This window comes from Parus major, chromosome 1 (assembly GCF_001522545.3).
Source record: "Parus major isolate Abel chromosome 1, Parus_major1.1, whole genome shotgun sequence".
NCBI classification, from domain to species: Eukaryota; Metazoa; Chordata; class Aves; order Passeriformes; family Paridae; genus Parus; species Parus major.
The window spans coordinates 27,884,003-27,956,091 of NC_031768.1; the positions used below are offsets into that span (position 1 = coordinate 27,884,003).

General features: G+C 38.5%; 2 protein-coding genes across 6 annotated transcripts in view; one reads left to right on the forward strand and one right to left on the reverse strand.

Annotated features, from left to right (window-relative positions):
- The first annotated feature begins 1,085 nt into the window (after positions 1 to 1,085).
- Positions 1,086 to 33,944, forward strand: TGFBRAP1 (transforming growth factor beta receptor associated protein 1). 4 transcript variants are annotated; one of them, XM_015636025.2, is made up of 12 exons: positions 1,086 to 1,157; positions 3,879 to 4,580; positions 11,380 to 11,574; positions 12,553 to 12,707; positions 18,342 to 18,424; positions 24,088 to 24,429; positions 25,789 to 25,846; positions 27,163 to 27,306; positions 28,249 to 28,395; positions 29,747 to 29,906; positions 31,467 to 31,900; positions 32,522 to 33,944. In XM_015636025.2, exons 2-12 carry the CDS (start codon positions 3,896 to 3,898, stop codon positions 32,708 to 32,710), a joined length of 2,592 nt encoding a protein of 863 aa, XP_015491511.1. In that variant the 5' UTR covers positions 1,086 to 1,157; positions 3,879 to 3,895; the 3' UTR covers positions 32,711 to 33,944. The 4 variants fall into 4 exon arrangements, with proteins under 4 accessions (XP_015491511.1, XP_015491493.1, XP_015491502.1 ...); XM_015636007.3 differs by lacking the exon at positions 1,086 to 1,157 and adding an exon at positions 1,199 to 1,357; XM_015636016.3 differs by lacking the exon at positions 1,086 to 1,157 and adding an exon at positions 1,401 to 2,476.
- A 27,859-nt stretch (positions 33,945 to 61,803) lies between these two features.
- The window catches only part of MRPS9 (mitochondrial ribosomal protein S9), a 33,945-nt gene continuing 23,659 nt past the window's right edge, over positions 61,804 to 72,089 (reverse strand). For both annotated transcript variants that reach the window (XM_015639189.3, XM_015639205.3), the window contains exons 6-11: positions 71,467 to 71,549; positions 68,734 to 68,809; positions 65,892 to 66,060; positions 64,380 to 64,488; positions 63,388 to 63,557; positions 61,804 to 62,013 (exon numbers count right to left, since the gene is read on the reverse strand). In XM_015639189.3, coding sequence (XP_015494675.1) covers positions 61,922 to 62,013; positions 63,388 to 63,557; positions 64,380 to 64,488; positions 65,892 to 66,060; positions 68,734 to 68,809; positions 71,467 to 71,549 — 699 coding nt within the window. In that variant the 3' untranslated portion in view covers positions 61,804 to 61,921. The remainder of the gene's footprint in view (positions 62,014 to 63,387; positions 63,558 to 64,379; positions 64,489 to 65,891; positions 66,061 to 68,733; positions 68,810 to 71,466; positions 71,550 to 72,089) is intronic.

The following is a 72,089-nucleotide window of genomic DNA, read 5'->3' on the forward strand; positions in this document are numbered from 1 at the left end:
TTACAGTTCTGTGCAGAAAGACGTGATGGGTGGCAAATACACAAAGCCAGCACAAAGACCATCAAAATTTACCTTTTACATATTTTAGCAAACAAAGACACTAATGTTCATTGGCTACAAGTTACATAGTTCTTTCATTAATTAGTCTTCTACTGGTCAATGATTCCCTCGCTTCTCATGCTAATTAGCCCACATGCTCAGTCTTTCTCTTCTCTTAAGCCAGTGGAGCTCTTGGGTCGGTGGTCATGAGTCAGTGATCACAGCTCTCTCCCCGCCAGAATTACCTTCTACCCAGTCGGAGCTGATTTCAGCGGAGTGGTTGAGCAGGCTTTGTTAGTTTCTTCCTTATCTTGGGAATTGTGCAAATGTTTTTGTGGCCCATAAAGTCTGCATTCTTTGTGTCCACTATCAGTAGCACACCCTTCTCACCAAGCTTTGTTAACCTCCTCCTAGGTCACTGAGGCATGTCAAGCTCTAAACTTAAACACGGCAATTCTACCAACAAGTAATGTGTCTTTTTAACATATAGTAGTTGAGAGTTATATATATATATATATATATATATATACACATAATAGTAATAGTATAAGTCTCTTTTAATATATGAGATTTATACAATATGTAAAATACTGTATACAAATAACATTACTATAAGTCTCATATAATAGATATGAGACATACTATTACTAAATCAAATTTGACTGAGGGCACTTTCTGGGAATCTGAAGAAGGCATCTCTCATATATGTACCTGTGTGTATATATACATATCCCAAGGCTTTGGACTCTCTTATGTATCTATTTTATATTAGTAAGTAAGTAAGTAAATAAATAAATAATTTACTACTCCTATAGGTTAAAAATAGCTGTATTAGTCTCGTCTCTCGGCTGCAGAGTTGTAGAGCTCCCCGAGGCGCGCCCGGGCTGTTTTCCCGGCCGGAGCTTTGGTTTTCCCGCACGTGACCGGACGCCGCCTCCCGCCGCTGCCGGGCCCGGTGACGCGGGCTGGGGGCGGGGCCGACGCCGCACCGGAAGCGGCGCGTCCCCCCCCGCCCGCCGCCGGCGGATCCCAGCGCGCCCCGAGGCGGCCCCGGCCGCCGCCACCACCGCACCGCGAGGCCTCGGAGCGGCGGGCCCGGCTCCGCCGTGCGCCGGCAGGTGCTGGGGGAGGGCGGCGGGAGAGGCCCCGTGTCCGGCCGGGCGGAGGCGGGCGCACCGGGGCCGGTCGGTGGCGGGCCTGGCTGCGCGCGGTGTGTGTGAGGGGACGGGCGGCGCATCCCTGTCCTCCCGGGGGCTCGGGAGAATTGTACCCACGGGTTGGCTAGAGCAGCCCGCGCAGGGTGTGGGAGTGCGTGCAGGTGAGGGAGCGGTGCGGAGGTGAGGGAGGCGGGGTGTTGCTCTCCAGGGCAGGGAGAGCACAGTGTAAGGCAAGGTTATTGCTTAACTGGAGCGGGGGAGAGCTGCTTCCCACTTCTTGCAGGAAATGAGTACGTGCGGGGTTATTACTGCGCTTAACAATCAGTGTCTACTAGACTGATAATTTTCTTGACCATTGTTTTATTTTTCTTTGACAGCAAAACATCCCCATTATCTTGTTTTCCTGACTTCTGAACATCTAAATGTAGTATAAAAAATACTATCTGTAACTATCTGTATGGGGTGGCCTATTCTACTTCAAAGGAACAGAATATTCTGCAGAACCTATTCATTTACAGTGCTCACTGACCCGTAAGGTTTCATAAATGAGAACAAGATAAATGCTAAAGAAGTTATGTTCAGGTCATGAGTGTTGACATTGTTTATTCCCAAAAGCTTTTTCTCACACCTTTTTTTTTTTTTTTCTAGAAATAATGTTTTCTTTTCTTTGCTAGCAGACTTATGTAGTACTATGGATTATTTTCTTTTTTATCTTCCTATTCAGGAGTCATGTATCTATTAAGATTTCTTTCCTACTTTTAATTTTCATCAACTTTGGTTTAGAAAATTATTTTTGACTTTTAAACACATCTTGGTCAGGAGCAAAATTCTGTGTTTCTCTCAGTGGCACATATTAACATTTTTACTTTGGGCTACAGGTATATTAAATAAGTCCTTGGCAAATTCAGGTGTGAAAGCTGCCTGAGCTCTGCACATGGTAGCAGGCTACACATAGGCTGTTAAGAACTGTTGGGCTTGTTTTTGCAGTCAACCTTTGGATAGCCCTCTCTGACTTAAAATGCTGTGTTTCTTTTGATCATTTTGGAGGATAAGGTGGCTGTGTTGCCAGACTTGCATTATCATTTTATTCTTGGTTATTTCTCTAGTGATTCCTGGGTTTGTTTGTTTGCTTTATTCAAGGTCATAACACTAATTTGCACTCCCGGTGAGGATGGAAGTTGAAAATGTCATGAAAACCCAAACTAAAATCTTTTTCTGAAAAAGAACTCCAAAAAACCAAACTCTGAAGTCTTTGTCACTAACACTTACTACTGTATTTGGTAATATGGTTTGCTTCTAGCCATAATCCTAGTTTTATATAATTTTATTTCATGGCTACCTGCAAGTTGTGTAACTTATCTTTTCTGACTCAGTTATAGAATTTTTTGACCATAGTTTTTAGTGTTCTCTTGCAAAAAAATAAAGGGATTTGTTAGATGTAATAATTGGAAATGAAATTTGTTTTGACTGTATTTAGTTTCAGTTTTGTTTACAGGAGCATTTTGATGATGTTGGTTTCTTCGTTGCTCCACAGAGATTTCATTTGATGTTTTGTATCACCACTGTACATGTGGACTAATTGTGTATGTTTGAGGTGTTTAGTGTTGTGTCTTCCTCTGCCTTGGCTAAGTGACCATTACAGACCAGTCATGAAAAATTAAAAGGTGATCAAACAGGGTCAGCAGTTTTTCATCTGCTCTTCTTTGGAGTGTTGAGCACAATAGACTGCTGCTGTTTTTTATAAAAATAACACAAGTCTTGAGTATAATATAATTGCATGGACTGTTTTTAAAACAGCATTAACACTATTATGTGCTTCATAAAATCTGTCCCTTGATGGCACTTGATTGGAGAAGGATAGGTACAATTTGTAGAATAAATATTAGAAGTGCTGGTTAGCACTTAAAGACAGACTTTTGGAATTACTGTGGTAGTGGGGAACAGAAACACTCTGAATTTCTGTGACACTGCATCCTGAGCTTAATGAATGCTTTATGGGCCATGCGCTCTGCATATGTTTAAAAAGTACCCAAACCAATCTAGAGACCCAAACCAACAACTTTTATTATGAGTTGGATGATACCTTGTCTAAGTTATTATTTAACTGGCATGGAAAGTATGTATTCCTGATTGCTGGATACTAAGGAATGTATAATATGTGTTAAAATGGAATATACCTGTGATATTTTGTGAAAAAATTAGGTATTAATTGGCCTAGAGTGGAGTGTAAAGCAACATGGCATGTTAACATGTAGCACTAGATGCCTTGTGGCCTCTCAGGAAGTCTTAAGACCTGAAGCTTCTCTGTTTTCATGTACAGGTGATAGAAACCTGTGCATGACAGGGCTTATAAGTAACTAAGCACTCGCAGTAACTTCTTGTCATACCAGTGTCTGAGAGAGCCAATAACATGCTGGTTACTTGTGGAAAAAGCATCACTTCAGTATAGGTGTGTTCTGTTGTCAGTCTGTTTCAGAATAGGTTAGAAGTGGAAGCATACAATTTGATTAATTTCTGTGGTTATCAATGTGCTTGCTCTGGCTTGTGTAGTCAGGTTGGAAGTAGAGTATAGACTTAAAAAATGCAGTAGTTAAATTTTTGTATCAGTGAATGTTAAATTGCTATCTGATATTTGATTCCATGTGCAGAGGCAAATGGTAGTGTTTTTTTCTCTTTAATTAGATCGCCCAGAAGACACAATGAGCGTTAAAGCTTTCAAGCTCGTTTCTGCTGTTGAGCGGGAGATGTTAATGGGAGACAAAAATTACATCAACATAGAGTGCATTGAGTGTTGTGGGAAGAACCTCTATATTGGAACCAATGACTGCTTTATCTATCACTTTCTCTTGGATGAAAAGGTATCAACAGCTGGAAAAATAACTTTTGCTGCCACCAAGCAACTACACAAATACCTGGGTTTGAAGAAGCCTGTGAGCGAGTTGAAAGCAGCCTCTGCCCTCACCAGACTGCTTGTGCTTTGTGACAACACGATAACACTAGTGAACATGATCAACTTGGAACCTGTCCCCACTGGTGCTAGGATCAAAGGAGCTGTGACATTCACACTGAATGAAAACCCTGTGAGTGGGGATCCTTTCTGCGTTGAAGTTTGCATTATCTCAGTCAAGCGTCGGACCATTCAAATGTTCATGGTGTTTGAAGACAGAGTCCAGATAGTGAAGGAAGTGTTTACTCCAGAACAACCCTGTGCTGTGGCTGTAGATGGTTACTACTTATGCCTTGCCCTTACTACACAGTATATAATTTTGAATTATAATACTGGCGTCTCCCAGGACCTATTTCCTTATTGCAGTGATGAGAAACGGCCAATTGTGAAAAGAATAGGCAGACAAGAGTTTCTGTTGGCTGGCCCTGGAGGCCTAGGTGAGACTAAGGATTTTAATTTTTTGCAATTTTTTTAACTTCTCTTTATTTCTCTAAATTTTTGAAGCAAACCTTTACTAATTAAGTGTTATGCATAATAATGATGCTTTCCTTCACAGGTCTATATTGGAATGCTGAGATAAAAAGGAGAATGGTAAATTTTTGATACTTAGTACTATTATAACTCTATAATACTATTATAACTATAAAAAAATACACCAAGTGTTTTTTTAATGCACAAGATTTTATGATTATTTTTATTCTAATCATGTGTTTTATTTTAATCAAAGCTTCATTTCATTGTATCTTGAAGCCCTTAGCAAAAAAATTGTTGGCTACAAAGTGAAATTTCAGAGATTGACAGTCTGTAGTGACTAGATGGGGTGGGTTTGTGGAGCCCCACATTGCTACAAAATTATTCAATTAGTGTAGATAAATTAATTTTTTCCTCTGTTGCTATTCAGAGGAGCTCATACGAAGTCCATTTTATAGATTCTAACAGATTCACAAGAAGGTATGTTGTACTACAGTGTTAGTAAGAAATTTTACTGGAAATAAGTTGCATCCTAACTCTATAATAGTAAACACTGTCCTAGCTGTAGGGATTATCAGATACTGCCCAGTTTTTATGCTTCCATTTTCATAATATATTTAGTATTTTTCAGCTCTGTGTTACAGAAAATGCTTGTTTAAGTATTGCAAAGTTAGATCATGTGAAATCATGCTCTTGTCTAAGAGATGACTGTAAGGACTACTGTAATCTGTCTAAATCGACAATATGCTGTGAGGTCGGTATATGCTCAGTACTCTCAAGCTTTTTTTGGAAAAGCTGCAATATCCCAGAGCTGACAGACCACAGGCAGAGTGCATTCATGCTGTTTGCCATATGACTCTCCTTTCAGGAGACACGGTTTATGTATTTTCCCTGAAACATTAGGAATAGCTTGGCACACAGCTATTTAGGTTCTTAATTCGGGTTTTCACTTTTTAATATAAATTCCAAAGAAAATCAATTGCTTATATTGAAGTTTTGCTTTGTGACCAGAATGCAAGATGTACATCAACTCACCAGCTTTCCTCTATAGAAGTAGACTCTTAGTAGAATTTCAGTTTAAGTGAGTTAAAGATGTTCCAAGATGAACTTGGGTTTTTTTTCAGACACAGGGCTTTTCTAAGTCATTTTGGCTGCCCACTTCCTATTAAAGCTCTAAGCTGTTTTAAATACGGACATGTATTTTTGTATATTAACAATTTTAGTAGTGCCAGGGAAGTCAAAATTTGTGAATTAGCTGATTTTCTGAGAAGCTTCCATTCTTATTTAATTTTTTAATTTTTTTTAGGCATGTCGAACCAGATTCCATTCAAGTAATTTCTCTTTTCTTTTTTTTTTCTTTAATAATGTAATTTCAAAAGCATAATTGTATCTAGTTAGGAATCAGAATTTTATTTAGTCTGACTTTTGCTTTTGTCAGGTGTACTGTAAGAGAGTTACATGAAAAAAAAGGTTACTTATAAAGTCCAACATGCTTGTGTAAGTAGAATGTCCTGGGGTTAAAATGTCAGGTATGGGAGATCTTAAGCAAGTGCACTTCGCTGCTGTAAACTTGCTATAAACCACTTTTTTCCTCATGATACAGGCGAAGTCTTTCTTGTCTTCTCAGAGACCTTTTAGAGTATTTGCTATCAATTGTATAGTTTTTCCTTGCATAATTAAATTCTTTTTAGCTTCTGTTCTCTATCCTCTCTCCATTGATGTTTTTATTAAGTATTATCTATCTTGCTGGTCTTCCTTGGTAGAATTCCTAGTGTTAACATTTGTCTCCTTGAAGTTATGAAGATGGTTGGGCACCTTTATAGTAGATAAGTGTTGTGTATCTTGGTATCCCAGGTGGGCCTCTGCTGTGGAATGCATGGACTTTAAAAGGCTTGATGTAAATCTTCAGGTCTAATTTTGATTTGCTTTCGCATGTCTCATTGATCTGGGCATGCTGATTTGACACTCAGTAGAGCATCTATGCTAAGTTCAGCCTCATTTGCAGAGGTGGAGATATTCTGCATTAATGTATTTGGCTTTAGAGTATTTGAAGTGATATTCATTTATGTTAATTTTCTTTTAAGACTGGAACTTAGATTGTCAAAAAGCAAGTGCTCAAAATAATGATAAAGTAAAACATTTCTGAGTTAACTGTGTATATAACTTTTTTCTTTATCTGGACACTGGATTTTAAACTGATTGTTAGAATTGTTCATACAAGATCTTCAGCCATTTGATACTTTGTTGTCTTTACTTGCAGTTAGTATTTAGCTTGTTCTTTCAAAAGGAGGAGGAACTTCATTTTTGGTGCTTCTTTGTTCTATCCAGTAATTAGTTAATTTATTATTCAAAAATCAATTATTTCTGATATGTATGAAACTGCTTACCAAAATTCAGTTTTTGAGTTTGTGAAGCTCTGGTTGCATGCTTTTCATCAGATTTCCTGCTTTACAGAGGCTTTAAGTGTTTAAAATTACAGCCATCACTTCTTGATATTGGCACAGGATATGCTTCCCAGCTCCAGCTGGAGCAACTGCCCCAAAAGGTCTGAGATGTTGACTCAAACTGAGCTCCCAGTGGAGAGTGCAGCTCCTCACACCTTGAGCTGAACAAAATGCCTCCTGCCTCTTGCTGAGACTTGACCGAGTAAAAATGTTGTCCTTGCCCATAGGAGATGTGTGCTTGGTTGAGGATTTCTGTTGCCAAGTAAACAAGATGCAGTAGGAGGAGTTCAGCAGAGTATGGGGCACCAGAGATGGCAAAAAGGAAATAGAATCTTCTCCAGGACCCAGACATGAGCCTTCAACCTCCAGCTGTACAGAGGGGAAGGACAGGTTGAGTCTTTGCTCTTCTGTGATGGCAGACACTGGAAACTTGTGACTTCTCACAACTGGAAGAATTCTACTTCTTTGCTTGCTGATCTACATCATGTAATATGCTCAGTGCTTATAGTAGCAGATAAAAAGCAGCAAGTTCTGTCCAACAAATCATCTGTGCTTGTACAATGCAGTAGCACCAGGAGGAATTAACAAGTAATGGTAATGGGAGACTCCCTCATATTGGAGATGGGGGTTTTCTCATCAATCCTGCTGGTGAGGAAGAACTTAAGTAGAAGTACCTGGGTTGCGCAGATCACCAACTGATTGCAGAGCTTGTGGTGATGGGTTTTGTCTTTTAGGACTATGGATCCCTATTTAAGGAAGAAATGGGATCCACCAGGTCAAGTGAGGCAAAACCATTTTTGCCAACTTGACTGAGCAACATGGTGAGTTGGATTTAGATTAGGCATGGTGGTAGGCTGTGTTGGCAAACAAATCAGGTCAAGTTGGTTTGATAAGAGACGTCATAAGCAGCAAACAGAGCTGAAGAGATTCTGCTTCAGGCATATGCAGAGAAATAAGTCTTTATAAAGCATCATGGTAGTGGAAGCTCTCTCACTTTTTCTGGGAAATCAGCACAGCTGTGTGTTAACAGCTAAGATGGAGGTTACCCTTTACATGGAAGCAGTAGGAAGATGGGTGGAGTGCTTTGGAACAAGAAGGAGGCAGATGGGAGTTTATGGATTTGGGTTAGAGAGCAAACTAACATGGGTAAGCAAACCCATTGTGGTGAGTGCCTGGAACAGACCACTTCATTGGGAAAAAGATGTAGGTAAGGCCTTTAGGGAACAGGAAGAACTCTACATTTGCAGGCCCTGTTTTTTAGGGTACACTTTTACCACAGTACCTTCTAAAGGGGCAGCACAGCAGGAGACAAGCCGGGAGTTTTCCAGAGTGCACTGATGGTGACTGAGGAGATGGAGTGTGCTCTGTTGAACATTAGTGTGTTATCAACATGGTTCTCCTATTGAATCCAAAACACCAGCTGCTAAGAGGAAAATGAACTTTATCCAAAACCAGGGCAGAGGTCAACGTCCTCTGGCATTGACTCTGCTGAACACCATGAAGGGCAACAAAAAGAGCTTGTACAAGCATATCAGCAGCACAGGAAGGCTAGTGGAAGCCCACTGTTAAATGGGATGGAGGACCTGATGCCAAAGGGCATGGAAAAGGCTGAGGTGCTTAATGCCTTCTTTATGTCAGTCTACTGGTATGACCTTCTTTCAGGAATCTTCAGCCCTTAGGAATAGTGGGAAAACCCATGCTCAGCAAAGAAGGATCATGGTATGGAACATTTAAATAAACTGGACAGACAAATCCATGGGACCTGATGGGATGTTCTCATGAATACTTGAAGGTGATGATCAATGTCATTGTGAGGCCAATTTATTATCTTTGAAAGGTTATGATGATCGGAGGATCTTCCTCAGTACTGGAAGAAAACAAATGTTTTCATTCCTGCCTTAGGTGATCAAGAGAAGGGAACCTGGGAAGTGCAGCTGGCCATACCCTGATCCTCAGGAAGGTGATCTGAGAAAATCCTGGAAGCTGTTTCCAAATATACAAAGGGGGAGAATGTGATTTGAAGTAATCCTTGTGGATTTAGAAAGGGGAAATTGCCTGACCAGACTGTCCTGTGTGATTAGGTGCCAGCTTGGTGAATGAGGGGAGAGCTGTGAAGCTCAGCAAGGCTTTGATGCTCTGCCATGAAATCCTTTGTAGACAAACAGATGAAGAATGAGCTGGAGAAACAGTTGAGGTGGATTGAAAGCTTGACTGCTTGCAGTGCAACTGGAGGCCAGTCACTAGTCTTGTACCCCAAGGGGCCAATGCGAGGTCAATACCAACTTAACAACATGGATGGTAGGGAAGGGCACACCTTCAACAAGTTTGCAGATGATACAAAATATTTCTGTATGTCTTGGTGCTGAAAACACCAAACCTGTAAAAAGAAAGTCGTGCTTTGTTTCAGTAACTCTTGTAATCCTTGGGTAGTCTATGCAATTTTAATATGGAATTGATTGCCAACCTTATCTCAAGTTTCATCAGATGCATTCCTGTACTATAAAAAGGCTGTGGTTTCTGTTTGTAGTTATGTTTATTGTTATCCTTAGGTGAGAGCTGGATGAAGACAGAAAATGTATCATTCTGCCACAGAAACTCTAGCTATTGAAGGCAGAGGGATGTAGAGAGAAATTGACTTGAATGCATACCTTCTCACTTCCATAAAGGATTTTTTTGATTACCTGAAAAAGAGCTTTCTCATTTAAAAAAAATACGGGGTTATAATTATTTGTGTTGGAACTTCACAGAAATAGAAAAGCCTAAGAATTAGTCTTTTGAATATAATATGCCCTAAGTTTACTACTAGTTAGTGTGTATTTAGTACAGGTTTTCTCCCACATCTTAAAGTGGGATTGTATCGTGGAATAACAAGTGAAAAGCCTTTAAAACTGGACAGTACATGCCTGACATAAAATTTTACTTGAGTCATAATATCAAGATCTATAGAGTGAATATGGAATTATATATTATGACTCAAATCATATTTTCTGTAAGGTGCTCTGGTTGAAAAGCTGATCATGGTAGTGAAAAAGAGCCCTTAGTTGAGGGGAAAGGGCTGAAAGCTACTGTAAGGGATCCAATATCTTGGTCTCGACACTGTAGTTCTGTAAAAGTCTACAATCTTCTGTTTTCACTGTTCTCCCGGTTTTTTTGCTTTTGTTTTTTTTTTAAATTCCAAGGAGGTCCTTGTACCCAGCTCGCCTTGCCTCATTATCCTCTGTTTGGAAGAGATTTTGTAAATTGAATAACATAATCTTTTAATCTCTTCAGTTCTTTAGAGCTCAGACTTATTCTGCCAGCTGTCAAGTGGCTCACTGCTGCCAAAGATCAATTTTCATGGGCATGTCTTTTAATGGCATGAGAATACCATCAAGGGGTATGAATTCATATTTAGAATAGAAGTTTACACTGTGCTAGTAAATCTTTATGTAAAATAGGCCTGAAAATTTAGACTAAAATTTCTCTTCAATTAATGTCTCAGAATTGGGAAATATCAAGTAGCATGAATAGAACCAGTGGCATGTAGTCTTAAATCAGTTTAAAAGTCTATTAAGCTAGGAGAAGAATGGAGGACAGACTAGACATGAGGAAAGGTAATGACAAATAAACACTCTTCAAATTAAGTGAAACTTTAATCTGGTTATTCTGAAGACAGCATACGGGTTATCACTGGGATAATAGAAAGTCTTTGCTCTGTGCTGCTTTATAACAGCCTCTGCATTTTTTCAAATGATTTAAAACACAGATGCTTCACAGGAAGTGACTCACCCCAAGGAACTGGGCCCTTGTTCTCTGAAACTGTTGGCTGTAGCAAAAGTGAAAAAGTCTTAAGTAAACAATTGTGTCCACTAAAATGCTCTTTAGACATTGGACACTACAAGAACAAACACATCTGCATTGCCAGATAGTCAGGTGGTGCAGGTCTGCAGCTCCTACTAAGGCAAGATTGTTTGATGGTTGGGTCTCAGTAAGTGGTACTGTTCTGAAATGAATTTAAACTACATGGCAAAATTCCTTTAAGAAACCTCTTAAACTTACTAAACTTGAATTGCTTGCTAGCTTGTTTCAGTATTCATCTCTTCTCAGTTTTGGGCATTGTCTGTTCCTGTACTGAAGGAGAATGAAAAAATAAAAACTGAACTGAATTAACCGACATAACTCTCAGGTCCAGGGAGGTGTGAATATGTTGTCATCATGCTGCCTCATACTGCACCTACTTTGAGATTTTCCATTGCTGTACCTTGGTACCCATGCTTTGTGCTGTGAAAACAAGAGTCTTCAACTAGCATGAGCCTCAGGCTTTGTTTTTCCCTTTTTGTAGGCATGTTTGCTACTGTAGATGGGATTTCACAGCGGGCCCCAGTGCACTGGTCAGAGAATGTGATTGGGGCAGCTTTGTGCTTTCCTTACGTGGTTGCTCTGGATGATGAGTTCATTACGGTGCACAGCATGCTGGACCAGCAGCAAAAGCAAACCCTGCCTTTTAAAGAAGGTCACATTCTACAGGACTTTGAAGGTATTAAAAAGGACACTTTGTCACATCAGTAATTCTGGAACAACCGCTGTAGTCACTTGGGTTTGTTTTTTAAACAAAGTATCTAACAATTATGTTGACTGTTTTGTTGAAACTTTTATTATTGTAAATGATGTACTGGTTAGATTCCTTGCAGACTTCAGTAATTTGAAATTCCAGACTTCTAACAAAATGTATGCTCATTAAATGTGCTGTAATTGTCAAGTTAATTGTTGGGTAGGAGTCTATGGAGCTAGAGCTTTTTCTTGTAACTTGATTATTTTTTTCAAAGGAGCAATGTTAATTTAATGCTGCAGCTCAGTAATTGTGACCTACAGGTATTTGTCCATTGACTATCCTGACAAAATTCTTACATATTAGAAAGGAATACAAAAGAAAAATAATTTTTTTTAATATCTGTATAAGAGATTTAAAATGGGATCTTTCACATAGAATTGTTAAACAAAAAGATGCAGAAATTTCTATTGATCTGTTCTTTAATTGAGGACTCCTAAGTGTGGAATATACTATGGTACTACTTTTTTTTTCCCAGAGAAGTTACAAACTGTAGCACTGTGAACTGTATATTACTTTCTAGATTTGATGTCTGGCTTAACATTTTCAAATATAAGCCTGAAGAAATACCTGTTGGTTAAAAGTTCCTACTCTCTCAAATCTGGACAATAATTTCAGTGAACTTACCAGCTTAGTTCATCATGAGTGATTCTAGCCAATTTCTCTTACTTGGAGTGGAACAAAATCTGCTGTAACTAAATAAATTTACCATATCTGTGTATTTCTGAGGTGGAATTCATAGGTAAACTGTACTATCGAGTAAATGCGATAGCAGCAAAGGTCACTTTTGGAACTTTAACACTTTTTAGGTTCTTGTATCTTAAATTTTGTATTTTAAAGCTTATTTCTGAAATTGCTTTTTTCTGTAGAGGCTGTAAATTGAATATATCTGTTTGTTCTGTCCAGGAAAGGTGATTGTTGCTACTAACAAGGGTGTGTATATCTTGGTGCCACTACCTTTGGAAAAACAGATTCAGGATCTTCTAGCTAGCCACAGAGTGGAAGAAGCCCTTGTTCTAGCAAAAGGAGCTCGAAGAAATATTCCAAAAGAGAAATTTCAGGTCTGTCCTTCCTTTAATTTTCATGAAAATATAAATTTCACAGTGAGGTCATGTATTCCATTAGTAAAGTGGTTGGAGAAGGTGGGGAGGAATTTACCTTGTAGAGAAGTTGTAATACCTTTTATGATTTCAGCCTGAGGAAAATAGGTATTCTGCTAAATTGTTTTGTACTTGAAGCTGTGACATTGGCAGGGTTGAAAGCTGTTGTTTTTCTGGGGTTTTGTTGAATTTTTTCAAGTGTGGACCTTGAGAGAATTGAAAACAGAGAAAAACCAGAAACCTAGTGGCAGAAAATGCAATGGATACTTCCTTGGTATTAGATTCAGTTACCATTTGCTATTGCTGTTTAAAAATGTATACTTTATTTTAAATTAGCATTTTGAAATTTTACTTTTTTTCTCGAAGATTCTCACTGCATCCCAAACTCCACAGTAGCACTTAATTTCAAAGTTAAATGATGAAATATTAAGAAAATGCATCTTACTGCCAAGCTCTTACAAGTAGTGCTTGTACTGCTGTGTAATTTAGATTTAAAGCTTTTTGTGTGGTGAAGTATCTTTTTGATTTCTGTGTTGACAAAAATTTGTACTCATTCCCTTCTACCTCTGATTTATATTGCCATACATATTCTACTGTATTTGTTCCTATTTAGGGACTTGTAAAAAGCTTCATGACATCTCTACTCATGTAGTAGGTGAATGAATATTTGTCTTAGTTTCTTTCTTACTGTAAAAGCAAAACTTGATCTGTAACCTGAAGAAAATCTGTGGTTTTCCTTTTTTTAATATACTTTGGAGCATTTTGTTGCCATTAAAATAGTTGTGGGTTTTTTTAAATTTTTTTGTGTTATTTTTGGTTTGTTTAGAAAGGTGTAAAGTTTGAAACATGACTGGAAGTTACAGGATTGCAATAGTTCAAAAGATCTGACTATTAGGATCTTTTTTTTTTAATTTAAATTTCAAGAAGATAATAATTCCTTTTCATTTCAGTTTTGGTCAAGGCCCTTGAAGGCAATCATTAACTAAAACTTGTATCAGCATTCATTTTGATTCTTAACTCCTCTCTTAAATAAGCAGCTGGGAGACTGCTGGAATTAAGAAGCTTGTTGAGAAAATTGTTCCCATCCTTTTGTGAAGGTCCAGCTACCTGAAAGTACTTTAAGCTGAAAAGTATTTAGGCAAATAAAGAGTTCAGTTTTCAGGATATTTTGCTATCTTCACTTCCTAATTTTCCCTTCCAAATCTGTTTAAATAAGCAAACAAAAATCTCACTGTGAGGACAAGATGCATGATCTAATCAATGTCTTCTATGTGTGATGACCTATAATTTTCCAATGATTTCTTTATACAGTTTATGTAAGTTTAGTGTGGGAGATGACTTTCTGTATTTTGCCACAGGATGAACTACAATTGATTATGTAGAATCTCATTTCTCCTCAGTTTTCTTGCATCTAGAATTTTTCAGCCTTTAAAATATGTTACTTTCTTTCCACAAATATCTTAAGTGCACAGGCTTGGTCTTCCTGAAATTAATTTTCTAGAATACTGTAAGTTCTTTCGAACTTACTGTGCTTTTAAGGGTGTTCAGTTACTTCAACTCTGTGCTACAGCTGAAAACCAGAAAACATAGTACTTGCAAGCAAAATATCCTGTTCTGTTTCTGGGGTGTATTTGCAAACTGATATTAACCAATTATCAAATTCTTGAATTGATGGAGTTTCCCACTGACTCCTATTAAAATGACTCAGCTTGGCTTAGTTGTTGAGACATTACTGCAGTTTTTCAGAGCTTGTCTGTAGCTGGAAATGTCACTTGTTGAGTTTGTTTTCTAAGGTGACTCTGATACCTGATGTTGTCGTTACAGGTTTGTTGCAGGCACATCAGGATTTCTTTACTGTAGTCTTGTGTAATAAAAGTCTGATGGACCTCAATCAGATTGAATGCCTTACATGTGTTTTTGCGACATTTCTTTGGCATCCTTTAACTGATCACACAGTCACTCATTTCTAACTCCTTTCTGAGAGCTATCCTCAAATAATACATATCTATTAAAAAGTTGGTATTTTCTAATAGGTATCTTCTGGTGTCTACTTTGCAAGCATTTCTGAATTCTGAGCAGCTGACACTTTAAAGCCTTATTTTGCCATTTTGTACAAGCAGTAGGATGGAGTGCATAGGGTTGACATTAAGGCACTTGATCCAGCCACTAAAATCTATCGATACATAACAGTGATTATTATTGTCTGGTTCATGAAGTATAGTGTTCCCTTTGCCAGATGATGCTTTAGCTCTGTAGTTTGCAATGGCTGATGCCATCTTAAATGTCGCTTGAGCTCGGGGCGCTGCAGGGCAGATCTTGAGGACATGGGGTTTTTTTCCCCTACAGTTCAATACTCTGTTATTGCATGCATACATGGGTGCATGCTCTCCCTCTGTGTAACAGCATAGATATATATGTATTTATGCTGGTAATGCAGAATGATAGTGGAACAGCAACGATGAATTACTGTACTCTCAGAATTATTTGTACAGTCAATATTTAGTTATTGAAAAGTAGCAGGTCATGCCTTAGGAGCTGTAACTTGTTATTTAACTTGTGGTCCTTGCAGACTGCAAATTTAGCTCTGCCATAATAGATGAAAATTTCTTTGTCTTTGAGCACCAGGAATTCCTGCTAGGTAAAAAACTCTTAAGTGTTCCAAGGAGATGACTGTGCCAGATGTAATTTTTGATGGAAGAATACAAAGGCCTTTCTACCATGCTACCATGAAATGACTGAATACTACTTATTAATTTTTCAGGACAGCTGACGTTTGCAGAAATCATGGTTGATGGTAGTGAAGACCTTGGTTAGATTGACAGACATCTTGCATAGGTATCTTTTTTTTTTTTTCTTCCTAACTCTTTTTAGTTTCAAAAAACATATTAACTGCACCCAAATCTGACCAAAAGACAAAGTGGCTTTCTAGAAAAATTCCTTCAGACAATGTAGTTGGTATTTCTGACCATTTTAGAAGGGATTTCTTTAGCATTTGAGAGAATTAAGACGTCACTACGGCAGTCACAGCTTCAGCAGTCATCTTTTTCCTATTGCTTTTTCAGATGTGAATTAATACAAAACTGATGCCATGTTTTTATAGCTACTGTTTTTTTATATGAGTTCAATCAACAGTGCAGAATTTGCCTAAAGATTGCAAGTTCTACTGTGGTTCTTGAGAAATTATAAAGGACTTCAATAAGTTGTTGAGTTTTTACTGGGTGTAGCTTAGTACCTTTTTAAAAGAAGCCTGCTCCTGATCTGACAAGCAGATTTGGAAGAACTGAAATTTTTTTTTCTGTCATAAACAGAATTTAACTGTGTGTTTGACATATAGGTCTAGTCCATTCTTAAAAATATGTGAGAAAGGGAATATTGAATTTTCCATTATCTGCTCTGTTTTGTTCCATAATCTTTACCTTAGGACATCTTAATATCTAGTGTTTATATTCTACCTGGGTACTGCCTATTTCATCATTGCATCTTAAAAAAGTTCAGAAAGTGTCTATCTGTAGATATATACCATTTTTTTTTGCATGGCTTTAAGGGAGAATTGAAGATATATCAACATGTAAATGAAAGTGAATACCACTTTATCAGTTCAAATTTAAAACTGGTTCCTTCAGCCTATAGTTACACTATCAATGAGCTCTTTATCACTTTTTGTTAAAAAGATGCTGTACAGACTAACCTCTGCAATTAAAGCACTGCTTTCAGTGAGATTAATTCAAACTTTATTACAATATCATAATTGACTAAGTATGTAAATTTTAGTGATCACTCTATTTCAAAAATTGAAAATAGGCTTTGCAGGAAAAAAACCCCAGTTTATGTACTTTCGATACTAGTCAGCAGGGTGAGAAGTCTTTCCCTGGAAAGTCAGGCTGGATTTTAATGTTTTTCTGGTGCCATGAGATGCAAATATTTGCAGAATTAAATCATTCAGCAGTGTCCTTAGGAAGGTGACCAGGTGGGTATTTATTGGTTCACAGATTACTATGTATTGATGTAATAACACTGTCAGAAATCAAAATATTTTGGCTATTTTGTGAGTCAATCCCCTAAAGAAGTTATACTTCATAACTCTAATTAAATTCTCTTTTAGCTTTAGCTAACTCTATTTGTAATCATTGTGCTTGAATGTAAAGCGTTAGTTAATATAAAGGTGTCATGAAGTATTGTTTGTTTGATTTGATGTTGTTAAGTTTGTCTGAAAAACTGTGCCTGATAACATTTCTCTCTGTCTCTCCCTTTTCTCCTATACTCTGGGGAGGCAAGAAAAGGCCCACAACCTTACAATGCATTTTAGAGACTTGTTAACAACAGAGATGAAGTATTTCCATTAGACAAACCATTTGTAAAGCATGTACAGACTAAATAGACTGAAGCCAAGCTTTTCTTTTGGTAAATCCATAACCTTTTAATCAAGGTGAAAAACCATCAGTCAGAGTATTAATCCACTGTATTTGAGGCCTGGTGCTCTTCAGCAATTCCTTCCTTGAGTACATTCATATTGTATTGTAGTTACTCTGGGTATTTTTGTTGAAAATGTTTTTTTTTTTTTAAGTCTGATATTAGTTAACAGCCTTCATGTACAGTGTGAAACATTAGAAAGCTGTGTATTCATGAGCAAATTGAAGAAAAAACTGAGGACATGTGAAGGCAGCTGGGTGTATTTGCCAAAATACCAGTGTTGACATGAATGGGAATGCTCTGCAGAGCACGGTATAGGTTCCTTGCTTTAAGTACAACTTCTCTTTTGCTGTTGGGAATATTCTGAGCACAGTGATTTCATCTTATAATTGTTAGTTGGTTGACCATTCAGATTTAATAACTACCTATCATTTACAGTAGTTTTTGTGTTCTCTTTCTACTGAGCTTCATTTAGACGTTTTCTTTCTAGATGTGACCTTAATATTAGAGCTTGATAACAAAGAGCTTTCCATATCATGGTTTACTTGTTTTTTAACCATATTACAATATTATTGGATAGGTTGAGCTGTTTTGGAAGAACTTTTTATTAAAAAAAAAACAAAACCAAACAAACAACAAAAAACTGGCAAAAGGTCAAAAATATGGCCATCAGCTGGGTGGGGATGAGACTATGAGAATTGTCAGCAATTTTGTACCAGAGAGATGAAACAGGAAGGAAGTGGCTGTGTGTGGTCAAGTGGGACCATCTTTGTTTTTTGTGCTTACTGAATCGTGGGGAACTTCAAAGATAACCATTGGCTTTTATGTTCACAAATAAGAAATCAAGAAAAAATTCAAGGCAAGTCAGTGTGATGTCAAATAAGTCATTATTTGAACAAGCAAACTTAAACTTGCTCTTTGTTGACTTTGCTTTTAGTAAGTACTCTTGAGCAGTGTTGTGTTCATACACTTGTGGAAGAAACTGAGTCTGGGCAGTAGATTCAATATATTCAGGTACATAATTTAAAATGTAGAAGATTAAGGTTTATTTTGCTTTTGTCTTGTCAGGTGTGGCTGAAGATCATTTGTTTGGTGATTTACAGCAGGTAGCTATTGCAGTAGTAACTAGCACTACATAAATACAAATATAATAAACCTTTTTTTCCCCCTCCTTCTTTTTTGTAGGTAATGTACAAACGAATCCTGCAGCAAGCAGGTTTTATACAGTTTGCACAGCTTCAGTTCCTTGAAGCAAAAGAGCTCTTCAGGTAATTGTGTGACAAGAAATTTAATAATTTACCTTCTTTAAGAAGTTAGTGTTCTTGGTTTGAAAAACTTAGTTGCTTGAATGTTTTATATGTAGATGTGAGTTCACTGTAATGAAATGGTTTTGTTGGGGTTAAGAAGAGAGTAACATTGAAACAACTTTATAGCTGAAGAGTTAATACAACTGATTTTTTGGGGGGATGGTAACATATAGTAGCATTAAGAATTTGAGTGTTGTATGTATGGGGATTTTTCTACTTTTTGCCCATGAAGGTCAAGGCTTTATCACTGAGTCTGTGCTGTGATTTACAGCATGAACATTGCTTTGTAATTTTTTTTTTTTAATACTTTTAACAAAAGGTATAATTTAAATATTAGTTACAATTTAAGCATTATTGACATAGTTGTACTAATTTTTATGAGGATGATGATAGTGAATTTACTTTAGCACTTGTTCTGCTAGACCTTTTCCAGAAGACAAATTTGTTCTTGAAGTCTGTATTAACCTTGCCGATTTAGCCATTTCAGCAGTCACTTTTTTATAAATTGACCTTGATATTCTACTTTCTTTCAGAAAATGCTGCTTGTTATCTTTGTTCTGCGTGATAATTTCATTTCTGCTAGCCATGCCTCATTCCCTGATGCGGCACTGTCTGTAGTTAGTGGAATGCATGCTGACCACATAGAATAACTCTCCTCGTTATCTGCTGAAATTCAGTTTTAACTGCTTTAAATCTGTTTAGAGTCTATGGAATAGGATTAAGGTTAGACACTTTCAGTATATTGTAAGTGTGTTTACAGTGTAACAAAGAAGTTGTCCTTGGATTTATGGAAATGCATTGAGGAAGGTAAAGCTTTGAGGAATGTTGCTATTGGTGAGGGACTTTGCCATTTTGCCTCCTGCTCGCCAGTATGATGGGAGACACTGGGCTTAGATGAGCAGTGTACACTGAGTGAAGATGAGGGAATGACAGGAAAGGCCTGAACAGCATTTAATAATAGTTTGTTCTGGCCACAACCACTTTGTGTATCACTTAGTAATTGTCATTAGTGAGCAACTTGCAGTCTTTCTCCACCCTTACAATCTTTCAGACACTTGTGTATCTGACCCTTGGGCTGTGTATCTGAAGCAGAAGTACAAGTGGTGCATAGTTAAGAATATTTTAAGAGCAGTGAAAAGAGGGAAATGTATCCTGTGAGTGGTTCTACCACCTTGTGGAAGGAGTCAAGATTGCTTATGCATCCTCCATCCAACTATCAGTCCATCTGACAAATAAGCTTTAATGAATAGGATTGTGAGAGCTCTTCTATTGAAACAAACATGATTTGTGAGAAAGTGTGCTGTCCAACCACAAATTTTGCAGCTGAGTCAGCATCCCAGGGTGTTCCTTTCCTCTAAAAGCTGCAACTCCAAAGCAGAGCAACAGTTCTGCTGATGAATGAATTGCTGATGTCTGCTCAGGGAAGAAAGCCAGAATAAGTTTGTGCTTTTCTTCTGTCCAGTCCTACATAAGCTGAGCAGAGTGTTTCGGTGACTCTGAAAAAAACTTCTGGTAGTCAGGTTCCTTGATTTTCATCCGTGCTGGGCACACTGATTTAGAATAACAGCTGGGTGTGCCCCAATACAGTCTCAGTCAATCTTGTTCATTTTAAACTTACTGATGCTCACAGGCAAAATGGGAAAGATAGTGGCAGTCTGTGAAAACACTTCCTCCCATCCCGGTGTGTTGCTCTGCAGATGTTTCAGTCTTGTCTTAGAAATTACTTCAGTCTTAATGTCAAAGGGAAACTTGGTACCCATCTGAGAAAAGAGGGATTTAAGCAGTGAAAGAGGGTAGCAGCAGTACCTCAGAGATCTTGGTGTGATATATGGGCCTGCTTCTGGCTAAATATGAAGTGAGATTGTCTCACTACTTGGAAAATATCTGACAGTTACAGCTTAGCAGGAGGAATTATATTGGATTAAAAGTCTTCATTTTCTTGTATTGTTACCCTTCTTGCATAACCTTGTCAAGAAACAGTTATATCTTATGTTTAAATTCATAGTTCTAAAAGACTGGAACTTTTAAGAGAAGTAATTTGCCATGTTCCTTGTGGTTAATGCTGATGCTTCTGAATACTGAAGAAGGTTGACAAAAAGGAAGGATGTGGTAGCTTTATTGAAACTCAAATAGTTCAACAAAAGGAGGATAATTTTCTTCAGCTAGAGCCATTAATCTTAAAACTGAGTGAGAAGCAACAGTAGGGCTTCTTTGGTCTGACAAATGCTGTTGTAAGCAATAACAGAATTGTGATTGTATTATGTAGTTGTGCTATTTCATGTTGCTTTCATTAGAGTTATACCAAACAGTGCTTTTTAGGAGGTCATTTGCTGAATTTTCCATGCCTTACTGAGATGTTTGGCAGCTGTCATAGGGAAACCAGTTCTCTTCAGTGTTTACTGGTTAGATATTGCTTGCCTTCTGACCCACTGGATGCTTGGATTTTTCTAAACCTTGCTCTTTTTAACAAATAAAAATGTTAACTCTTTACACAGTATTTCTCACCTTGGAAAACCTATAGAGAGAATTTAGGTATAAGTTTCTCCTACACTGAAAAGGTTTAAAAAAATTGCTGGTACTTGTACCTGGAGAAATAAAAAGTAGGTGTGATGTAGGATTTGCATCTTGAATGTGATTCAAGAATATAAACTTCCAGTACAGCCAATGGGATTTAGGCAAAACAGCTAACACTGTAGGCTTCTTTGGCATCTCTGATATCTGTAGATATGAGGATCTGAATACCTAAGTTTCCTGAAGACTTGTAGATTCTTCCTGTTGCATTGTTTTATATATGAAGCCCAAAGGGAATTAATTCAGAATTGCTCAAAGGGAAGTTGCCTCACAGCACTCATGTCTCAAGAGTTTATTTTCTGCAGTGTGTTAAGTTCCTATCTGTATTTTGCTGAGCCTGAGATGCTAGAAGCTGAAGGCTCCGGACATGTTTTTCAAAAGAGATGAGTTCCTTTGTAGCTACTCTAAAAGGGTTTTGTCCAGATGTGATGGAAAGATCCAGAAGACATCCACAAATCCCAAGAGCCATAAGCCTTGAGCTGAATGTTAGCCATTTGTGCAGGTGGGGTCACTGTTTAGTATTTGGTATTTTTCTGAAGAAGGTGATGGAGGATGTGGTACTTTTAAGGAGGCTGTTTGATTACTGCTTACCACTGTTGTGGGGAGGACAAAACTGTACAGTTCAGCTTGAGAGAACCACAGGTGATTCACAGCCTAGGCTTTGGGCTAGCCAAAGTTGAAAGTGGATTCTCCTTTTGGAAACAGATCATCATTGAGGCCAGAATCTGTAAAGTCGGATGTAAAGTAGCTAGCTACTTCCTCAAGTAGGAAAACTTGGATGGTAAGATTAAAGGACTCAGAAGCTACTGTAGAGGTTGGAAAATGTTTTAAAACTTATTAAAAGCGGCATATTAAATATAGCTTTTTTTAACTTCATCCATTTCAATGGTCATAGTCTCCAACTCAAGCTTAGGGCCATCTCCAAATACTTGACAGCATAGCTAGAATGGGAATTGATGTTTATATTTGAATTTCTCCAGACTTATTCAAACTTATTTTTTCTGCTCAAATTTTGAGCAGCCTGTGAATATTAGTTGAATTATGGGTTGGCTTTAGTTCTAAAATCAGGGAAGATTCATTTGGATTGGAGGGAAAAGAAATATCCTCTTCAAATAGGGTTAATTTTCTAGCATAATGCATCTCATATAATATATTTCATCTGGTGGTCCTCAGAACTTGAAATTTCAGAGTAGTTGCAGTAGTTAAAACTGCAGTTAGGTTACTGTAATAAGTTCATACTGAAAACTCGAATATTCTTGGTACCATCAGGTCATGCCACTGACAAGAACTTGCTACTTCTTGGTTATTCTGTCTCTTATCATAATGTAGATCTAAGAATTTCAAAGCCAAATCCCCTAGGAGGGATTGAAAGAAACTTCAGTTGCAGAAATCTGTGAAGTAGACCTGAATGCCTTACCCTCAATTAGAGGTGGGTCTTTCTAGTGTGGAGGTGGGTTTTAGGCTGTAGGAGATCCCTGCATGAATTGGGAAAATCTGCTGTTCAAGCCTCCCCTTATGGGAAGGCTTCCCATTTTTGTCTGTTGTAGTTCTTCTCTATTGTCTGTGTTGCTATTTCTGTGCTTTGCAGTCACAACAAATTTGGTGTTGCTGCTGTCTTCCAGAATTTCTTTCTCCTGGTGTAGATTTTTGTAGTCAGAGGACTTGTATTAACTCGAAAGAGAAGTTCTAAAATAGGGATTCTAGTTTAAAAGTTTAAAAATATTTAAAAGTTGTAAACGGGGATTGTCATGTTTCCTACTAGTTCACATTTCCTGGGTGGTTTTGGAATTGTGTCTCTGGCAAGAAGTGAACGATGCTGGGCATGTCTGTAGTGAAAGGATGAGCCCGTTTATGATGATCTTTCACACTTTATTGCCTGTAGAAATCTGCTGCTTTTCTACTTCTGTGTTATCATTTGCTTATTTTAGGAATTCATTCCAATTAAGTTGTGAAGAGAAAGTCTTTGAGTTTGCTGATCACCTGCTAGATAAGGATGATTTAAAAAAAGTTCTTTTGCAACAAAATAACTAAGCAGGTTTCTTCTAGAGAACTGTCAAGTTTATTTTTTTTTTTTTCCCAGCAACAGTATTTCCTGCATTTCAGGAATGTTATTTTTTAAACCTGAATTCTGAATGAAAACTTTGATAGTGAAATAAAATGTCTTGATGTCTTGCTGTTCTTCTAAAGCAAGGTCTGGAAATAGTGTTCACTCTACCTGTGAAAATTAGAGATTGTTCTGAAAAAAAAAAATTCTTATCTCACAATATGAATTCTTAAAAAATTTTAGGAATTTCAATCTAGGCTGAAAGAAAAATGTTTTGTGTGCCATATCTATGTTACAACTTGCTGCTGAACAAAAGTATAGCATGTCCTCACACCTGAAGTGGAAAAGCCACTCCAGAGGAGCCTCCATGGAGGCCACCCAAGGCCTGTACCTGTACAACAGACTTACTGGTAAAATGGATGCATAATCAGTATCTGTGGTTTGCTTACAGAACCTCTGTAAGAAGAGAGCCAAATGAGGAATCTGGTGCTTTTCAGGGTTGGGGAGAATATTTTTATCATGCAAACAGGTTCTGAAAGCTTTAGTTTTGTACAGGAAGTTGCTGTTTTCTCCAGAATTACACAGACACAGTCTTTGTGGCTTGCCTAAAAGGGTTCACTTTTGCCTTTTTTTTAAAGTTTTTGTTTGTTTGTTTGTTTTTGTTTTATTTTCTGCCATCAGAAGGCTAGCTCCCATAATGTATGGATAAAGTCTAGAGCAGTCCTGGAACTGCTGTAGGGCAGTTCAGCTGATTTTTTGTGTATGCCAGAGAATATCTGTGGAAGGTCAAAAGCAAAAGACTGGCTAGTCTCTAAATTCTCAGAGCTTTCAAAGTCTAGAGGAGGAAGAAGAATGATAAAGATATAGCAAAAAAATATTCCAGAAAGTGACTGCATGTTAGTGTGGTGACTCTAAGCATATGTGAGCACACTTTTTTTTTTTTTTTTTTTGTGCCTATGTATACTTTTTCTTTCTTTTTGCTTCATCTAGTTTGACACTGTAATTGCAGAAGCGGCCAGCTTGATGTCCGGGAGCTGATCTCTCTGTACCCCTTCCTGTTGCCTACTTCCTCTTCATTTATCCGGTCTCATCCCCCTCTGCACGAGTACGCGGACCTGAACCAGCTGACCCAAGGGGACCAGGAGAAAATGACAAAATGCAAACGATTCCTCATGAGTTACTTGAATGAAGTCCGTAGCACTGAGGTTGCAAATGGCTACAAGGAGGATATCGACACAGCTTTACTCAAACTGTATGCAGAGGCTAATCATGAAAGCCTGCTGGATCTGCTAGTTTCAGAGAACTTCTGTCTTTTAACAGATAGTGCTGCCTGGCTGGAAAAACACAAAAAGTAAGTGGATTTTTTTTTTATTATTGCACCTTCTAGACCACAGAGAAAATTTCCTTAGATGCTCTTAGCTTCTAGAACAATGTGTTTGAGTACTTGTAGTTCCTGTGCTTACACTTGTCCAGAAGACATGTCAGTATGAATTAACATTGTTAGCATTTAAAAATGTTGGTGATAAGCTATTACTTGACAGTCCTAAGGTAAAGGAAATGCATTCTGTCTTATCCTGGTAAATGCAGAATTCTCCATAAAAGTTTCTGTATCCAACACAAAAGTAAAGAACTGGTACAAGTTTGGGAGAAAATAGTGGATTGTTTGCCCTTGTGATAATGGGAGAGTGGAATGACTGCAGTAACTGTACACAGACAGAATGAAAAGATGCCTTAAAGCCTGCACTACCTTAGGTAAATGCTATTAACCAGTTAGTGGCTTTAAAATTGTAGTTGCTTATTCAGGGAAAGAGCTCTTCTGAATTGCAAACTTTCTGTGTTCCACTGATTGACCAAAGACTGATTGACTTGAGATGACTGCAAATTACTTCAAACCAGAAATGCCAGCAGGCAGAGAATTGACTCTCATTAAGCAGGAAACATTAGATAGTAAATGTGTAAAATACAAACTCTAACCTTAGGTAGTATTTCTGTTTTGGTTTTCATTTTCTTTAGCTTTAAACTGTCTGGTGCAGTAGTAGCAACTATAGTGGTGAGGAAGAGTCTTCAATTGTGGTTATATTTGGGGTGATTTCATTTATTTCAGGTGTTTTGTTAAGACCTTTTGTTAAGTGTGATTTACATGGCATACTTTTGCAAGTGTGAATTGAATGAATGTTAGACCATTGTTCTGTGAGGACAGCCACTACAGAACTTGGCTGTTTTTTTCTTAGAATACACAAAAACCACTCTGTACTTGCACTGTACAAAGCTCTTCTTTGCCTGACCTGACTCCATGCCACAGTAAAGAAGAAAGTTTCCAGTAGTAAAACAGAGTTTTAAATAAACACAAAATAAAATATTATTTAATGACAGCTGATGAACTATTGGAGGAATAGTTACTTGGAGACATGTTATGTCTGTACATAGGATGGAAAGAATGGCATGGGAAACATCTCTAATTGGGTGCATACTTTGTGTAAGTTGGATCTAGTATCTACAAACTGTCCTGGGGACAGCAGTGATGGAGACACTTTTAAGGCAGAACTTCACTCCTTTGATTCATAAAAACAGCCTACTGAGACTTCCAAGTGTAGGCATGGCCATATACATGTCATTGTAAGCTGTTATTTGTTCTCTGTGCTAATCAGTCAATAATGAAATTAGTAAAAAAGTTCTAGCAATTTTAATATTATTTTCTCTGTCTTTACAGGTATTTTGCACTTGGTCTCCTGTATCACTACAATGGTCAAGATGCTGCAGCACTTCAGGTTAGAATAAATCTTTTAGTGTCATCTGTAAACTATTCCAAAATACTCTTTTAGCTCTGAGATAAAAATCTAGGTCTTAATTTATCTGTTTGAAAAGTTGTGATGTGTGTGTGTATGTATGTGTGTGTGTGTATGAGAAACTTGAAACTTATGCTAAGACTTCCATGAATAAATTAGTATACTAGATGTGAAAAGTCTGTAGAGCTTACTGAAGTTGACAGCTATTTAGATACTTGTATGAGATTTTTCTAAAGCAAAATGGTACCTACCAGAACATGCTTATACTCCTCAAAGATGGACAAAAGTGCTAAAATAATCAAGGAATCACTTTAAAAGCTATTTATGGGACTCAAGTAGCATGCCCTGTGCTGATTGATCAGTATACAGACAGTAAAAGAGAAGTGTAATCTCATGGCAGATGCTGACAACAACTGAGAGTTCATTTCCTTTCCTGGTGGTGACGAGTGAACACATTCTGCAAGACCTGTGGGTTTCAGATGGGTTAGTAAACCCTTTGGGGGACCTTCCATCTGATGTCACTAATGCTAGGAGTGGTCTGTACACTGTAGAATAAAAAATTAATTTCTTTCTGTCCGCAAAACTTCATTTAGAGAAATCAGAATGTTCTTGGTATTTTTCAGATCATATCCAGTATCTTTAAGTCTGCCTTATTTCATGTCTTTTTGAACACATTAATCACAGTAACCTAATCGGATGCATTCAGATCAGTTATATAAATTGTAATAATGGTCTGAGAAGAAAACAGGTAAGGGCAACAAAACCACATTTGTCATTTGCGAGAAATCTTGGAAGAATTTTGATGCTGCAAAAAACAAGGTTTATTGCTAAACTGGTTTGCTGGTTGTGGCACATTTTAATTCCAGTTATAATGTATATACAAATAATATCACATGGTACTTGTAGTTCTTCAGTCAAAATGAAAGAATGTTTTTCTTCTAAATTGCTTGTATAATTTGCTTTTAATTTTGCACATACAGAACACATGAAAAGTATACCATACATTGGAGAAAAGGATTTTTGATAAAAGCTTTCTCTGTGTTTAGTGTACCTCCTTTAGTCACTCTCAAAATGAGAGTCCACATGATATGGAGTCTGAATTGGGTGAATAGGGCAGCTGCAAAAGAAGGGTGTGATGGCAAAAGTGAGCAACCAAAGATGTTCCTTGCAATTGGTGTTCCTGTCAACTCTTTCTAATTCCTCAAGACTTGTACTACGTCTTCTAGTAACTCACAAATTTTGAGCTGGAAGAGCTAGTACACATTTTAAGCACTTTAATCTGTGTGTTTTTATTACAGTTATGGGTGAAAATAGTTGATGGAGACATTCAAGATTCTACACGCTCAGATCTCTACGAGTACATAGTTGACTTCCTTACGTTCTGCTCAGACCAAGACCTAGTGTGGAAGTACTCTGAATGGATTTTACAAAAAAATGAAGAGGTTTGTGATTGATACACTTTTCACAGAACATCAGTATTTCCCTGCAGTAGTGTTTGGGTTTTCCTTAATGTTGATTTTTCTTGATGGGTGATTGGACCTTTTGCAGAATACTTAATGCCAGTTAAATAGTGATCAGCTTAAGAAAACTTGCAGGTTTCTCAATTCATCCAAGTCCCTCTATTAGCAAGTGGTAGTGATAATTGCCTCTTTTTATTCTGAAAACAAAGTTCAGGGCATGAAAAATACAGCATGTCTTTTTTCTTCATATTGAGTAAGATAATTTTCAAATCTTAAAATAAATAAAACCTCTGGCAGGTTAGCTGTTGCTGCTTCTTCTAATTTTAAAGTGGGGGGTATCTGTGCACACCAGGACATGGAACAAATAACCCCCATTCAAGACAAAATTTCATCACTACAAGAATTAACTTAATCTGCCAAAATTAAAAAAAAAAATTGTGATGCTGTATCAGACAGTCTGTGCTGTTGGAACTTGTCACTGCCTGATTTATATTAATTTAAGCATAGCTATTTTGTGCAGTAATAGATTTCTAAGCTTTTGGTTTGGTAATTGAGAAAGTCTCTTGCTTTGTCAATATCATCACATGTGAAAAGGCTTAGAACATTCTGGCCTTTAATTCTAGCTTTCCTGTTGCAAAGGCTGAAGCCTCTTGTTCTGTTGTGCAAATCCATTCAATATTTTTTGTGGAAGTTATGCCCAAGCCAAGGTTTATTGGCTGGACAATGTACAGACTACAAATCGAGGTAGTGTAGATAAGAGTGAGATCATGATAAGCACAGAGTAGTGTAATCCTGTGGTGTTGAGCAGGGTTTTGTGTTTATCTTCCTGAATAATGTACCAACAATAGTGCTGTTCCTTTTTAATTTAAAATATTTATTTAAGTGGTTGCCATTGAGTTCCTGAATGCAATTAACTCTTTCTAGGTTGGTGTACAGATTTTCACTAAAAGGCCTTTGGAAGAACAGGAGAAAAACAACATTAATCCAGATGATATCATCAGTTGCCTTAACAAATATCCTAAAGCACGTGTCAAATATCTAGAACATCTAGTACTGGAAAGAAAAATACAGGTGAGTTCTGTGAGAATGGTAAAAGTATGCATAGGATTCAGGATGCAGATTATGATCAACAAGGCTGAAAATGGTCAGTGTCTGGAAGAAACAAGCATAATTTGAAGTCTTTCAAATGTACTCAGAGTACATTTGAGTACACTCAGAGATAGGAGTGTTTTTAAGACTAAAATGAAAGATGAGGAGTGTATACCTTCATTATTTTGAATTTTTCAGTGCTTGTGTTAGCAATTGTTAAGACAATTGCTTATGTCCCCTCAGACTTAGTGTTGGTTTTTTTTTACATCTGGTTATTGCATACTTTTCTGTTTCATTGATGAGGCTCTAACCTTCTTCTGGTAAGATCATAGAAAATCATCAACAACAAGTTGAGCAACTGATGATCCTATTGCACTGTGGCAGCAATATATTAAAATTGCTGGTTCAGTGTTTTACAAGTAAGAATGTTTTATTCTCTCTTTCTGGAGAAATTTGAACAATTAACAATCCCATTAAACCATGCACCACTCACTAGAATTCCAAACCACTCTTGATGTTGAATGCCCCAAAGATGCATTCACAAGTCCTAAGTGACAGTGTATTATACTTTTGGGAGTTTTAGCTCAATAAAAAAGCAGCCAAATGTTGTATTTGGAAATGAGACATTTTAAGCATAGGACAAGTCCTTTAACCTGGAAGTAAAGCAAGGAAATGAGCACTGAAAGAACTCTGGAGAACTGATGGTCAGTGCACTAATTCACATTCTTCAAATGCAGACCCTGTGGTTTTCCCTTAATGGTGTTGCAGATGCTACACTATGACTGCTGAATATACTTGTCTCTGATGTCATGGATATTTCCAAACAAACTTTTTGAGTTAAACAAAGTGCCTTGTAGAATATTAGTGAAAATATTTGACAATAAAATCTACCTGCTAGTGAAGGTTGGGTTATAAATCAATTTGACTTCTAAAAATTACCAGATTATTGTGAATGATTTAGTGAGGATGTTTAAAACAGTCAGATCATCAGCTTGTTTTAATGAATATTGCATAATGGATAACAAAAAAAAAAAACACTGTGCCATCAGAGTACTTTTTTACCTCTGGTGCCTTTGTCAAATTTTACTGCAGAAATAGAAAAGGTCAAAGAACGTACCTGAATATGAGAAATCATGTATTTACAATGTTACAATTTTTGAGGCTGCTCTGAAGTAAGTTATCTATCTGTATGGACAAAAAACTTTATGATTAATTCAAATTAAATAAATTAAAACACATTTCTATGTGATTAAGTAAACATTCATCACTCTTATTGCTGGGGACAAGAGATCGTCTTTGTAAACTGAGCTAACTTTGTTCTATTCATCTGTAGAAAGAAAAGTACCATACTCATCTAGCTGTCTTGTACTTGGAGGCAATACTTCAGCTAAAATCTGTGACCACAGATAATTGTACAGAAACAACTGAACTGCTGTTGAAACTGCGCAGTCTGCTTCAGAAATCCGATCTTTATAGAATTCGCTTTATTTTAGGTAGGTTGCATGTTGTCTGTTATAAATGCTGTGTGTGATTTCCAGCTGGACACAAAATACTTCTTTCAAGGATAGACAACTACAAGATATAAAGTTTCTCTGTTTGTTTGATAAGCTGTATTTCTAACAGGCACAGGTTAATTTAGAAAGCATATGTGTTGGTGTTGTCCTTGGTCTCCGTAGCTCCAATGGTACATTTGCCACTGTGCTAGAGACAAAATACCTTCAAAATAGTCACCTTCTTTTTAATGATGAGCATGGAACTTTTGCATGACATAACATGACATGACAACCTTTTGCAAATGAAAGACCTACAACTTTATTTTTTCAGCAGCCTGCTCCTAGTGAGCAGAAGTGAAACTTGGAGGAATCTAATTACCAAGGAGTTGTTTGTTACCCACAACCCTGAAACTCACTCTGGGCTTCATGTTAAATAATAATATGAGCACCTTTTAAAGTGAAAAGTGCAATGTACATGTTATTGTTGGTATATGGCAACAGTTGAGTGAAATATTTTTTTTGTCAATGCTTATAATGGTTAATTTTTAATGTTTCATCCACTGGAATACAAACATAAAGTGCAATTTAAGCAAGCCAAGTCTTTATATTTTCTCTGGTATGGAGGATTATGGCTGAAGAATGATGGAATAGTGGATGAAAGGGAAGTGACTTGTTATTGAACTGAAAGATGTGAAATAATTTTTTGAAATTCAGTGGAAAAAAATCTAGTGTATGGGGAAATAAAAATTGCTGAGTAGCAACTAAAATAATTTACCAAAGTTTAATGTTTCCTTGCCTTTTCAGGCAGCAAAATGTTATATGATAGATAATGTACAATTAGAGTAGACATTGAAACTCTTGTTCTTTTTCATCTTTTTGTCAGTTTTTAAACAAATCTTTCAGGGCAAGAGTTACCAAATGGATTATTCTATTGAAATCCATGAGCTGGAAAATAAAGGATTTCTTACATGACAGTTCTTACGTTACATGAAAGTGAGATCAATGCAAGCTAGTGTGTTCCTCCCTGATAACCAAAACATTTTGGTGAGAAAAACATTGTATTTCCATGCATTTTACATAGGCCCATGCCAAATCTTTATCACCTTTATAGTAATTAGATTATTTTCTACTTTATTTTGAAATGTCAGATGAATACCTGCCTATTGCTGACACTTAAACTTTAAACTGGATTAAGGGTTTGTAGTTCCTTTCCTTAAAGGGAAGTACTATTTGATTTTTATTGTCTTTTATGGAGTTTATTCTGTGGCCTCCTATAATGGGAGAAGCAGAGGTTAAAAATATTGCAGCTTCATCTTACAGTTTATTGTATGTGGTAGCAGTGTCTGCTGGAATTTAAAAGGTGTTAGTGACAGTGGTTTATCACTTAATATTTAGTAATTTCTTTGTCCCGTATTTTGTGGTGTTGTTTTGTTAGAGATGTGTTTCCATACATCCAAGCATTCCTGTGCTTCCAAGCATCTGCCTTCTCTATAGTTCACTGGGAGAGGGAGCAGTTTTCACCTCCACTGAGCAAATACTGCCTTGTTTCTCGTTTAACAGACAAAATCCAGGGCACAGACCTTCATATGGAAAGTGCAATTTTATATGGGAAACTAGAAGAACATGAGAAGGCTTTGCATATCCTTGTCCATGAGCTGAAGGACTTCCATGCTGCTGAAGAATACTGTATGTGGAACTCTGAGAACAGAGACATGCAGTACAGGCGGAGGCTTTTCCATATGCTGCTGTCAGTGTATTTAACTGCAGGCACTTCGGATTGTGCGCTTGTCATGGCTGCTGTGGATCTCTTGAATAACCATGCTACGGAATTTGATGCAGGTCTAGTTTTGCAGGTGGTGCCTGACAGCTGGTCAGTGCAGCTCCTTTCCCCATTCCTGGCTGGAGCAGTGAGACAAAGCATTCACACAAAAAGAATGACTCAGGTGGCACTTGGGTTAGCACAAGCTGAAAACTTAATCTACAAGCATGAGAAGGTAGGTTACTGGGGTGCTTTTAAATAAAAGCACTTTGAAGCTTTACAGATGAGTCCTTTGATATACAGTAATCCAAAAAAAAGTTTGAAGAATTAGCACAAAAGCTGTCTTCATGTCCTTGACATTTTTTAGGGTTTTATTTTGCTATGACTACTAGATTCAAAATTAATTGTATGTTTTCTCTGTAAAACAAAAGGGAAAGTAGGGGCCTTGAAATAGGAATAACCTTGGTAGCTTCTGGGCTGAATATGGAATGAATCTGGGATTTGCAGATTAACAGAGTTCTTGCAGAAACTTTAACAAGAGTGAGTTAGCATTTCTTTCACTAGGAGGGAGTGTCAGAATTTCCAATTCAATTTTTTTACAGTGTCACCTGTCAAAATTTGCTTAAAAAATTATCCAGCACTTAGTATTAGTTGAAACTTTTTGGTAGATTTTGTTAATGGTAAATTCAGTTGTGAAGATTTCTTCTATTCCTATCTAGGGTAGTGTTGTTTAGAGTTCACAGGAGATCCTTAAAATTGTTTTTGATTTATCCATGTGGTACAGTTGCAATTATGCTTCATCATTTCCCTCCCTTTCTTGTTAGATTCACATTTGGAATTTTTTCCTCCTCTCTAGGTTAAACAAAAAGGAGCCCCGATTCTTCTTTCAGACAAAAAGGTGTGTCAGGTGTGCCAAAATCCTTTCTGCGAGCCTGTCTTTGTGAGATACCCAAATGGGAGTATGGCCCACACGCACTGTGCTGCAAACAGACATCTCAATTCCAATGTGACTCATCACTCTCCCAGCTCCAGCAATCAGACTTGAAATATTCCCACAGTTCCCATGACTTATACCCCCATTGAAAGTGGGCTGGAAAGAAAAAAGTGCAGCTACTTTAAGTGTAAATCAAGATGGACAGCTAGTTTTTGGGTTAATGGGAAGATTTCCAGTAAATATGAAATACTGCTACTTATCTTTTTGATTTCTAATGAATGTAGATAGAAAATTCACTACCAGACATGGAGAGGTGCAAATATGGGCTCTTCTGTGAATAGAAGTAAACACCTAAGAGAAAAGGAGCCTTTTCTTCACAGTGAGGATGAATGTTACAGATTGAAGGCAAACAGTTATTTTAGGAATTGTCACTTTGCACTGACTGTGGTGTTGATAAATTTGTGGAGGGGAAGATGGCATCTGTTGGAGTTGGAAGTCTTGAAGAGTGATGGGACAAGATTGGCATCGTGCAGCTTACTATGAAGACAGAGATGTGCATCGATTATAGTGCTTGCTGCAGCATGTCTTCTTTTGGGCTGGATTATCTTCCCCAGGATCACATGATCAACTTCAGTTTCTTTACTCTACAAAATGTTGGCTTTTTGATGCACTTTTTAGTACCTCCCTCCCTTCCACCTGCTATATGGAATTTAAATGTAAGCACTGCTCTGTTAGGTTTCTGCTCCTGCAGTTACTGTAATGTACTGAGTGGAAACCAATAGCCTCAATTACACAGGTGAGCTTGGAAGAAAAAAAGAAGCATTGTCTGGTTAGACTGTAGTCACTTTTATATGGGGGAAGAGGCCCTGGCTTTAATATTGATTTATTTATTAATATGCAAATATGCTGTACATACAGTTGAATAAATTGATCTAATCATTCTAGCATTTATTTGGAGGATTAAGATGTAGCTGATACATAAGTGTACAGATTGTGTGCTAAGTGTTTGCTATAACATAACTTAGGCAGGTTGGAACTCCACAAAAATAGGTTTTAGTGCTTATGGATGACTTGGTGCAATCAAAACCACAGAGAGAAAGCATAAAATTGTAAGAAATCTACAAAAATGCACTACAGGAGTACTGGGTTTTTTATATTCTACTAAATATTTGGTAAACTAAAATTTTTCAAATAAATAACACAAACCCCTTACTTAACTGGCCTCATATGTATTCACATTGCCATTTAACCATTTTAAAGCAGTTGATTTAAAAGATGCAGTTTTTCCCAAGAGAAGTTAAAAAAATGACAACTTTAAATAAAAGTTAAGTACTGCAACTTGAAAGTATTTCTTTTAATTCTCCAAACCTCTAAGACGTACCAGGCTTACTGACCACCCTGCAGTTGAATTAGTTGACTGGTCCCTGTTTCAGAATTCCTAATCAGTAGAGGCTTTCAGCAAAATGGAGTGTCTGCTTGGTCCTTTCTAGAATCACAGAATAAGCTGAGTTGGAAGGGATGTATCAGGATCATTGAGTCCAGGTCCTGGCCTCACACAGGACACCCTAGAGTCACACCATGTGCTGCAGAGTGTTGTCCACATGCAACCTCCTTCTACAGAAAGGCTGGCTTCTATGTACGGTGCTGCCTCCTCAGGGCCAGCCAGATCTCATCCAGGGGGCAAAGATATCCATCTCTTCTCACAGAAACTTTAGGGGTGAAAGGGAACATAAAGATCATCTATTCCAAGCCACCTCCCACTGGAACAGGTTTTTCAAAGCCTCATCCAACCTGGCCTTGAACACTTCCAAGGATAAGCTGTACACATCTTTTCCCTGAGCAACCTGTGCCTGTGTTTCACCCTCACAGAAAAGAATTTCTTCCTGATATCTGATCTAAACTTGTCCTCCTTCAGCTTAAGGCTGTTCCCTTTTGCGCTATCACTACATGCATCTGTACAAAGTCAGCTCTTCAGCTCCCTTGCTCGTTCCCTTCAGTTTCTGGAAGGTGCTGTAAGGTCTTCCAAGAGCCTTCTCTCCAGGCTGAGCAGCCCAAGCTCTCAGCCTGTCTTCATAGGAGAGGTGCTCCAGCCCTGTCATCACTGAGGCCTTGCTCTTGTTCCAACAGTTCAACATCTTTCTTGTATTGTGGGTCCCAGAGCTGTACTCGAGGTGTGGAGTACGTTGCTTTAAAGCAAAAGACCTTTGAATCTTTCTCCTTCCTGATTTTGAAATTGGGGAAGTATAACTGTTATGTTGAATTTTATTTATTTTTGAAAGCCCAAGTAAGGAATTTTGTAGTGCTTTGTACGAAGACATGTAAGCCACATTTAGTGAGAGGTGCTTCAAAAGAAGTCAGATGTGGGCATTTCTGACTCAATTCTGGCATGAGTGATTGTGCTGTGGCACTGATATAAGCAGATTCTCTATTGGGATTCTCTATTGAATCAGATACTCTCTTGTAGTCATGGGTTTTGAACACAGTATGTACAACTGACAGTAATGGTGTAGGAATATTTGTAGTCCCCTGTCCTCAAAATACTTGCTGATAAGAGTGGAAGTGATTTTTACAAAAACCCTATAAAGCTTTTGTGTACACTAGCATGCATTTCTTAAGAAATACTTTCTTTGGCTGCCAGCATCCTAAGTATGCTCTTTTTATCTATTTAGTAAGGAGGTACTAAAACAAAAACCCCTCTCCATGATTTAGAGTAATTCTAGCCACTTAGCAGTGATGAACTACTGCTGCAATGGAATAAAGATCATATAATTCCAGACCTCAGGAAAGTTCTCATCAAGTTGCATGAAAAAGTATGTCTATAAAAGATTAAACAACTCTTTATTAACAGTATCTTTTTGCAGGTATGTACTTTGGCTAAGATGCAGCAAAACCAATAATTGTGCATACAGAACAAATACAGAAATCAGGATAATACAAGCTAGCATTTTTGCAATCAAAAGTGTGATTAATATTTAAGCTGGGGGCATCTAGTTCTTTAATGCCCAGTCCCCCCAAAATGTAGACTGGAAAATTTGATATTGGATTCATATTTGTTAAGTTTTATGCCAGAACTCGTTTGAATCAATTAATATGGAAATCCCACAGTAACCAAAGGAATAAGCAGAGAAGTGTGAGGCTGAGGCAGAGCAAGAGCTCAGCATGGAGGTGGCAGGTGGACAATGCTCTTCCTGTGTGTGTCCAGCACACGAGCAACTGGGATAATTCTCAACCAGAGATGTCAGCCCCCATCAGAGTGGTGTGTGTGTGTTCTGCACTTTGTCACCAGGAAGTTTACAGAAGGTCTGCATTCAAATTTCCTTAGGTGGGACAACTGAGCACTCCTTGGGTAAGAGAGCTTCCTTCTGGGGAGCCTGAGTTTGTTCCTTCTTTTGTTTTGGCACTCTCAGTTTGATGATTCTTGGTTTATGTACCTGAAATCCTGGGCCAGCACTGCTACTGTGGTAAGTTATGGCTGCTGCAGCATGGAGAGAGTGAACAGGGAAAGAACCAGATTTGGGTATTAATTGCTGACTGCATATGTGAAGGAGGAGAGGCAAGAAAGAGGAATATTTCTCTGACTGTTCTTCTAGTTTGGAAATTAAATGTTTTTTGGGAGTTAAACCTTGATGTGATCTTTTTATCTCCAGTTAGGGAGTGTGGTGTCTAAGACCTGCCCTTGGAGAGTGGAGATTCTGCCAGAATATTTATTCTTAATTTAGCTGTTGCTAAATAATTTGAAATTCATCTCTCTCATTTTTTCCAATGAGTCTCCTCCAACTTTGTATGTGTGAAAACTAAAACAGTAGTACAGATTTTTTTTTAAAAATGTGACACTCTGTGATTCAGGACATAATAAATGAGATTAGTCTCTCACACTGATGCCTCTGCAGAAATCAAGACATGTTTTTCTAACATGTAACCTCCAGTTACTGAAATATTGCAGCTCTGGTTTTTAGCCATCCACTGCTACAGATGATGGTACATACAAAAAGCACTTGTTAAACCTTCTTCTGCACTTTCATATCTCCATGCTTCCTCATATAAAAATTACCTATAATGTGTATGTCATCATATGCAGTTTTTCTCTCTTTAAGTCAGTAAGAGGGAAAATAAAAAAAAAAAAATTTGCTCAGAATCTCTCACTGTTCAAAATAAGATTTGGCTGTATATTTGTAAGAATTCAGTTACATCTTAATTTCTTTTGTATAATTGTCACATTGAGATCAGTATTCTTGTAATGTAATATTGTCAAAGTCAGGAGAAAATAAGCATTTGGGGTTTGTTACACATAGCACACCACAGATACCTATGAACTGACTTGTTCAGGCAGCCCATACTGAGGTGGCTCAGGTGTGCACAGGAGTCCAGGTTACAGTGGGAACTTCTCTCTTTACTCCCCTTGCTCCCAATCTCCAGAAACTTTCCAGCCTTTGTTTCCTGATTAATGTCACTCTTCTAGCACTTAACTGACATGGGTACAAATCTTGAGAGGTCTTGGGGACTCCTGAGCAGATCTGTCTTCAATAAAATGTCACTTTATTACCCAGCCACATGAAGCCCTACTAAAGTGAGCTGTGGAAAGGTGGTTGTGGGGAGGGAGTGTGTGTATGTTTTCTGAGAACTTTATTACATGTTTAAACACACAAGCATTATCCTGACTGCTGAGTCTTTATAACAACATCTGTTCTTCGCAGGACTCCTGTCCTGAACATTAAAAATATTTTGGTTTATGCAGTTCTATCAAGAGTAATTTTTTATTTTATAACTCCTCCTGGTTTGCTGCAATCTCTATTCAGCATGGCTCTAAGTGTTTTATTAACATCCTGCTGTTCATAACAGGCAGCAACTAATACATTTTCATTGTGAGCTCTCTTCCTATTGCCTATATTAGCTAATTAATTTTTCTCTTGCTGTAGAACACTTTGGGGCTTATGCCTTGTGAACACTGGTAATTAAATGTGCTGCTACTTTTTAAGGGAAAAGAAGAAAAGTTAATAACATTCTGTAATGTATGATTGATTTCAAAATTGAAGTTCCCCTGCAGTAAATTTGTTCAGATGGAAGTTTGTACTGTTAAGGCTTTTGGACTTAGTGGTTATATTGGTGAACATACATAGCAGTATGTGGAATGTACAAATGTATAAATATGTTGATTTTTAATAAAATAAAATCTTTTAATTATATTTGTCATGGATTCATAGATACATAAACTCTGGAATGTGATCATCCAAGTGAAGGGAAAAGATTATCTATGGATAAATAGAAGATTCATCAGGGTGACTGACAGAGGGGTCAGGTCCCTCTCATGTGGAAGTGAGGCTGGTGCTTACATACTGTGCAGAAGGCAGCGGTGTTGGTGTTCCTCATCTTCCTCCTCCTCAGTCCTAATGGCCCTGGCTTCGGGGCCAAAGCAGCAGCTGCTCCCCAGTTCCAGCAAGAGGGGCCAGAGCCACCACAGTGCCACAGTGCACTGGCAGTGCTGCAGGCACCTGGATGCTGAGATCAGGTTGTGTGCACAGCTTAACTGAGATCCAGAGGGGCAAAAATCCAACATTCAGAGCTTCAGGGAAAGGCTGTTGTTTTGAAGTTCATGTCTGTGAACACTTGACAAGTTTTCTACAGCCCTATCAGGTAAAATTTATTCCTCTGACTGAAGTGAAGGCTGTGGGAACATTGATGGGTGCTCAGGATGCTCTTCCAGAGGGTGTTTGGGATGCAAATGTTGAGTGCAGCATGATGCTGGAAGGAATGAAAAATTAACAGAACAAGCATGATTTTATTAGCTAGCAGGAAATACACCCTGGAGAGCCCTGGTTTGCATTTCCCCATCCATCCATCCATCCATCCATCCATCCATCCATCCATCCATCCATCCATGGAAAGGTAACGCAGAAAGCATTAAGCCCCAAATCCAGCTGTGACTCCAGCACACTGGGATTTCATCTAGTTTTGCCTCTAGACAGTGGTTAGAAAATGGTCCATGCTAATCATCCAGATGGCAGCTCCTTCCAAGACAAATAATCAATAGAGTATAGCTGAGTTTAGGCAGAAATGAGTCCCAGAGGTCCAGTTCATTGCAACAGCTGTAGCTGCAGGACAGCATAGGGGTCAGAGAGGCCAGGGCTGCCAGAAGAAAGCGGATGGCTGAACACATGGCAGGTTTTCAGTAGATAACAAGGCTGATTACAGTGCCTAAAAATCCAATAGCAGTCATGAACATCATTACCAATGCCTATAATTGCCAATAACCCCCTGAAGATACTGTCCTGTAACCACCTTGTGAACATGGTATTTGCATTGAGTGGGACCTGACCATCTCAATGCATGTTAAATCCTGGAACAATCTAGACTGGTTGGGTTCTTTGGAGATGGTGCTGTCCAAGCCCAACTTGATGCAGGATCACCCTGTGTCACGTTACTTGTCTTGTTTTAAACCAGGGTTGGCAAGCTTGAAACCAGATGGGCAAGGGTCCAAGTGTCTTCTTGGCATGTCTTTGCCAGAGGCATGTATTGTTTAAACATCCAAAATGCTCTCTGTTAAAGAAAGGTAAAAGGCTAAAAAGTACATTTGTCTTGAATAAATGGTTTAGTTTGTTTGGGTTGGTTTTTTTTTGGGAGGGGGGGTTCTTTGTGTTTTTTGTTTGTCTGTTTGTTTAAGGTTTTTGTTGTTTATTTTGGTTTTAGTTTTGGGTTTTTTTTCAAATATTACAGAATGACTAAATAAGCAAGGAATTTCTAAAAATTAGCAAGTTACAGATGACAGCTTCAAGATTATGTATTTTGTGCCTCTCTAACCTACAGAAGTATATTCAAATAAAAAGTGAGTTCTTTATATCTGTTTGAAAGTCACAGACAGCATGCAAAGATGTTTCAATCCCTTTAGTCCCTCTAACATACAAGGTTACTCTGCAGTGCCATGGCAGAGAGCTCCCAGTGTGACAGAAGTAGGGGTTTTTCTACTTGAATCACAAGCAGTTGAAGATGGGGAGGGAGGAGTACAGGATGGATTTGTATCTGCGTTTTTAAAAGATGTCGTTCACTGGGGATTTGTATTTGCAAAGGGAAAGAAGGTTTTCATTTCTGTCCGTTTTTGATCCAACTTTAGGTTTTAAGTTGTCATAGCTCATTTCAAAGAGTCTCTGTGGCCTTTTGTGGCACACCGATTTGTCAAGCAGAAGTTTTAGTGTTCCTGCTTCAAAACCTTCCTGAAATCTCTTGTTCTGGATAGCAGCCACTCAGTACATCCCCTCCAGATACTCCAGTCAGTATGACAGGAGTATTTCTCCTCACAGTTGCTCATTCTGTAATGTGAATGGCCATACAACTGTGCTGGTGTCGTGGTTTAACCCCACCAGCAGCCAAGCCCCACACAGCCCTGTGTAAGCCCTGTTCAGCAATAACAAAAACATCTCTATATCATCAACCCTGTGTGCAGCACAAATCCAAAACACAGCCCCATACCAGCCACTGTGAAGAAAATCAACCCCATCCTATCCAAAACCAGCACAGATGGTCAAAACTAAAAACTACAAACCAAAGAAATTTCAGTCCCAGAGGAGGGAGGAGTCTCTTGTTAAGCTGCTGTTAATTATCAATGCCTCAATACCCCGCGCTTTTGGTTTTCCCATCTGCCTGATATCAAATCACAAGAGTGTGTAGTGTTTCATACAAATAATCACTTGTGCTGATAATTTTCCTCCCTGTGGAAAAGGGGAAGATTTTCTTGATTGAAGCAATGCCATGACAAGATTTGAAGGCAGCCAAAAAGAAGACCTGACAGGACATTTTTCCAAAGCAAGTGCCCTTAAAAGCACCAAGAGGGCTCTGAATCCAAAATCAGGCCTCATGAAATCATGACCTAGAACAATTTTAAAATGGAAAAAGCTCAGGAGTTGAGTAGGGAGAAAGTTTTAGAGGTTTGCAAGCAAATTCCCCGCTTTGTGTCTTATCAAGTCAGACTTTGACTTTGGTCAAAGCAGAACAAACTTGAATGACTTTCTAAATTGCAGAGTTTCCTCCATACAGCCCCTTCTCACTGCCTTAGGAATGAGCCACACTCCTCCAGCTCTCAGGGGCTGACAGGCTGCTCTGTCCCCAGGCTTCTGTTGGTCCCTGGCCACCTTCTCTTACTTGCCCACACCTTGTTCTTCCATGACTTTCTGGCTGAGTGTGGTTTTTGGGGCAGTGCAGGCTGGGCCCTGCCTGGGGCGTTCCCTCTGCCTGGCTTTGATGACTTTTCCCCTCCAGTCTTGCATCAACTTCATACAGGTTGATATTAGGCTTTAGTAAAGTGCCTGAAGATAAAAACGAGGTAAAACTAAACAGGGATTCCTGACTTTATTAAAAAAAGTTGCATTAATTTTTTTCATACACCCACTACTTTAATGAAGTCTCTATGGTGAAACATTGTTTTTAATGATTCTACTAAGGAAGCAATCTAATACATCGACTTACTGTTTTAATATCAGAAAGAGTCTGAAGGCATTTGTAAGCAGTCCTGTCACATTCTGTCCAGCTCTGCAGAGGTCTGAGGAAGCCAAGGGGACAATCTTGCTGCCTCATGGATGGACTTGCATCATTCAATAAATAGCAAGTATCTCTGGTGGGGGTAAGCTGCAGGATGTGGAGGAAAAGATGAGCCCTATCCATATTTATTCATCATGTTTTATCTAGATACTCGAGTGCTGCATAACCCAGCACCTAAGTGTTGTGTGCTACCTGCAGCATCAGGTCAGCCCCATCCCAGAAACTCATAAAATGCCTTGTTCAGGTAGACTCAGAAATGAAAATCATAAAAAAACTTGCAGCTTTGATATGCTTATTTTATGCATCATTACCTGCTGTGGTTTTACACAACTGTCCTCCTGCTGTCAGAGCACTGGGAATGCTCTGACATACAAAGGGGTTTTTTTCCTGTTCTTTGTAACATTTAAGGGAAAGAAAACTGTACCCAGGGTGGAAAATGACCTCATTTCTCCTTGAATACTGTCATGCCTTCCTTGTGAAGTGACAGGGGTGGTTCTAAAACTGTGCTCTCACTGACTGTACTTTCCAGTAGGCGACACAATGTAAAGAAGGCAGGCAGCACTAGCACAAGTGTGAGTCCTCACCAGTATCACCAGTCCCTGCCAGTATAACCAGTCCTCTCCAGCATAACTTTGCTCCCTGCAGATGCTGGGTGTTGTGGAGGGAGCGAAGAAGCTCCAGCACTGTAGTGGGCACAGAAGTCAGAGGCAAACATGCCATGGGCTCAGCTGCACAGCGAAATCTGCTGGTCCCAAGGCTGTCCTTTACTCATCCTTTTCTGATGGAGGATTTCTTTGGGCCAGGCCCAGCAGCAGGTGGGAGGCTGGGCACTCAAGAGGAGACATGTAAAGTACTTACACTGCTCTTCCTAAAGTGCAGTGACAAAGAGAAGCATCAAAGATGGTTACCAACCTTAGCGCCACACACCCTACAGCAGAACAGTAACAATATTATAAAGAAAAGAAAGATTGATTTACAGCATTCAGCTGACTTGGTGATGTCCCAGACAACTGCTCTTGCACTTGAGCTGTTTCCTCCATCAAATTACCCAGTATGGCCTCAGGAGCAACATGGTCACCAAAGAAATCCACATAATAAAAAAGTCTGGCAGCTTTATCTTTCATGGCATAAGGAGGCAAGTTCCAGGCAGAGGCAAAGTTTATTCAGGTCATGCTTATCATTCTATGTGGATTCTTACCAGAAAATTTTAAAATCTGAATATGTGCCCCAAAAGATGAGTACATTTTTCCTCTCATGTAATCATGAGAATAAATTTTCAGCTTTAGCTGGAAAAGAGCTCTAATACTGTGGAGTTATGCTATCAAGAAGCCCCTCTTCTTCCTCCCTGCTCCTTGCCCTAGTCACCCTTGGGACATTTCTATTCCATTTGCTGTCTCCCATTACGGTATTTTAAAGTGTGTGTTCTATTTCCATTCCTGCACAGCCAACACATAAAGCTGATTAATTCAGCCTTTCTGAAATTATGCACACTGCATCAATATAGTGTTTCACCCCTTAAATAGTGTTTAAATAAAAGGTCACACTACATTCTCCTATCAGTAGTACTTTAGAAACTATGAAAAAACCCCATGCCCACAGAAAATGTCAGAGGTCTTGTCCAAGTGCCCTGGGCTTACAAGCCTGAGTTTAAAAACAAACTTGTACCTGAACAGTTGTCAGGGCTTTAAGTAGCTACATTTATTATTTAAAGTTCAGCACAATTCAGGTTGTTTCTTACAGAGAGAATAGAGAACAGCCACAACAGAGCAAGAGAAAGGAAAGAAAAGGCAGGGGAAAAATAAGACTCCCTCAGTGCCCACTCTGCCTTTAGGTAGCCCTGCAACCTTCAGGGCTGGAGGCACCCACATATGCCACCAGGGCTTTGAGAATGGTGGTCCAAAGAGCCAAGTGAAATCTCTCCCCTCTTTGTCTCCTCTCTTCCCCTTGGCTCATCCCAGCTGTAAGTCTTGAGCTACACTCTCAAACACAGTGGTCTTCTTGTCACTCTGACCTCTCTGTGCTGGTGGCTGGGAAGGGTCAGGGACCTTACCTGACTCATGACATTTTTGTGTACAACATCACTACCTCTATCTTTTTGTGTACTACATCACTATCTCAGTGATATGGCAAAGTTATACCAAGTGGATTGACTAGAAAGGTAACTTATTTACAACTTTAAAATATATACAGAAAGGACAATAAAGAGCTTACTTAATGATCATGAAACTGATTTAATGCCATTTAATTGCTGCACCTGTACTAAAAGGCAGAAGGAAAAATATAATTAAACTCCAGAATTAGAAAGAAGGGGAAAAACAGTCTAATAATAGCTACTTCACCAATAAACATAAAGGTTATAAGTGGAATCCCCAGAATTTCTAAGTCAAAATATATTTGTAAAAGTGAAAAGGTTAGAGGCAGAAAAATAAGAATCAGGCAGCAAAAGGTAAATAATCCATTAATCCCGCCCATCTGTTGCAGCGGCTGAGCGAGCAGGATGCGGGTCGGGCTGCGGAGCAGCAGCAGCAGCAGCAGCCCTGCTCCGGGAGGCACCGGGAGCCTGGCGGGAGAGAACACTGTCATTAGAGGCAGGCTCTAGAAACGGCTCCCGGGGGAAATGCTGCGCTCACAGGGCAGAAGCACATGGGAAGAGGCAAAACTCAGCAGGCTGTGGCTGGACAGTGCCTGTGGAAGATCACGAGGGATGCAATGGAGAAAGCTGTAGGCAAAAGAGGGTTAGCCAGCCTTCAGCCACGGACGTGACAGCTCCACTCTGCCACTCACCTTCTCCAGCTTCCTTCTTGCAAAAACAATTTCGGTCACTGACACGATGAAAAAGAAGGGTGCTGTCTTTTCACTGAGGTTAGCAGAGTGCTGCATTTCCTTAGGTGACCCCTGACACCTCGTGCAGAGCGGTGCCAATGCACAAACCTTTTCAGATCCATGAAGTAAAACAGACTCCACGCTGCTTCATGCCTCAGCATGGCGTTGTCTGGCACCACAGCACAGGCAGGGATGGGCACAAAAAAGAAGCTCCCCCACACCTCACTTCCCACATCTGGGAACAGCTGCTGCCCTGGTACCCACATTACTGCATCCCTGAGTGGTGACCTCCAGGTTCTGTGTCTGTTGAGGCACTCTATTAAAATGTGAGGTGTCTGTTGAAATGAGCCACGTTACTTTATTCTGCTCTGAAGCAGAGGAGGTGTGTGTTCTAATGTGGGTGTCTCTCCTGAAGTGGTCCTGAGGAACATTTGTTCCCTGGGCATTTGAGTAACTCCATGTCTTGGCCCAAGGTGTGGAACTGCTGCAATGCTCATTTTGATTTGTGCTCAGGTGCTTTCCCTGGCAGCCCAACCAACTGTGAAACACCCTGCTCTGAGGAGGTTTGCAGATCGTGTGTTTCACTTTTGGATGTCAGAGGGGATGAAATGCCACCACAAGCAGGGATCTACTGATGCAGTAAGGCAGGAAAAAATGTTACCAAAAAGAAAAAGGATGATATTGAACAAGGAGTGAAACCAGGTCATTCCTGTTAGATCTTGCTCACTAGGTCTTAGAGAATAATGCCTTTGGATGAATTAGAGCACATTTACAAAAATACTTCCTCGTGCCTATTTTTGGTCCAAACTCACAGTAAGAAGGCTGATCCTTTCATAGAATTGCAATGCTGAGATGCACAGAGAACGTGGTTTAGAAAAGCTTACTTACATGGAAAAGCAATATGAATTTACAGTGCTTTGATAACCATCATGGATATTTTTCTCTGAGGGAAGTAAACATCTGGACTTGGGAAGTGAAGGTCTTTGGCACAAGAGCACACTTTGGCAAGCGTTTTTTTTCCTGCAGAAAATAGTTCCTTCAAGCACTCTAAGCAATGCAGAATAAAATACTTTTTACATCAAAATTCTCTGGACTCTTGAAACATGAAAAATGTGAAGCTGATTTTCGTACTAGTTATTGGGCTGAAAATATGCACAGGGAGCTATTGAGAACCATTTGAAGAAACATTCTGAGCTTAGACTATAAATTAAACGAAGTGGAAATGGGTTTGTTTCTTGAGGAAGAAGGAATTTAGTAGTTGTCCTGTAATTCTAACTGCAGAGACTTGCTCCAGAAGAACCACTCCACTGGAAGAACACATACCAGGCTGCTCAAAGGCCCACAGAAGTAAATTTAGATTTTTAACTATTTGTTTAAAAAGCTTTTTAAAAGTTACTTTAAAGTCCAAGCTTTTTGGTGTTCAGACTAAGAAGCCTGCAAGAGTGTCAAATTAATTGCTAATGGGTGATTTATATCCCACTACTAGCACACAGACATATTTGTTCTCAGCCTAGCTCCTGGATATTCTCCTTATCAATGCTAAAGGCAGATGATTGAATTGAAAGCTGAAGAGAAGCTTCATTTTTATCTTGCAAATTAAAACCCAATATGTAACCAGGAGGTAACTCAATTTATCTACATTTCACCTTCAGTTGCAAGCAAGTCTTAATTAAACAGCCATCTTAATTCAGATGGCATTAGAAAAATTATTCAGAAAAAAATGGTTTAGATGATTTAGAACAAAGAATCTTGCCTAATTCAAGGAGTTGATGTATAAACTCTAATAAATGAACTAATAAAAGAAAATCATGCCCACTACCTTGAAAGTAATATTTTTTAAATTCTGTATTAGCATTGCTGCACTAAGCGGGTGCTCCATTCCAGAGAGGTGGAGCCATTGGAGATTATCATTAATTAATAATTTAAAAATATTTTAAATTGAAGATTCAGAAAAAAACCCAAACCATAATCTATTCAAAATATAGCTGGATCATACAGACCTGTGAAGGAGCTATGCTAAAAATGTCATTATTAGAAAGCCAAAGGTGGAACCTTTGGTGCTCCACTTCGCTGTAGGGTGGCAAAGTTGCTACAGTGACCATGGTGAAAAAGGGTTGATAAACTGCAAGAACTGTGGTTTTCCTGCAAGGTTCAGATGACAGCTTCACACACTGCTCTGTAGGACAGAGTGCATTTGATGTGCATGTGTGCTCCCTTTCTCACACAAATTAATAGAAAAATATATGCTGAACCAATTTAAGAGGAATCTGCTCTTCACTGAAAAATTCATTTGAATAACGGAAAGTTCAATATAAGCAAAGTAACATGGAGAAATATTTTTTTCCATTTTCATGATCACATGCCATAAAGAGTACATATGATCAATATCAGTGTAGCAGAAACTTGTTTCCATGGTGCTTTACAAGTACCCAACCACTGCAATTCCATATTTAACAGTAATTCCTAAGCCTACTCCTCTACCTGTGAAAGCACAGCAAGTCTCTTCTTGTAGCTCTGGTAATGTCTTCTGGATCCATTAACTTTTCCCACTTTTCTACCACTTCTCCCCAAGTCCTTTGCCTCTGATGCAAATAATTCCCAGTGGAAGATGCCCTATGATCAAACCTGGCTTTTAATCCCTGAATAAGGGCCCATGCAAATGAGATGCTCAGCTAAGTAAATCCAACCACTAAAATAATGTCGTGGAAACAGACCCCCATAACCTGCCTTTGCTTTTACCCGCCACTTGTCAGACATGATCACAACAATAGCAAATTAACTTTAGGGAAAAAAAAAACCCTGACAGGGCAAAGATACTTGGGCAATATTCAAATGAACCACTTAACCTTTTGGAACTAAAAGCTTCCTGCAATAATGACACATTAGTCATTAACTCAATATGTGCTTTGTTAAATATTAGACAAGAGCTCACATTCAATTTAGCTCTCACATGTACTCAGTGACAAAGAGCCATCTGTGTCGGCTACAATCTCCAGGATGGGAAGTGAGCTGTGAATGGCACTCCAGCCTAGTCAAACTCTGGTGTACTGGGGAAAAGTACGCAGCAGCCAGTATAGCAGGGGGAAAAGTGATCCAAAAGGAGAATAATCCTCTTCATGAGGCTATTCACCCTCCTCAGTGCCACCGATCCTGCGCAAGCACAAAGGAGAACTGAAATAAAGGAGCTGCATTTAACTCCTGGGCAAGCAAAGAAAAAGCTCTGCCCAAAGCAGGGCACTGCCCGTGATGCCCCCAGGGCTTCACCAACAGGCTGCGTCACCTCATGCCTTAAACTGGCAGCTGCCATTCACCAGGTCACTGGATGGCACAAGCATCATACCACAGGCAGTGCTTGCATGTGCCCCTGATTTCCACTGAAGCTGGGAAAAAAAGGGGAAGAGAATGATGACTTTGAAATTGTTTTCCCAGTTAAGTATGTGTACAAAAAGGCTGCATGAATGGGACCTATCTATAAAGTGTTTTAGCTCCTCCCCAAGTAAAGGAAAAAAGGAAGAGTAGATTTACTGTCTGTCAAAAATTAATTCTTATCTTCTTGAGTTCAGTACAGAAAATTGCTGAGTACCCCCTTTACCCACCAGTTCTCACTACCTTAGCCCTTCCTGGCTCCCCAGTCACCTTGACTGACAGTCAAGGTTGGCAGATAAAGTCAGCTGGGCTCCATACCTTCTTCTATGCTTGATATCTAGTAAAAAACATCCTGACAGACCTCTGCTGGTCACCTGATACTAGCCCAAAGCACACTAGTAGGTCCTCAAACAAAAGCCCTTCAAAATACCTAGGTCTGAATTTTATTTACTGTATAATAAAAAAAAATTCAAGATGAGCTTCTGGACTATAAAACACCCAATTTCTTTGTTTTAAGCATATGTAGTTATTATTATTATTATTATTATTATTATTATTATTATTATTATTATTATTATTATTATTATTATTATTATTATTATTATTATTATTATTCCTTGTGTTAAAAAATATTAGTTTTCTGTCATCACATGTGTTTCAGCTGCCTGAATTTTTCTTCTTGTTCCACAAGAACTCATGAAGTGTTTTAGACAGCTCCTGACCAAGACACAGTACAAGTGTTATCTTGTTTAGCTTTAATGATATTGCTCTGGGCAAGGTCAGATATTTCATATTGTTCTGTCAAGGAAAGAAAACATATAAGCAATAAGATCTGAAAGGTTTCAGGCCTCTTGGGAATCCTCCCTGTAAAGTTCACTACAGCAGAGTCTCAACAGGAACAGCGACAAAAATATGTAGCAAGAGAAACAAAGTTCTACAGCATAAATTTATATTTTCAATTATTTCTACAACTTTAGAGTCAGAGAAATGTTGTTACTATTTCTACTGATCCCTCTATAGAAGGCTTCTCAAAAGAGCACTTGAAAATTCAGAGGATTCTTCAACTTTACAAGTTCCTGATTTGTGACATGTGTCCAAACAAAGCAGTTCTTCCTTAAACAACTCAGTTAAGTGTCTGGAAGCGAACTAAGTCCACTTAGTTAGATTTACAACTAAATCCCTGTACTGTGAACCATGATTTCTGTAATATTTAGGGTTTCTGAGTGAGTTAGTTGCTCCCTTCTTTCCAAGCAGAGAAACAAGCTCCACTGAATCTTGGAAACTACAGAAACTTTGCAGTTGCAAGCCATGGAAGTTTTCAGCTGGTTTCTTGTCCTTCTGCTGGAAGATGTCAGACAGAAACATGCACAATAAAAACACTTGAAAACCAGCAAGAGATCTACTACAATTTGTCCTGTATCTGTTACTACAAAGATTTTTTTCTCAACTACTTCTCTATAGTATCTTGCCAGACACAGTGAAGAACTGAGAATACATTGAATGCCAAAACATAAAGCTGAACAGTTCTTGTCACAGTACATTATGATATGATGATAGTGCTTTTTCTGAATTGTTCCATTAGAAAAGCTATTCTAAGGGGAAAAAAATCCGTGGTTAGCAGTCAAAATATTAGGAAGAATTCTTAGTAAATGACGCCTTTAAAAGTCTACTAGAATAGCTATGGAGATAGCACACATATGGAATGCAAAAAAAAACCAAAACCAAACAGTACCTGGGTTTGACTGAAAGATTCAATCTAAATTAGTACTGTATAGGTGAACAGGAAAAGATACATTTTTTAGAAATATTTGTGGATTTGGACAATAATACACAGGGCTAAAGGTAATTAATAAAATGAATCTGTAACTGAGGATACATGCTTATGCTAAGAAATATAAGCATGCCCCAGCCTGATAATGAGAAGCTGTGGAAACATCAATCTAACTTCAGTCATAGCCATTGCATAGTCTGGAAACAGGACCTGAGACGAACGTTTTACTATAGGTTACCAATGAGCACAATGAATTTTAAAAACTCATACCACCTGATGCCCATGAGGGGTTATTTGGGTTATGGTGACTGGTTTTACAGATGCACAAGTCCATTCCCTGTTACCATAGCACCTGGCATTGAATTCAGAATCACAAATACTCAATCTCAGTAGCCAAGAAAAATCAGATCCCAACAGATTTCCCTACTACCTGCAATTAAACACCTCTCCTTTCTGGAGAAAGAAAAGCAAAGCTGTACTGTCAGAGCCAGCACAAGATGGTTCTTGCATGGAGAGGTACTGCAGGGTTGCATGCCAGGGGATCTACAGACACCATCTCTCTGTGTCATTAATGCCTTGCAAGCTCTCATGGGGGCACTGCCAGCCTCAAGGTTAAGGTCTGGTCAGGAGCTTCAAGGGTGTGAAACACTGAGACTTGGAAACTGAACATGGAGCGATCAGGGCAGAGCACTGTCCCATTGGTGCGGGACGTTGCTGGTCAGACATTGTGGATGGTACCCTTCCATCGACCTTCTTCATTCAGGGTATTTCAAGGGAGAGGAATGAATCAGAATTCTGGCTATTATTTAGTGTCTGGATATTTTCTCCATTTAACAAACCACCACCCTGTGTATGTGTGAATTGACTGTGCTATAAATGTTACTACCTCTAATCTATAGTTAAGTCATTGTTACATTTGTAGTGAACCATATTGAATTGCTTTGTAAATGTTAAAGTACTCAATAATTAAGTGCTTCTCACTCCTTTTGCAACCTTGTCTTTGCATCCATCTTCTTGGCACTCTTACTTCCTTTGCATTCCTAGCTTCCATGTAAATCGTTCCAAATTGCTTCTATCTAACTTTATCTTCCTATGGATGCTTTAATGTGTCTAGTAAACAACAGAGTGAACCCTGCCATCAAACTCTGTAAGTCATATTTTTACAAATTCATATTAAACCCTGCCTTTGCCAACACCTTTGACAGTGTTTCTTTAAGTGGCCAAATCACTCATTCATGACAAAAATTTACTGCAGTAAGCTCAAACAGAGGAGGATTCCAGCTTTGCAATGAGTTTGTGGCTCATTTCTGAGCTGCTCACAGGTGGTAACCAGCACCAGCAGCTCCAATCCAGACATGCCTCCCTTCCCAGCACTGACACTTCCAGGAAACCTGGCCAGGAACATTCCCAGGGAGCACTGCTGGCCAGCTCCAGGGCCCTGGGGCTTCGTGGGAGACTCCCACAAGGGTCCACTGGAGGAAAGCAAGCTTGTCTATGTACAAAGCTACATATAGCTGCTAGGTACATCTGGAAAGGATTTTCATCTGCCTCAGGACATTCTTGCTAGTCCTCAAAACTTAAAAAAGTGGGTTTCAACTTTGGCTTGAATATGCAATATGTATTTTGTCAATGAATGTAAAACACATATATATGATTTTTTTATTTGCTTTTATATATATATATATATATATGCATATACACATATATGTAACCATAGAATTGTCATTAATGACTGATACCTACAGAGAAGCAAACTAGGCATTGCATGGATATCTCATATAATTGTAACAAAGTTTTTCCAGATTTGGGGAGGGAGAAAAGGGGGAGAGGAGAGGGAAGGAAGAGAGAAACTGCATGTGAACATTTTTGTTTGGGGGGATTGAAGGCATTTAAGGGACCTTTACAAAAATCACATTTAAGAGACCTCTCGTTCATCTTGCAAATAGTACAAGAGCTTGCAGGAAATGATAATTATCTCCTACTACCACTTGCTGGTACACTATAAAATATTCTTTTAAAATATCTAATGCGTTGAGGTGTGTCAAGTAGCTTTTTCACCACATGATGTGTGATAAACAGGATATCTCTCGTAATCAGAAATCTAAAGCACGCTGGATGTAAAGTTTAAAAGAGCAGTGTTTTTCCTTAAATGAATGTAATCAATGTGCTTATTAGTTTGCTGCGGCAGAAGGAGGGAGTGGGTGGGTGTTTCAGAGTTGGCACATGTCTATTTGGCAACAGTGAATAGCCTGAGTGTTTATAAAGAGAGCTCTGTGGAATCCCTAGATTCTGCAGATTTTCTTACCAATTTTGTCTCAGATAATTAAGGATTTTAAATAATAAAAGAAAAAGTTAAAGAGGAAGTATGAGCTCCAGCTGGATCAAATAAAAAATAATAAAAAAGAAAGAAGGGTGTTTAAATTCTCAATATTGCCTTAAAACTAAAAATCAGCACTAAGGCACAATTTGGCTCTTAAAAGTAACTATGGAAAACTGGCACCTGCTTCCTCAACAGATCTCCTCCCTGGGTGTATCCAGAGATATATATCTTCTTAAACTAGCGATTTTAAAAAGTTTCTACAGCTGCTGGACCTGCAAGACACAACCCATAAATGGGACAGGACTGAGCTAGAGATATCCTGGTCCATACCTGGCCTAACTTCATCACTTCACTGACACTGCAAGCAACAACCCCAATGTCTTGAGATCCCACCCTCTTCTGCAAGTAAGGATAAAATGTTACAGCAACCCTAAAATGAAAAAGCATATCTAAGTATGAAGAAATGCAGCTGAGTTGCTCTCTGGTCACGCCTGGGAGTAACTGTGGCAGACCTCCAGCTGGACAAAGCTTCTCTTTCATGCCTGACCAGCAGGACAGCTGAGGCTTAGGCATGGCATCACCCGTGGGAGGAAACTTCCCGCTGCAACAAAGTGGCCACGGTGCTAGTGCCTCTTTCATGCACACAAGAGCCAGCTCTGGCACCAGTGCTGACATCAAGGAGGAGTGGAAGACACAGAGAAAGGATATAGTTCAGGTTGGAGGAAAGATACACTGCCACCCCAAGCAGTGGTCACTCATGGTGTCTCCAGCACTGTTAATGGCAGCAGAAACAAAAGGTCTGGCCTGGCCTCCTGCCCCAACTTTCCTCTTTTCTATAGCTCAGCCTCTCACCCTAGAAACACAATTCTTTTTCATCTAGTTCCAAAAAGCCAGAGGCCAGTTTTGAGCACCAGGTAAAAGCTGTGTAGCCATATAAAGTACAGTAAGTCCCAAAAGTCAGTTGAACCCTCGGGGGTCTTGTGGCAGACTTGGAGCAGGCCAGGAGGTAGTGAGCGCTGCTCTTCTCTGACAGCAGCACCTCTGGTGCCATCAGACACAAGCTCAGGACACAGCATGAGGGCTGCAGCAGAAGCTGCAGGCTGCCTGAGAGCAGCCATGAGGATGGACAGACAGGGCCAGGGTGACTGACATTAGCAGGCTCATATCTGGATTCTCTTCTGAAAGCTTGGACACCGTCATGAGCTGAATAGATCTCCTGTGCCATTACCTCTGTTCAGGTATTGCCAGATGCCTGCAGCTCATCGTCAGGCAGTAAGGAATTATTCCACAGTCACATATAAGCTCTGGAAAGGAGCAGGAGCTGAACTATGTGCTTGCCCAGCATCATAACAGCTTTCTAACTGCAACTTTATTCTGAATTGTTCCAGTCCTCATAGCTAAGTCATAACCATAGCACAGTTATCAAATTAGCTCAAGGAATTATTTACTTAATTAAATCAGAAGGAATTACGTATCTTCCCTAGCTCTAATAGATGTAAGTGTATAATACCTGGATGCAAACATGTATTCATGTATACATGCATGTAATACACTGATCAAATATTACTTTATTATTAGGTGTTAACATCTGGTTGACCACGATCTGTTTCCGGCTTCTACTCTGACTAAAAGAGATCAATACTCTTGGGCCATCTATTATTTTATGAGTTATATTAAACTAAAAGCTAAATCACATCAGCAGCAACTCAAAACAGGGTAACATCTGTATATTGTAAAGATGTTATATCTCATTTTGTCCAGTCAGTGACTACATTAATTAGATTATATTCAATAAAACAAAATTTATTTCTTAAAATGTGTACCTACTAGGTGCACTTTGCCCTTTTTTTCTTTTTAAAATTCACTATTCAAAAGTTACACTGAGCCACTAAGCCATACAACACCAAGGCTATGTGTAATCTTAATTCAGACATCACAGGTCTCTGCCAGACCCCCACTAGGGAGGGTCCTTCTCTCATGAAGGCAGGTCATTCTCAAACACTGGCATCTCCCTCCTTCCCCCCAAAAAGAAAGATCATGTGTTTTTATACCCTCTCCAAGAGCCATCTTCATGCACTGGTATCAGACCCGATGTCCAATGCCAGTTTAAAGTAATCTTTGCGTAAAAGCCTGAGGCATCCCTGCCTTAGAGGCATCCTCCCACCCAGGGAAACACTCTCAGGGATCCAACAAGGGACCCCAAAAGGCACAGCAAGGCCTGCAGCTCTCTCGAGGTGTTCAGCACTCAATGCCGTATCGAAATGGGTGGTCACAGCTTCAGAGACTTTGCCTGCCTTCATAGCCTCACCAGACTTTTCTGATCAACAGCTACAGAGCACGGAGGAGCCTCCTGGCTAAAGACATTTCTGTCTGGTGGGATGCAGAGGGAGAATGGACAAATCTCCACCTCATTCCCTCTCCACTGAACTGGAAAATCTGAAGGAGTGCAGCCCATAAACCTTACAAAGAATGTAAGGATCTGATGTAAAGCTTTCCACTGACTTCAGACCATGTCCTGAGTGTGGCACACAGTGGGATAGTATCCTTAGGCAAATCCACAGCGATGCTCATCTGGAAGAGTCAGGCTGAGGCAGGAGGTGTTGCTCATCCTGAGCTTTGGGGTACATCCAAAGCCCCATCCTGCATCCTTTCTCAGCACACATAGCATCTGGATTGAACATTTTAAATTGTATCCTTCAAAGCACTTTCCCAACTATTCAGCTTTGGCAGTGACCGTTTTGTCATGAGATTTTGATTACCCCCACCATTTCCATGACCATCTATTATAAATAATGGCCATGCACAGAACTGTGTAGGTGAAGCACATTAATTTTGATACTGCTTTGTGATGGGGGCATGCAAAGCTGCTTCTTTGGAAAGGTCCCTCCTCCCCTCCTATTTTGATTTTTCTGCTTCTATGCTTGATGACTAGCAATAAAAATGGGTAAACAGAGATCCAAGGGAAATGAAACTACATCTGCAGAACATTCAGAGCCAAAATACACAAGGTGGATAATTTGCATGCTGTATGTAAAAAGTAGTTATGCAGCTTTCTTCCTACTCTTTATATCTCCATAAAACATAATAATAGATTTCTAATTATACATCCAAATAATAGGCAAGCTGCAAGATGCAGGGAGAAAATTAGAAAGGGGGAAAGAAACTAACCAAAGGTACAGATGTAACGAGGGTAGTGACATTTCTATAAAGATGCTTTAATGGTTGTTGAGTAGTCATTTTGAAACAGAAATTTTTTAAGTGTCCTAATAGGAGTTTTCATTTTCAAACAATTTGCTGTGCAGTTAAGTGATGTCAGACTACAAGCTGCAATCTACGACAATGACCAAAGAAAAGCTGTTTTCACACCCATCACAATATATAATTGATTCTGAAATTGGCTTTCTACAAAAGAAACCAATCAGATTTATGCCAAATTCAGGCAGTGGATGAAGTCTTGACTTTTGATGTTAAACATCTGATAAACTTTATGCTAACATAACACGCTATATTAAGTGGTAAGTTCCTTAACATAAAAATAAGCTCACAGTGGATCATGAAACACAGCCAGTGTACCCTTTTTACTGGCAAATAAAACTGCATTGCTGTATGGAAAGGGCACATCCTCTGCCCACACACAGCGTGAGAGTTTCAGCCAGCAGTTCCTCCTTCCCACAGTGAAACCCTTCCCAGACATTGTCCAGCCAACCTCAGAGCAGCCCAGCTGCCAAGTTGGGGAGATCTGGAACCCCATCCTCCATGGATGAAGAGTGATACCCCAAATAGTTGAAACACTAGACACCATCACGGCATCAGTGAGTGCCACAGCTTCCACACTGAACAGCAATTCACCACCTGAAGTGGTTCTTCTCCTGAGGTGGCTCATTTCCTAGGGCTTCCCCAGGCTTCAGCAGCTGGCAGGGTTGGCCTAAGTTCAGCTGCCCCTGATTCTCTACAGCTGCTCTCAGCTGTTCTGCCTCCTGCCCAGTTTTTGTTCCATACTTTGGAGTATCTTCTGTTTTGCACGTTCCTGGTCTGAGGCATGAGTCTTTCAGAGGGTAATGTGTATGCTTTGCAAACTCAGCCCATCAATATCAGCACACCTGGTGCAAGCAGCTATCCCTGATGAATTAAGGCAGAGATCACACAGAAATCTGGCTGTTAGAGAAACAAAGAAGCAAATGTTTTTCTAATGAAATTTTCTAAATATCGTTTTCCTTTCTCATTTTGCCTTAGTCAAATAAAATCATAAGGGATCTTCAGAACTTGAGTACAAATGAGTCTTTCAGCTTTGGAGGCATGACTTAGAGAAGAAAATAATCTGCCTGTTTGCTTAACCTCTGAAATGATACAGAGTCCAGAGCTAATACAGGAGGAGGAATTAGAATAGGTCTCAAGGTGACTTTCTCACAGGGTAGGAAACTCTTTGAGGGAAGCTGAATGTTAAACCTGTGTCAGCTCTCCTAGCAGCAGCAACAGCTACCAGAGATATCTCAGATGAAAGATGCAGGACAGACCCCTGTGGCATTGGCTCAGAAAGATCCAAAAGATGACAACATACATGTCAAGGTCTCACCAAAGAACATGCTTTTTAGTTCCTAAGAACTTAACTGCAGCTGAGTGAGGAGAAAAGCAAATTCCTCCCTACCTTGTAGGTGACATAATCCATGGACAAACTTCTACTAAATAACAGATCCTAGATCTCTATTACGTGAGCAGGGGCAGCCCTTGCTTCAGCATTCTGGGGTCCCTCCCCACCAGAACAGTACGGCCCCAGTGAGAGCTTTCTGAGCCTCACTTCCCTCTCACAGGAAGCCCAGACAGCAAACACACCAACAGCGTGCCTGAACTGGAACACACCCTACAGCAGCTGCCTGGGGCTTTCCTCAGCTGTCCCCAAAGTTTATTACTGAGATGGGGGTGTCCAGCTCGGCTTGAGCATGACAGGTGACACGTAACAGAAATGTGTAAGATCCTGACAGCCCAGTTGTCCTATGATTATATTTATTATTTGACCAAGAAGGATATTGTGCAACCACGTGCTTGCGTTCTCCTTTTGCAATGAAGTTGAAGGAAGCAGATGTTTTGTCTCACAGATGTTTTGTGTCACACAGAACTGTCAGTATTCATATCACTGCCTTCTCAGGCATTGTTGTTCCTGCCTAAGAGCACTCAGTGAGGATTTTGCTGGCTCACCTCACCCTATACAGAGATGGGCATGCCATGCTCAGACCAAGTGTGAAAAGAATTTTGTAAGACAGAGACACAAGGTCCTTTACAAAGCAACGACCTCTTCTTTCTCTGTTACACTGTCTGTAGGAACAGTCTTACCATTTTAATGTTGACAATGGATAATCTACACCCATTCTTGCTTTGTAAAATATTTTCCTCTAAAACCTCAGTTGATGTTATATGAATACAAGTTTAAACAAACAAAAATATCCTATTGATATCTCCAGTACAAAAGCATTAGAGCTGCCACTGCCCATATGCAATCTAACACCCAAAGAATTAGGTATATATGGCTGAAGATTTAGTGGTACCACCAATCTAAATCCTGCAGGGCTGCTCTGGGGCTTGAAATAAGGACTGTACCAAGACATGTTGTATTTTTAATAATTTCTGCCCTGGTACTGTTAGTGCAATCATTTTTCTTAGCTTTGTGTTAGTTACAACAGTTACTAAGTCCAAGCGTTACCAGGCCAGCAGGAAAGTATCAGGACCAGTTCTGGAACCAAGGAGAGTTTGCTTTTGTTGACATCAAAGGCACATCAGCACTTTAGAAAGATTTAACCATCTTGTATCTCCTGCTAATTATTTCTCAGTCTGAAATTGCTTCTGTAATGTACTAGTCTGCTCAGGACATGTGACAAGCACACACTACTCTGCTTCTGTTGTTTATTATGTCAGTATCATCAGCATCTGAATGTGACATTTATTGAAATGATGAAGAAATAGTCAGGACACACCTTGAATGCCTCAAAGATTCAGTGTGTTGAAATACACTGTGCTGTGAGTGGAGTACTCAAGGTTTTCTTCCTTCCTTCAAACTGAGCAAGTCCCCAGCAGAGCAGCAGAGTATCCATCACAGCTGATGTGGCTGGTAACTAGGAGAGAAATGACAGGTGGACCGGAATTGCCCACCAGAAAGACTTCAACATTTCAATATTTAATACTGAAAACTAACAATGAAGGTGATTTCTGACACAGTGGCTGAGGGCAGATGCTAAGCACCTTGAAATCTAAACCCATTACTGCCCATTTGTTTGCTTGCTTTGTTCTGCTCCCACACTGTTTATGTGGGCAGGTACACGGGCTGTGATTTATGCTTACTTGTTTGTCTGGATATTTAATAAGATACTACAACCTATATCCACTGTGTGCTAGCACAGCATAAAAAAAATTGCTTCCAATTCCAGCCTATTAAATTTTATCCGTATAAAACAGAATAGTGAGAAAATTAATTTCAATATTTACAAGAATTTTATGAAACTGTACAGACAAAACCAAGTTTCAATAATAAATCTCCCTCCCCTTAGCCAAAACTGATTTGTGGCATTTTATTTAAATAACTGTATTTATTATGTTATATTTATTATTATGTATAAATTCACGTATGTATACATTTTGGTATGAGATTTTTAAGGGTAGGTTTAGGTTGGACATAAGGCAAAAATTCTTCACAATGAGGGTGGTAAGATAGTGGAACAGGTTGCTCCAAAAAGCTATGGCTGCCCATCCCTGGAAGTGTTGAAGGCTGGGTTGGATGGGGCTTTGAGGCACTGGGTCTAGTGGAAGCTGTCCCTGCCCACGGCAGGGAGAGTGCAAACTAGATGATCTTTGAAGGTCTCTTCAACCCAAACCATTCTGTGATTTTTGATGACTGGCACAATGTTACAGTACCATTTCCAAGATTTGAAGAGCAGCTGGTACTTCTTAGCATAATGTACTATTAATTTGAAGGTATTACTTCCACACTGAAATTAGACTGCTGAAAACAAGTATTAACTGACACTTATTATTTCTCACTAAAACCTTTTCTCTTGTCACGAATAAAAGCAGCTTTGGAAAGCCAATTCGAGTACAGCCCTTTGAAACGCAACCCATTTATTCTGATATTAACCTGTGGCTCCTGGAGCAGTGTTGATGTGGCAGATTCCTCCTTCCTTTCTTTCCCCAGTACCCGCATCCCCCGCCCGGCTGTGCATTCTGTTGCGAACTGCGCCACCTCGTGGCAGCGCGGCAGCATCGCCCGCAGCGGGGCACCCCCGGCTGGTCCCCGCCGAGCCGGGGAACGGGACAAGAGCAGAGAGCGGGGTATCAACATCTGCCATCTGTCCCACCGGCACTTCGGCTGTCTTAGAGAAAAAACAGCAGCTTGGTGGACAGGAACGGAAACAAACAAACAAAAAAAACCCAGCCTGAATGAATCACAACATACATGGCCCAAAAAGCATGGAGGGCTTATTTCTTTTTGCACACATTCAAAAAATATTTTAATGTTCGGTGTATAAGCACAGGACACTAAATTACGAAATCTTTTTGGTGAGATAAGTTGGTCCACATTGCAAGTGCTCAAAACGGAGAGCTAAGAAGCCTGGCTTGAACACAGAAGCCAGGTGTTCAGGGCTGCTCCTCTCAATAGCTTTGGAAATGCAATGAAGTAAGAGGAGTGGGAAGTTAAAATAGAGTATTCAAACTGATGAACTGATTCTACTGCTGTGCTGCTGTCACAAACAATTAACAACCTCGACAAATTTCCTTATTTGGTTCTCCCACATGACAATTGTTCTGATCTCTGCAAAAAGGAGTGAAAAATGGTAGTTTCACCTTTTCATCAGCTTTAATACTACAGATATTATAGTCTTTCTTAATAAAACTGTTTAACTTCCTAACTCCTAAATGCTGGCACATATTGCAGATAATTGAGTGAAGCTTCATACAAGTGAAAAATGAAAAAACCAAACAAAGAAACAAACTCTACAATTCTGGGTTGGTTTTTTTTTTCTCTTTTAAAAATGTTTTTCTCTTTTGTCTCACTTCCAGATTTAGTTGGAAGCCTGAGCTATTAAGCACTTGACCTGGCTGCATAGTACGAACTAGTATTCCTAGTGACTTTACTAAGAAGTTGTGGTAAATTCTGAAACTTTATCTCATTTCCTTTACTCAGTTAAAACATCAAAGGCCATGACCATTCTTTTTTGGAAGGTAAAACACTAATAATTCCTTTTAAACATGATAAAAGACTGCATGTTTTAAGTGCTAATTGGATGTTGCACTTGTAGCTTCTTGCTTAGTAATGAGGCAAGTAATGTGGCCAAACGGATCAATTCTCATTTGAGAAGATCTTGAGATTAAAATTCTTCACCTACCACCTTCAAGACCACGTGATTATGTTCACTTCATTACATGAGCACAGCAAAAGGATCTTTAGGTACTTGTCCCAGCATGGATGAATGTTTTTATTACAAATTACAACTTCTACTCATACATGACATAGTTATTTTGCTACACACAAGCAATTCAGATTTAAATTAAAAGAAATGCTAGTTAAGCCTTTCTGTATTTGCCTTAGTGTAGAATCTCTCATGTAAAACCCCCATTTGTTTTTCAAAGAGACAGGTGAATTGCCTCAGCTCTTAAATACAATTTAACCAGTCACAGAATCTTCTGCATTGGAAGAGACCTCTCAATTCAGAGTCTGACCATTTACCCAGCGGTGTCAAGTCTACCATTAAACCATGTCTCCAAGCACTGTCTACATCTCTTATAAATACCTTCAGAGATGGAGACTCCACCACATCCCTGGACAGCCTGATCCAGTGCTAGACAATCCTTTAGGTGATCAAAGTTCTCCTAATAGCCAATCTAAACCTCCCCTGGCACAACTTTAGGCATTTTCCTCTGACTCTTATCACTTGTTACTTTGGAAAAGAGGCCGACACCCAACTTACTACAACATCCTTTCAGGTAATTTTAGCCTCATGTACTCTGACTGAGATCAGCTACCTTTTCCATGAGCAATCCTGTCCAAGTTTGCAGAGTATTCCCATGGAACAAACATTAAAAAGAAGCACAGGCTTTGGAGAGAGGAATCACAAATGTGTATGCAAGGATGCACACCCAGTCTCTGACCTTCTCTGTTTTGCTCAGCTGATGAGGTCTATTTATTTGTTGCTTCCCTGAATGCTGCTTGGGAAAATAATGACCTGTACACATCATTTAATATATATTATAATATTATAATATATAAGCAACATAATAGTTGCTTATCACCTGTAGTGACCTGCTGGCACCTTTTGTGACCTCTGAGGTGTAGCTTTTGCTATGATCTACAGCAAGTAAGAAGCAGAGCAGGTACTCCAGCACTGGAAAAAGCCTGCAGAAAGAATTCCAAGTACAGAAGTGCTCTAAATTAAAAGAAAGCTGGAAAGTATCCTGTTGTCAAAACTATTGAGCTTTATTTTTCTGCTTTTCCTGGTGAGATAAACTTTATCTTTGTTTTTGCTGTAGCCCACTTCCTACAGGACAGATGAAGGATATGCTTTTCCTTGGAAGTATTTGACCTCTGTCCCAGGAAGGAAGTTGGCAATAAACCAAAACCTTAAGCTTTTGGGTGAGCACTGTAACCACTAATCTATTTTGGAAGGCTACAATTATAGACAGGAGGTGGGCAGCACTGTCATCACCTCCTGCTTCTGATTTTAAAACAGAAAAGTTATGACTGTATTTGGCAAAGAGTCCAATGCTATCTTTGTGCATTAGCCATATTCGGAACACGCCTCCTTCAACAGGCCCCTTGAGATTTAAGGGGTGGAGAAGAGTGTTCTGAAAGACAACTTCAGCTTAATCCCTCCAGCTCTTTCTGCATTTGGGGGAAGAACAGAAAAACTGACTCCTCCAGAGTATGATTCAGAGAACCTAAATTTAGGTACTTGCTCTGAATCACTCACTACTTAACCTGGGGAAGCATCCTGGAGACAACTCATTCCACAGGCAAAGGTTATCCTCTGTGACAGTTCCTCTTTCAACATCCCCTCAATTGTCAGTACTATTCTCACTGGCTTCTCAACTCCACCACAGTTTAGGTAGGGAAGTTGCTGCTTATCCTCAGATACCTGCAAGGCAGAAAGGGAGGCACATTGAAGATGTCCAGATACCTGGTTAGGAGCTGCCTAATTTCAAAATTTAAACTGCAAAATCATTAAACAAATAGACCAATTTTTAAAAGTTATAATCCACCAGAAGTTTCATAAATTGATATTGATTTCATTGGACTTAAGATGCAAAGTTGGCACTTGGGTGATTATTTTAGATTTAGTGTTCCATCAAATTGCAACATTCCACAATTTCAAATAAATTTAGAGTTGTTTGCTGCTTTTTAAACAGAAGACATAATAATTATAAAGGGAAAAAAAAAGTCTTTATTACTATATATATTCATACAGCAGTTTTAAATCATAGAACAGTATGTTTTGAAGTTTTGGTAGCACTCTGTCACTCTTTAAATACTCAAGACTTATCGCTTTTTCCAGGTGAATTTCCGTCTGGGTCCCTCTTGACCAGGTTTTTTTCGTTCCTTCACACGTGGGTCAACTGTTAGTAATCCAGCTGCAAAACACAGAAAAGCACCCATTTACTTATTAATACTAGCTAATATTACAGGTATACTACCTGTGAGCAAATAACTTTCACTAACAGTATGATTTGTATCATCTAGAGGGCAAAAGGTTCAGAACCACAAAACACTGAAAGGAGCCTCATCAGATCCTCTAACATTTTAACTTCTCTTTAGTAACTTAACTTCATTCATATTTTCCTTTACACTCCATTAAAAAGCCACCCATTGCTTTTTATCTATCCATATTGCTTAAGCCCTTAAAGCAGTGGTCTCAACCCTTTTTTGATCATGCAGTCCTAACAGTATTTTCGAGGATGTACACCCAAATACATGTATTTATTCACTTATGAATATGGCACATTCGTACTGAATCCCAAGGGATCAGTTGCACATACCCCATTCTGAAGACCACTGCCTTGTGGTACATTTATATATAAGTACAAATTTATTTATATATATAAATATACTTAAAAGTATATTTGGCAATGTCCCAAACATGTTCAGAATTATGCTGATCTCAGTAAAGATGCCAAACTCAATACAATATCTATTTGCAAGGGTTTTCCTAGCAACTCGTACTTGCCAGTACTGAAAAGGTACAGTTAAAGAAACTTGTTGCAAAGCATGAAGACAGCTTTGGTTTCATGGCTGGCAATAGAGTGAAAAAAAATCACAGCTGTTCTGCCACTAATACAGGCAGGTATTCTTGCTCCTAATCCAGAGAGAGCATGGTTAAAAGTTCACCGTTCGTAATTCTGTACTTGCTGAAACAGCATGGACATCTCATCACCGAGAAGCATCAGATCCTGCAGTTATCTAAATACATTCTATCTTATCCTAGGTAACTTGTAAACACAAAATAATGCAAGAGAGGGAAGTAGCTCCCTCGGTTTGCCTAGTTGCATGCAGTACATTTATGCTCATCACTCTCTCTTCAAAGCCAACCCTCCAGCATTTATGTTGGAGAAGAAAACTTTTTAAAACATGAACAAGACGCAACCAGCCAAGTAAAACAAACCACAATCTCAGTACCTTACAGCTCACTAATGTCTGATCCAGATTTATTTAGCAGTGAATACACATTCATGTTCTGTGATTCTATGTTGAGGCAATATAAGCTGGTTAATAGACCTAAAAGAGGTCATGAACAGATGGAAAAACGCTTGAGAAGTCATCCAAAATGTACACAAAGGATGCTAGGAAACAAGGGAAAACAGTCTATAAATAAATGCAGATCCCTTTCATACAATATACAAGGTTTCACTGGGATTATTTACTCAAATCTGATCCTTAATGATCCTTGTATTAATTCTGCTAATTACCAGAAACACATTAAGAAACATTGAAATAATTTCAATTCCTACCTTGCCTCATGAATTCCACCTCCTTTTCTGTCACAAAACTCCTTAAGGCTTTTGCAGAGGCTAAACGTATTGCTCCAGCCTGTGCAGATCTTCCTCCACCAGAGACTGTGCAAACCATATCATGTTTTCCAATTCTGCCAAGAAACTGGAAAGGGAACAACAACTGTTCCCTAAGGAAAAAAAAAATTTGAAAAAAAGAAAGAATTGAAAAGATTCATGTGCATGAAGTTCCATGCTATGCACATTTCTTATCATTGTATATACAAAAACACAGTTAACTGTGTGTTGGGCAGAGATCCAGAAAGGCATTCATATCTCATTCAAATCAATAGGAAATTAGCAGCTAGGAGCATATTCCAACTGCCAATGGTAAGTACTTTAAGTTCAGTTTTATAACTACTTTTTTTATTCCACTACTTCTCTAAGGAAGCCAAAACCCATCAGTTCTGCATATGAAAACTGAGCAAGCTTTCCCTCTATTTTTGAGCTTAAAAATCATAATATAAAATAAAAATAAAAATCACATTAGGAATAGAAACTTTATATCAGCCTAATGAGAAGTCTTCCTTATATCATCAGACTGTGCACATCCTCCAAAATCTGAAGCTTTAAATGAAAAGCCTCACTTTGCATGTTACTATATACCAGAGTAATTAAACATGCATGCACTTTGCAAAACACTTAATGTTTATTATTTACTTTTAAAATAAATTTCAAGCCCTTTCTAAGGGGACTAAAATTTGAATTATTAAAACAATCCATGCTCTCGGTTTTTGCATCCCTTCAGAAAAGGTGAGGCAAAGAGCACAGAGGAAGACTTGCCTATCATTAAACTCCTGAAAATTAGGAGGAAATGCAAGACACAGTTTTATAAAACAGATAGTTACACAGAGAAAAGAACATAGAATCAACACAGCACTGACATGTAAGGTGTTACTTTTGCTGGAATAATTTAAGTACAGTAAAAAACCAGCATTTCATAGTGCTCTCACCTGTCCTGCAGCACTGGGAAGTAATGTAAAATGTCTATTCCATTTACTGTAATTTTTCCAGTCCCGTTGTCATAAATTACTGCAGTAGCTCTTGCAGTTTTTCTTTTACCTTAAAGGATTAAACCAAATATTTTATGAAGCTTCAATATTCTACACAACTTCAAGTGTCCAAGTAATTAAACAAATCTCAACACACTCATATATTGCCAGCTGTTTGGTTTTACAGGTTGAGGTAAAAAAAAAAAAAATGCAAACCAAGAACAAGTATCTTCAATATATTTTAATCAGTGTCTGTTAAGTGGGGGAGAAGCGTGTGTTGGGAAACCAATCTCCTTCAGCACAAAGGAAGCAATCATTCTGATAAAGAAATTATGAAACAAATAAGACATTCTTCTTCATTTTGGGGTTGATGAGGCACAAACAAGACCGGTTTTGAACTTATTAAACCTGGTGGCTTTTCTTAAATCACACAGGTTGCATGCTCATCAAACTTCGTTAACTACTGTTCTGAAGACACTACTGAAAACCAGTGCAAATTGAATCATGGTTTGGTGTTCTCACATCTCTTTGTTGTCATGTAATCTTCAACACAATCCAGGTAAAGCAGAGCTCTCTAGCCACTTTGCCCCTCAAATTCCCTGTGACCTTTGTTCTCATCTGCTGCCTGCTGCATAATAATCAACAACTGGAAGACTCCTCTTTAAATGTACAGCATAAAGTGTGCGTGCACATTTTGTCCAGAAAGTCATCAGCCCTTCCTATACAAGCTGTTGCCGCATTACTTTTCCTATGCAATCATTCATATCCTATATTGTTTTCCAGCTGTGTCTCTCCAGTGAAAACCTAACAGCCTGTGTTTAGAAGATCCAGAGACCTTCACGGCTTTTCTCTAACATCCCCTCCTTCTCGGTATGAATGATCAATATCCCATTATCCATCTCTGTCCCATAATATTTAGAAATTTCCTCTTCTCGTTTTCCTAGGCTGTTTGTAAATATCGAGATGCCTTGCTATTCCTTACTATTTATTCTTTGAATCTTCAAAGTTCCCCTTTGCTGAACTTCCTACAAAAATAATGTAGTATTAAATTAGTAGTCTAAACATGCTGTTTTTATACTAAGCAACAACAGTGTTATATCCATGGAATTGTTCATATGTGTTTGTGCTCCTGCAGTCCTCCACTCTTTATGTTCAGCAGTCACTCTGGCCAAAAATGAAAGTCCTTTTGTATCCTACAACCTGCAACGCAATGGGGTCTCTAACAGAGCTATCACTGTATAGAAATACAGATCAAAAACAAATTATAGGAATCTGGGCCAAAAACTTGCACTTTCTGACCAGTCCATGTCTTGGTGGTCAGTAACATGACTAACAGCTATACATGTAGTATATGTATACATGAGCATACAAAATGAAGTAGTGACACCTTCAGCTGTGTTGTACACACTATAAAGAAAGCAGTGTGAAGAGGAACAAAGTCTGCACTGTTACAAATCAACTTGAAGTTAATACCTTCCCCAGTGCTGAAGGCCACTCCTCGCTCATCATACTGCAAGGGTTCAATAACCAACTTCTGCAACTGCACAGGAACTTCCTTGGAAAACTTCTGTATATACTTCTCCTCGATGTCAGCACATGGCAATGCTACCAATTTTTGTAGGAGTTGAATAAATCTTGTGTACTGTAAGACAACATGACTTCATTAAAATATGCAAGTGTAATTGCATTTGCGAAAACTTTCTATTTTTATTTAATGGATCTTTCCTACTTCACTTTTATTGATGATTTCTGACAAGATGACACTTTCGCACCTACATGCTGATTTAAGAACAGCATGCAGTTGCATCATTTGCTGTGTGACTAAAGACATCTAGTTCTTTCTTCAGAAAACACTAAAACTTTACTCCAAAGCATAACCAACCCCTTTTTAATAGAGGATTATTGTATTAAATGAAGTTCATCTCACTTTAAAAAAAACTAACACTGGGGGGATGTCTTAATTATTTTATTATTGTTTTATTAAAATAGGAAAAGGGAAAGATTTTCACCTGCTTTTTAGTAAGTCAGCATATTCACTGATTTGGAAATAATTTTATTTCACTGAACTGAATCTCATAAATGATTATATTTCATAACATATACAAAAAATGCCTATCTTTGGCTGTTCAAGCTGAGTTACTTTAATGTTTATGATTTCCTTTAAAACTGAACAATCAAGGTATTTAAAAATTCAAGAGATACTTGACTTAAAGGGCAACCTCTTGAAATAAATTATCCTTCGCTACTGTGTGGTTCTCCTTCCCCCTTATACCTCCCTCCAAAGTTCTTCAACATGTGATTAAAGAGTACACACTAGTGTGTTAACCCATTTGTGCCAAAAGCTGGGATGTCCTGTTACCAAGTGTTATTGGCAGGAACTCCAGACAGCTGTCACCAGATATAAAGGTATCATACCATCAAAAATGGATTTTTCATATAGATATGATAACCTGATTTTTGAAGTTTTTTTTTACTTACAAGTAGTTATTGCAAATATTTGTTCTTCAGTCTGTTACCAGAGTCTTCTCTAGCACAATATTACAACTCTTCTTGTAACTTAATAATAGTCCCTGGAACTTTGACATTATTTAAAACTACTTCCACCTAACAAATATGACACAGACTTGTGGTAAAGCCTTTGAAGAGAAGAAATATGGAAATACAAAATTGTAAAAATTGTAGAGACTATACAAGTAGAAAGCTTCCAGCAGTTTTCACTTGTAGAGTGCAAAAATAAAAAAATCAATAGCTCTGATTTTGTTTAATATGGTGTAAATACCACTGAATTTTTTGTTGCAGTGGCAAAAGGGAAGAATTTGAGCAGGTAAGACTGGCAGCTTATACTCAGACATTTCAAAAATATTTAAACAATGTTTTTTACGATAGTCTGAGGCTTTGTGTTCTTACATGGGAGAGGCCAGTATGTAGAAGGGTTTGGTGTAGGTTTTTGGTTGGTTGGGGTTTTTTTAAGATTATTGCAATGTACTTTTAGAGATGTAGATAGCATGTACTAAAACCATGTAGTAAAGAACACCAAACTGTTTGGTTGTACAAGTAGACCTGGCACTTGGAGAGGAAAAATGGCCATTCCAAATGCAGAAGCTACTGAAAATACCTGAGTCTAAATGGCTTCTACTGCGAGCAAGATACAGAAAGTCTCTCGGGCACTATCAGGATGGTGAATTGACAATAACTACTTCCAACTTATGCTTATGGATTACAGTCTGCTTGAGACCTTTTTACAGCCCACAGACAAGGAAGCCATCACATGCCACTGTTCCAGATGACAACTGAGCAAAGGGCATGTTTGCTACTGTTATGCTATTTTTGTAAAGCTGTTGTTCACAGGACAGACAAGATTGAGGAACACTGCTTGTAGGTGAGAAAACACTTGGAATGTTCAGAGAAATAGAGTTAGTCTGGTACTGTCATATTCAGGCTTCCAAAAGCTGGCCAGATAGACTGAACCTGCTGTTAAAAAAATGGAATGCTCTTTAGGGGACTGTAGGGAAAAGCTCTGAGTGAGAAAAAAGTGTGTGACTATTAGGATGAACAGTCTTATCCCCAGAGACAGATGTAAAGGATGACTCCAAACCTACAGAGTGATACAGTTTGCAGACACTGAGGAAACTGCAAAACTCTTCTCTCTCCCACCATATTCATACCAAGGAGAATGTAACAGGAGATATCTGTATCAAACCACAGATCTATACAGCTTTGTGTCTTGCTTCGGTTATTTGATTTTTTAGTCAATCACTAAGAAAAAGGGCTCTTTATTTCTAGCAAGCCCTCTGTGATTTTTTATCACTACTGTGTCATCTCTAACACTAAATAACTTAATTCTCTGCAGGTTTACTATTGTACAAATCCATTGCATTTTCCCATGTTGAATATTTACCCCTTCTCTACAATTAGTAACAGTGGCTCTAGTCCTGTCTATTTTGCATCTGTAACTGCAATAACTGACTATTTATTTCTTTAATAGATTCTTATACCCCATTTCCGACCACGTAATTAGATAAAAAGTGCTCTAGGCCTCACAATGTTGCCAGGAGAAAAACTTAATTATGATAGTAACAATGGAAAGTTCTTCAGAGTTCTATATTGTGCTAGATAAAAAATATCAACACAAGTCACTTCAAACAATATGAATGTGACAGTGCTGTGAACATATACAAATTTCATCAGAAGACAGAAAACTCTTTTGAAGAGAACCTGCTCCTGCATAATACCTTTCCACTGTCCAAAAATGCACCCAGAGTCCATATTTTTTAAGACACAAGCTTCCTTAAGATTGGGAAGATTAATTACTTACATCATCATCTGACACTTTTTCTAGCAACATTTCTTCCAATTCAATCTTAGTCAGCCATCTGCTGCCAGCCAGGTTTCTGTTTAAAATATCACATATATTCTTCCTTTAATTAACCATGCAATTAGAGTTACATCACAAAAGACCACACATACAGTCAGTCTTCGTTCAGAAATACATTTTCCATTACAAATGAATGCAGATCACATTCCTATAGTAAACATGAGAAGGCCTACGTTGATTTTAGAAGATGTGCCTTTTGAAAGGTATGGTAACTTCATGTATTGAACTAACCACATGACCATTATGAGTATCAGCTATGCATTATTCATATTATTGAAGTCTGAGATTGAATTAGAGTAATACTCTAGTAGGAAGTGATCTTTCCCCCAACTTATGACTTATTTTTAAAAGTCTGCTGCCTGGAAAAATTTGGTTTACTAGCAGCAAAGAGCAAAATCAAAGGCAGAATGTTGAAATCAAATTATTTTGCCACTGATCTTTACTTTTCTGATCAATATAAAGAACAGCACTAGCAGTAACCATAGTCAAAGTACTAATGTAGCAGTGATACCCTGTATTCTATCTACTGTGTAATCTTGAGCTGCTCCGCACAGTGACTGCACTGATGATAACAAAAGCAGAAATTTCTAAGCACACAGCTTCAAACAGAGATGCTAACACCAAGAAAAACCAATGTTTGAAGTAAATCTTTGAAATATATATGATACAAAGTGATGAACTGTACAGCCATAAATATACATACCAACATTATCAGGTAAATTTAAGGCAAAGATGTAACTAGTTTCTTAACTCTGGTTTTCTAGAAACAGCGTTTTCAGCAGCATTAAGGAAGCTGTGATTCAGTAAAACACTCCTTCTGAAGGTGTCTTTAAGGAGTTCTGCTTCTCAAGCATGCATTTTAATGCTATTCTGAGTCAGGACATGAGAAAGGATTATTTAGAAACAATGCAGATTTTAGCAATGATTTTAAAAAGCTTCCAATCCTGACAGACTTAAGTATATACTTAAATTTACATATCATTACTTGCTACTTCCACTGAAGCTGGAAAAAATTTCTTGCATGTGAAAAGCTATAAACTTGAAGTAGTTCAGATCAGGTCCTAACCCTACAGTTAATATTACAGAATGAATTCACAATACATTATTTTCTGGGGAAAAAACCCTAACAAAACTCCATGCCTCTCAAACAAAAAAAAACAGCCCTTCCTACCAACCCTCTACCTACACTTAGGAGAGAAATTATCCTATCCAGACTAATCTCAGAGGAAGTACCATATCCAGTGTGAGAACTAAGTCCCAAAAATCCTTTAAATTCTCTGAGCTTTACAAACCTAACAGGCAAAAAACCTTTCATCTTTGACTAGCTTTAGGTCGTTTTTCACATCAGTAAATCCACTGGCTGAGCTCTGTAAGGAGTCAGGCTATTTTTCAGCAGCATGCAGCAAAAAACTAAATTCATTTGTTCTCTTGTCTGCTCAGAACCTAACACGAATCTATAATAAAACATTCTGTGGGTCACAGAATGCTATTTATATCATGAAGAAACATGAACTTCTGTTATTTAAGAAATTGAAATAATCTCAGCAAATTAATCCTTTCTCTTCCTAACGTAAATAACAAATGGCTGAAATGAAGAACAAACCAACACGATGTGCTCCTGGAACAATACATAAATGTGGCTAAAAAATACACAGCAAGAACAAAGATAAAAACAACCTGGGACTGGGAAAAAATAACTATACAGAAAAGCAGTAAATGCCTAAACCAAAACTTCCTAGTTGTAGCCATTTATTTTAAACACTTGCTTAACTTAATTTTGTAATATAAAATCTTCGCAAGAAATCTCAAAATAAAAAATCTAGACTACAGTCTAAGAGCAAGCAGCACTTAAAAACATATCTTAACTGGATAAACTTAGAAACCAACAACTGTAGCTTTCCCATAGCTTCTGGTTGACATGGGTCTTTTCTGTCCCAGTGCCTAACTAGATGAAGAACTTGCTGTGCATACCAAAGAAGTTAAACAGGAAAAAAGAGACCCTAAATTCAATTACTAATAGTGGTGATAATTAAAGAAATCCACCCAAATGAGCTTTTATAAAATTACTAGGTTTTGATGATTTCTGTTCAAAGCCATTAGAAGAAAAATAGTGAAATTAAGTATTTTGAAACTCTTAAATTTAAATATTGGTAAGTTAAAATATTCAAGAACTGTAATTAAGGACTATTAAAGAGGTCAGTCTTAGGTCTTGAGATATTTACCTCCTTTTTTCAAAATGCTTTAATGAAAGACATAGTTTGAAAAATTCATACAGAGTATGTTTTATATATATGTAACATTCATGTATATGAATACACATGTTTCATACAGAAACATAGAATTTTGGATATTTTCTGTTTATTTTCAAATCACACTTCAGAACTTTTATAAAGCAAAGAATATTGAAAAAAGCAGAGCAATATTAAAGAATAAGAGAAACAGATGGGGTTTCCTTACTCTAACAATGAGAAGTGAGTGCTCCACACATATCTGGATAAACTTTTCAACATGGAATTACCATACAAATATTACACAAGGAATAGATCAAAAGCCTGAAAATGTGTTTGTGGAATAGAAGGTAGGTAGAGTGGGGGATTACCAGAGGTGCTAAGACAGAATATGAGAGCACATCAAGAAAACTGCTATAAATATTCATTCTAATTGTAAGCTTACCTTTTTTCTTTTTGTAGAGGAAGGTCTTGAGCTATCAGTTGGTCTTGATGCTTCTGAACATTCAAAAATTTTTCATATGTTTCCTTAAATATATATGGAAAAAGTATTTAAATAGTTTTCATTTAATATTTAAATTTTTCTACTTAAAACACATGTTTTATGTGGTTTTACTCTTCAGACACTTAAAATACAGAGGTCAGAAAACAAGCAGAACTCTGACAAAAAAAAGTCATGTGTAATTCAAAATAATTGATTTTGAATTCTGCGGCAGTGTTTTTTAGCTTCTTACATATGCTTGTAAAATAAATAAACTGTATACAGAAAGACAACTACATTTGTATAATAAATGCAACTCCAAAACATACTGCACAATAATTTTATCAGTGCATTCACATTTCAGTTTGACTTCCTCAAAATACTGACACAGTTTAAGACTTACTTAATTTCATTTAGGAATTTTGTACATGTAGAAGTGTCAGATTTACTGGTGGTCTGTACCAGTCACAACTTCTTATCCTGGCATATCTACATGGACAGAAAGTTGCACATTTACCATAGTAAGAATCTCTGTTCTTTCAACTGTGCAGATGTACTTACTCTAAATTTTCAGTATTTTTAAATAG

Excerpts from the sequence above, each read along its gene's own strand:
- TGFBRAP1 (XM_015636025.2), top strand. The coding sequence starts at position 3,896 with ATGAGCGTTAAAGCTTTCAAGCTCGTTTCTGCTGTTGAGCGGGAGATG. Across the intron at positions 18,425-24,087 it reads GAAGCAAAAGAGCTCTTCAG|AAGCGGCCAGCTTGATGTCC; the intron begins GTAATTGTGTGA and ends CTGTAATTGCAG. Across the intron at positions 31,901-32,521 it reads TAATCTACAAGCATGAGAAG|GTTAAACAAAAAGGAGCCCC; the intron begins GTAGGTTACTGG and ends CCTCCTCTCTAG.